This window comes from Nicotiana tabacum, chromosome 22 (genome assembly GCF_000715075.1).
Source record: "Nicotiana tabacum cultivar K326 chromosome 22, ASM71507v2, whole genome shotgun sequence".
Classification (NCBI taxonomy): Eukaryota; Viridiplantae; Streptophyta; class Magnoliopsida; order Solanales; family Solanaceae; genus Nicotiana; species Nicotiana tabacum.
In genome coordinates, this window is record NC_134101.1 from 87,398,627 (window position 1) to 87,470,715 (window position 72,089).

Sequence of the window (72,089 nt, forward strand, 5' to 3'; positions counted from 1 at the left end):
TGCTTTCACCAGGTTCCGAGAGTGGTGGACTCAAAGATCGCTCACTCTTGAACGTAAATTTGATTTGAAAGATTTGGATAGATACAAACAAAATGTGGCAAAATAATTTCGGGTGAGAAATAGGTGGACATGGTTCACTTAGAGTGTGGTGGACGCCAAGGAGCACATAGTCTGGGAATTCTATGCCAATGTGGTGCATATCAAAAAGGGGACTGACGAAGGTGAGGAATTTGAAAGTTAGATTTGATTGAACCTCCCTGAACACATACTTGGGGCTCGAGGATGTGGAGCTGGTACAATATCTGGAGAAGTTTTCAGTGAGTGATGCCGCTTGCCCTTGGCTAGTCAAGATTTTGGAAGCTCTAGGACCACCAACGCCATGGATTACAGTAGGGGTTCCTATTTAGCAGAACATCCGCAACTTTGAGGCTAAGGGTATGTAGACATTTGTATGTAGTTGGATAGACCTAAGCCGGAATGAGAACATTCTCACTATCCCATGGGCAGTCTTAGTTGCCTCCATCATGGTAGGGTTCCCATTCAGTGTGGGTGCCATTATGTACGGTCAACATGTCTTAAATCGACAGGTAGGATGAGGGCTCTTACCCGTATCCAAACACTATCACAGAATATCTTACGGATGCAGGAGTGGAGTCAAAAGGTTTTAATATGAAGGTTTGGGTGAATCAGCGCTTTACATGGTACTCTCTGAAGGACCCAAGGAACCCGAAGAACAAGGGTAGGACTACTACTACTGTGGGCCAATCTGATGAGCCTTCGGTGGTAGTTGCAGATTCAGCAACCATGCCTTTCATAGTAGTCGGGCCTTCTAGCATTATAGTTGCCATACCTCTACTTCCATTTTTCGATCCATCAGCATCAGTTCCTTCATCTTCTACTTATCCACTTACGGCACTGCGAGTCTCCCAGACAATAATGAGTCTCAATAACTGGATGTAGATATCCACTGCAAAGATTCTGAACTATCCAGTGCAGTTGCAGCCCACACATTTACCCCAGCTCCCAAGATTTCTCCGACGGTGGAGGAGACTTTGAAGAAGATTCTAGAAAACCAGCAGACCATCATGGATACCTTAGTGGCACATGGTACAACAATTGAGGAGCTTCGGAAACAGGTGAAAAAGATGAGGAAATCCTAGGTTTCGAAGGATTCATTTGACAAGTTGAGACGGGTGGTGACCAAGATAGAAGCAGTTGGGGATCTCCCATTTGACTTGCTGATAGAGACAGCTCCAGCAGCACCAGTAGCACCGTAGGCACCAAAGGCACCAGCTGGCCAATCTGAGGAGCCAGATCTTGTTGCCCACACTACTGAGGCGGTGCTACAGATGTTCACCAACCTAGTTACTCCCCGAGCAGAGGATGATGAGATACAGTTAGAGGAGCCTGAGGGTGGTGATCCTTCTATAGATGAGGAAACCACATATGGAGTCCTCTCTACTCTTTCCCTTCCTTAATTTTATGTTGTTAAGCATTGGGACAATGTTTATTCTTATTTGGGGGGGGGAGTCTATTTGATTTGATGACATTGGCCTATAAATAACTGAAAACATTTTCTTATTCTTTTCATTTATGTACATATTCTTCTCTCTCTCTCTCTATTGATGTATATATTCTCCTTCCCTTTCTCATTATGTATATTCATTTATGCTTTCAGTAGTTTACTCTATAGCTTCTTTGTTTTGTTTTTTTTTCTTAGTAGTCGTTGTTTAATCTAATAGCTCCTTATTTACTTTGATAGCTTCGTTTGAATTTAGTAGTTTCTTTTTATGTTTAAGTGATCAATATGCCTTTGATTTTTTTAATGTCACGGTTCTTCCCAAAGGCGGTTTTGGTGTGAACCATGTGACTCTTCCCAACGATGGATGGCGTAACAACCTTCTTAAGGGATTGAGTCCATTTTTTGATGTTTTAATAAGAGTAGTAGTAATAATGAATAAGAGGACCTAATTGAGTTGAACTAGAAGAGTCGGGCATGCTTCACTTGGTACCAACACACTTAACTATGTGATTATGATTAAAAACAAGTTCATGGAAAGAATTAGCTCCAGTTAGTGACCTTTTGACTCTTGTGTTGACTTAAGCAATCATCAAGTGGTTTATTTGAACCATTAATGGTTTTCAATCTTCTTGTTGTGGGCCCTCGACTCCATCCTCTGTAACAATCCAGTTGTGTGAGAAGTGAGTTGTTTTGTTGCAAGTCCAAGTAGCCGTGTGAATGGTCTAGAACTTTCCCTGAATGTGTTTCTAGGCAAAATTCTATGTTTTGCTTGGATTGAGAAGTTATTGTAGGCTCTCCTTGACCCACTTGAAAGTTTCCATGAACCACCAATGTTGAAATCCCTAGTCAACCCATTTGAGCCTAAGACCTTTCTCGTGTGATAACGACGTTTCTCCATTACTCATTTTGTAGTGACCCTCTCTTGGCACCCGAGCATTCCTTAACACTCTTGAGAAACAATTGGCTAAAACATAAGTTTGGGGGAGAGACGAGGAGTTTGAAAGTGGTATCAAGGCACAAAAAGAGAAAAGAAGAAAAGAAAAGGAAAATAAAAAGAAAGAAAGAACTAGAGAAAAATGTAAAAAGAAAGTTAATAAAGCGAAGAATTGAAGGGATTCAAATAAAAGCAACAATGCAAATCATGGAGAAACCAAAAAAGAAGAAAATAAATATCATGACCAAGAAAGAGTGATGTTAAATCTCTCTAGTTCCCCTAAGGAAAAAGAAAATGGCTCAAAGAGTCGGCAAAACATGAACCAAACAGAGAAAATGGAGTGCTTATGGAAAGACGAACCCATTCTATTCCAATATTTCCTACTTTAGTCCAAAAGCCTTCAATACATTCCGAAAAATCCCTATGGGATTTCAAGTCGAGTGAACTTGCATTAGTGGTGATTTACATGAGGGTCAAGTATATGGTACTTAGACCCGTACTTGTGACATTCTTTTGAGAGAGATGAGCGAACTTTTCAGAGATCCTTAAATTGAGTGCTACATTTTTAAGTGAGATATGCTAATGGAGAGTAGAGAAGGAGGAGTTTGGGATCCATAATGACACACATGAAAGAGAGAGCTTCCTTGATTAATAAAGTCAACCCTTGATGCTCAAGTGTCACATTTGAACTATTTATGCTTTAAAATTCAAATCATTGTCTTGTTGATAATTCATATGTGTGGGGGTAATTGTTGGTCCCAATTGACGTCTGACTGATGCACCTTAGATTAGATAGAATATTTCTTAACTTGTGACGGAGGGAATTACCTTAATTGCTTGAGGACAAGCAAAAGCTTATGTTTGGAGGAATTGATAAGTAAGGATTTTGACTACTTATTAGCGCCTTCTAACTTTCGTCTTAGTCCAAAAACGCTTAATTGTATTCCGGAAAACTGATGAAATATGCTTCATTGGAGGATTATTGGAAAATGAGCCACAAAGATGAAATCCAACTCAAGAATTTGTGATTTGAACTGAAGAAAAAAATTAGAAAAAAAGGCTAATGTGCGGACCGCAGAATTCCTTCTGCGGCCGCAAAATGTGAAGGAATTTTGTCAGAACCCAAGTGCAATGTGCTGCCGCAGAAGCTACCTAAGAGCTCAAGTTCTGAGAAGTCTCATTTCTGGCCTAAAGGAAATGTGGACCACACAATTATTGTGCGGCCGTAGAAGTCAGCCACGCGGCAGAAAGGGCCTATGTGGGCGCACCAGGATTTGTGTGGATTGCAGAACAATAGAAATGCAACCACAATCCAAAATTGTGCGGTCGCAGATCCAACTCCTGTCAAGTCTTAAAGCAAAGTGCGGACCGCACATGGAATTGTGCAGCTGCAGAACCTCCGAAAGGGCAATTTTTGTCTGAAATTTCCAGCTTTGTCAAAATAGATTAGTTTCACGATCATAGGTTAAGTTTTTGAATATTGGACCTACTGTAGCCGTTTTTACTTACTTCTTTAGGCAACTTTAGCTTACATTAGTAATTTAACATTGTATTTTTGTCTCTTAATCTTTGAATATGAGTTTTATCATCTCTTCTACCTTGTTTTCTTTATTACCCATTATTAGTAGCTAGATTTTTATCTAGAGTTGTGACCCAACCCTAGTGCATAAAACTAATGGGTGTTTAACTTATGGCTTGTTTATGGTTGAGTCTTGATTATTTAGCCTTGTTCTTGCTTTTTATTATAGAATTAATGGTTGCAAACATTTGTTCATGCCTATTTGGCTTAGTCATTACTTGACAAAGAGGGACTTAGTCTAGGAAAACTTAGCTAACAAGAATTTGGAATGAAATCAAGAGATTGATAGTCCCAATTAAATGGTTGAACCTAGAGATAGTAAAACCTGACTAGAGCATTTAATCAACTATTTTATTCAATACCCATTTAGACTTGAGAAACCCAAATTTGGGCAAAATCACTCTCTTACCGAGAGGTATTAAGTGGGTAATTGAGTAATGATAGCTATAATATACCCCAAACCAACAAAATAAGCTTTAACTTTTACAACCCGTTAGGCAAACACCTAGGTGAAGGTCATAGCCCTATGCTTTTTACAATATTTGAAAACAACAACAAAAACATCATTTCTTAGTTCCAATTACTTATTTGCAACCTTAGTTTAATTTAGCTATAGAACCAACCAAATTTATGGAAGTGTACTCAAATATAGTTCAAACTCATATACCATAATATATACTCCTAAATCCCAATCTTATAGCTCCCTATGGAATTCGACCCCGACTTTGTTGGGTATTACTATTGCATCGACCGTTTCATAACCTCAAATAGAGGTGTCATTTGGACGAGAAGGATCACATCATCACCCTACCATCCGAGTGCAATTTCAAGTAGAATCAACCAACAAGGTGATTATACAAAATCTCAAGAAGAGATTGGAAGCAGCTAAAGCTAAATGGCCTGAAGAGCTGCTAGGAGTTCTATGGGCATACCGGACAACAACCAAGTCAAGAACGGGGGAAACTCCTTTCTCTCCTATGTATGGAATGCAAGCCCTGATCCTGGTGGATGTATGATAACTTACCCTGAGATATTTCTAGGAGGGCAAAGAAGCAAACAAGGAAGCAATGTTGGTTAAATTGGAGCTGCTCGATGAACATAGGGACTTGATGTATATAAGGATGGAAGCCCAAAAGAAAAGAATGGAAAGATATTACAATCGAAGAGAGAACCCCTGTTATTTCAAAGTGGGAGACTTGGCTTTAAAGAAAGTAACTTAGAACACTCGGGAGCTCAATGAGGGGAAGCTAGGTCAAACATGGGAAGGCCCCTACCGAGTTTCAGCTATCACAGGAAAGGGTCATACGAGTTATAAAATAAAGACAGAGAAAAATTTCCGAACAATTGGAATGTGTCACACCTCAAGAGATACTATTGCTGATGAGCCTCACCTATACTAAAAGTATGTGTTGCGCTCTTTTCCCCTTCGTCCAGTTTGTGTCCCAATTGGGTTTTTCTGGCAAGATTTTTAATGATGAAGCAACTGAAATCATAGTATGAAGAAAGCTTTAGTAGCAGAAATAACACCTTTTAATGACTAGGCACACAAGCAAAGAACCACTACGGAACGGTTAGATAGTCTTTTACTCGGTAGCAAAGTTCCCACCGAGAAGTAAAGTTTGTTGTCGATTAAAGATTACCCAACCATTAATAAGTGCAATCAACTGAGGATTGTTAAATAATCTTTGGCTCGATAACATAAATTCCTATGGGGAAGTGAAGTTTGCTATTGAACTAAAGATTATCTAGCAATTCACTAGTGGAATCCTCAAAGGTGCAAAATTTCCAGTGTTAAAATCGCATTCTTCGCATTCGAACACTGGGGGAGGGGTAGATATGAGGATATAGAAACAATGACTCCTACATCGATCGAAATACAAAACCTAGAAATAAAGTTTTTATCATCGGGATCGGGGACTATGCGGCCAGCCCCATATAAACAAGTCGTACAAGTTAGCCATAAGAAATAACAATTTATTTTTAGCACAACAAATGCTTATGTACTTTTGAAAATGGAAGGAATAAAGTGAAGTTGTTTTATTTATATCTTGTTTCTTGTCTGAACGATGAATTTATTTTATCATTTGGAAGTTAAAAAAGTACTTCAAATGCTAGTGTCGTAATGAACAGGAGACTTCCACTTTAAGAACACCGTAAATATAGGAGGGCCCTTTCTTATGAAACACTCAAATTAAAGGGTTGATTTCGGAAGAATTTATGCCTGGAATCCAAATACTATGGGGGGAAAATACACCCGAAGCCTCGCATATCTCAACTATAGAAAACTTACCAGAATACTTAAATGAAAGGGATGCAAAGAGAAAAACTTGCACGAAACTTGAACGAAAAAGTGCTTGTATTCACAATAAATGTTCCAAACAGCACAAGTACGAAAATATTAGGAAGAAAAGAAAACAAAAACTAAGCTTCCGTATCTCTCAGACACAAAGGAAGAGAAACATCTGCACCCCTAGGGGAAGTGGGAGGATCCGTCACCAGCTCAACACCTTGGTCTTCACCATTTTGGCGTTCACCATTTTGGCCTTCAATATCATCACCTTCCAGCTCTTCTTCATTTTTCGAGAACTCGTAACCCAAACCAGAAGAGTCGGTTGCATCTGATCGGGCTGGACGACCCCTTTTGGTAGTTGACTCTAGCTCACGGGGCTTAGAAATTTCAGCATCAAAGTCAATGATACCCGTTTTGGCCTCCTCCAAGGTTTTTCTCCTTATGTTGTACATAGAATATGTTTTTTCAACAACTAGAGAAGCCATTCAACACTGAAGTTCTTCTTTAAGCCGGTCAACCTCGGTAGAAAGGTTATCTCGCACGAATCTAATGGACCGAAGGCTGACATAAAGGTCGTGGACAGTGGAGCTGAAAATTCTATTATGCTCGATTGTCCTCTTATGCTTCTCCTCCAACCGGGCATACTTCAACGTGGCAGCAGTAACTTCTTTAGTTTTGGTGTTTAAGGCTTCCCCTAAATTTTTCAACCTTTCAGCGGATGCATCCTCGCGGTCTGATGCAGCAAGAACGGTATTATGGACCTCAACCCATTTGGTCCTATTTTCTTCAAATTGTACCCTTAATGGGGCAACATCCTGGCTATGGGTCACTATTTATTGCTCACTTTGTTGCAACCGAGCCTCCAACTCAACACCCTCAGCAGCTCGTGCTTCTAGGAGATGAGTTCATCTTTATCACAAATTAGCCTTTGAAGTCCCTCAGAAGCAAGGAAGTTGGCCTACAAAATAAAAATGCAAACTTATAACCCTACCATAACAAAAATAGAAGAAACAATAGAGGAAACAAAGTCTATATCATCGCTGCGTTGCGCATGACATTATTCAACAAATACTCTCGTGAGAGATTTTATATCATATCCCTATTTTTTCCTGAAGCCAAAGGCATTAGATAATTAGCAACGGTCCTTCTCTTTTGGGGACCTTTGGAGGGGGCAACATAATTTTACCTCAAGCTCCCATGAACTGAAGAAGACGGACACCCTCCCCTCAGACAACTACGTCTGGTGGAGATGATGTAACAAATGCTGGTGGCGAAGACAGAGTAGGTGAAGAAGGAGATAAAGTTGATAGCATTTTAGGCTGAGAAGTGGTTGCGGTGAATGCAGTGCTGGTTGTTGGTTGCTCATCAACCGAAGATGGAAGGGACCCGGTACTCAGCCTCACTATACCGGGCATGGTGACTAGGACTCGGAAGTGGGAGTTAGCATCTTCCACTACATTATACTCTCCCTAGAGTCCCGAGGCATCATCATCGGTCGACGTAACTAGCTCAACAGATAGAGCATTCTGTTGAGCTGATGAAGGTCGTCGTCTTCTATGTAGAGAAGCCCCTTCATCACTGGCTCCTCCATCATTGTCAATCACCATGGTGTCTATGGCTAGCTTAGGCATGTCACTCATCACCACAGCATCCGAAGATGGCTCGGGTGCAGCACTTTTTGCCTTTTTATTTTTTCACCCAACCGCGGAGAAACGTCTTCTTTTTTTTCTTTCTTGTTCTCCGGCCGGGGACTCTGAAAAGAAGAACTTTCACCAAAAGCAGGCTCGAAGACACCTGTTCGGGTAAAAGCCTCATACAACAGCTTCACCGCATCAGAAGGATTAGCCAAAACATTCTCCTCGAGGAAGACAATTGAGCCCTAAGGTAGACCTAAATTCAATAGGAGAGAAAGATTAATCAATTTCATTATACGAAAGAAAAGAAAAAGGGGTGAGTTTGACTTACCATAATTTTTGGCGTTCCACCTGTATTTAAGGGCCAGTTCTTTCCACGTTTGGGTCTGGGGCGTAGTGACATCTAAAATTTTCTGGATCCAATGGTACAATGCTTTAACCATGGGTGGTGTCTACCGAGTTGCTAAAATAAGTGAAAGAAAAGGTATCAGTAACAGCATGGCATGATCTGTAACTAGAAGAAAAGGCAAATGATGAACTTAAGAGTATGGTTCCATAATTCTGGAAATGATGGTGTTGTGGTCGGAATGATGTCCTTGGTGGAAACAACAACGAACCATTCCATCCACCCATGGTTGTTATCATCATCCATACTGGTTAGCCAAGCATAGTGGCTACGTTTGCCAAAATTTATCATTCCCCCGTGGAAAATCTTGGGGAATAAAGGTTGATTAATCGATTCAGAGTTAGCTCCTCACCCATCTCCTAGCATAGCCACCAAAGACAAGCAACTGTCCTCCATACAGAATGACTTAGTTGCTCCAGGCATACCTGGTAGTGGATACAAAACTCCACAATGACGGAGTCAAGCTCCCCAATCAAAGAGAAAGGCCCAAAAGTAAAGGTGTACGTATAAAAATACGTGAAACCCTTCTTAGGTAAGGTTATCCGTTCCTCCAAGTTAGGAGCGATGATGTATAGATCATGATAATGGTAGTCTTCCTTCACAGCATGAATGTTGGAAGGACGGATGGAAGAAGGATACACGCCAACAACGCGCGTGCGAGGGTTAATGGAAGGATACTTCTCTTTGAAGTATTTAGTTGTGACAAGACTTCTTGGGATAATGGTGCTTGCAGTAGGAGGAGTAGCATCATCTTTGCCTTTATTCTTTGAAGAACTAGGGTTTCTTGAAGAAGAATCAATTATTATTGGAAGAGAGAAAAGGGTTTTTTCTAAAGAAGAAGATTAGAGAAAGCTAAAGACAAATTCGAGTTGAATAAAGAGAGTTTGAGTAAGTTTTGAAAATTATGAAGTGCAAATGGAGAAGTTTGATGCATATAAGTAAAGGAATAGGCGGCTAAAATTGTGGCTATAATTACCTCGATCATCGACAAAAGTGGCGGTGAATCGTGAGATGACGCGTGTTCAGGGCATTAAGTGGAGAGAGATGTGCGTCTAACCAACCGTCAGAAATTTTTCAGAGGGGGTCAGAGAATTTCCCGCCAAATAAGGTATATCTACCAACTTCCCGGTGACACAACATTTGTCATGACTCAAAATTCACTAGTCGTGATGGCACCTAACCCAACCCGCTAGATAAGTCAACTAATAACTATCCAATTCCAATAATATTAGTAAAACAATTAAACAAAGGAATTTTCTGAATCTTATACATTTCCCAAGGACTGGTAGTACAAATCATGAGTTTCAAAGAGTAGAGATTACAAAGCTGATAGGAAATAAATACATCTTCTGTTTGAAAAGTACATAAACAGAGTTTTATAATCTAAGGCTACCATGAATAAGAGGCAGCTACAACCGAGATGCAGGTACATCTTCCAATCCATCTTCCAGCAAACACAGCAACAACGATATCCGAAATCTACACGCAATGTACATGAAGTGTAGTATGAGTACAACCTACCCCATGTAATCAAAAAGTAACAAACCTAACCTCAGGTTGAAAGTAGTGACGAGCTGGAACATAGGTCGGATCCAATACCAGTAACCAACAGTCGTTCATAACAACGTAGAGCATATAAACAAGGAAATAACTCAAAGATAAAAAAAATCAACTTTTGCACAGTATTTCCCGAAAATAGTTTCTCTTTTCAAGAATATCAATAAAAACTCAAATCCTTTACCGAAATCGCCGAAAAACATGAGACCATTTGAAAACTGCAATTTTTCCTGAAAAAATCCTTTCCACAATGAATAAAATATTTCATTTCCTTTCCAAATAACAAGTGCGAAATACCACTCTATGCCCACATATCAATGTGAGTAAATTCATGAATGATGTGATACCGTACAGAATGAGGAAAATGCATCTCTATGCCTGTATGCCATGTGTGCATGCAATGCCATGTATCTCAGAGATGAATCATGTACTCACACTCTCAGAGTACTCAATCTCGTTGTCTCACACTTTCCACTCATCATACTCAACCAATCGGTACTATATATGGCCCATATGGCCTAGGCAAGATCCATACCGGAATATATACATCACTGACCATCAGTCACTCAATACCGAGGAAGGCCAATCCAGCCCCATGGAGAAGATCCATCTCTAGGTATATAAATGCTTCGGATAAGATCCATGTCCAGGGAAGATCCATCCCTCAATATAATCAACCGCGCTCACTAGGGGTGTGTTACATACTCCGGAGGGGCTCCTTTAGCCCAAGCGCTATCATAAATCAATATAACTGCTACAGCGTGCAGCCCGATCTCAGAACTGTCACTCATAATCAAGCTCTCGACCTTACTCAGTCATCAATCTCTCCAATGTCACCCATGGGCTCACAATGTCATGAAAACTGACCTATAACAATGATATGATGTATCAATAAGTAACAACTGAGACTAAGATATGATATAAATGCATGAATGTGACTGAGTACGAAATATCAATGAAATCAATGAGATGATAACAAGAAACGACCACTAGGGATCCCAACAATATCAGCATAAAGTCTAAACATGATATCTAGAATGATGTATAGCTCATTTGCATTATCACATGGTGAAAACACAGATATCCACCAAATAGGGCCATTATTCAGTGCCCTGAAAACCATAGAGTCACAATTCACAGGGTATGTTCCCACACGCCCGTCACCTAGCATGTGCGTCACCTCAACACCAATCACATAGCATATAATTTGGGGTTTCATACCCTCAGATCTAAGTTTAGAAGAGTTACTTATCTCAAACAAGCCAATACCAATGCCGAGCAAGCCAATCAATGATCCAAGAATGCCATCACTTGCGTAGCGACCTCTGAATGGCTCAAAACTAGCCAAAAGCAACTCAAATACATCAGATAAAGCCCAAGGAAACAATTATAAATGATAAAGTTCGAAGCCCAAGTCAAATCTCAAATCCAGCCAAAACTCACACACAGGCCCATGCCTCAAAACTCGACAAAATCACAAAATCCGACAACCCATTCATTTACGAGTCGAACCATTCTAGTTTCACTCAAATCCGATTCCAATTCGGTGTTCAGAACTCAAAAAATCATATTATAAAACTTTAGGCCAAAACCCCTAACTTCCTCTTTAAATTCACCAAACAATTCCTAAAAATGAAGATGGATTCAGTAATATAATCAAAACTGAGTAGAGAACACTCATCCCAATCCTTGTGATGAAATTTGCTTCAAAAATCGCCTCAATCCGAGCTTGGAAATGTTAAAATGAAGCCAAAATCGTGAACCCTTGTATTTATCATTCTGCCCAGCACTTCTGCATTTGTGGTCAAATTGTCGCATCTGCGACCACAACATCTGCAGTCAAAGCTTTGCTTCTGCGACCACACTCACTAGCCGACCGCTCGCACATGCAGAACAATTTCTGCTCCTACGCACTCGCAGGTGTGACTTTCTTCCGCATCCGCGATGACCTCCAACCAAGACTTCCTGCGCTTCTGCAACCAATTGTCTGCATCTGCGGACTCACATTTACGCCCATACTTCTACAGATGCGGAAACACCAGAACCAACAATAATACACTTTAGCTAAAATTTCCAAAATGCTCCGAAATAAATACGAGACACGTCCGGGACCCCCGTTCAAACATACCAACAAGTCCAATAACTTAACACAGACTTACTTGAGGCCTCAAAACACCCATAACAACATCGAAACGACGAATCACCTCTCAAATGCGAAATCAATGAACTGGAAACTTTAAACTTCCATAACCGATGCCGAAACCTATCAAAACACGCCTGATTGACCTTAAATTTTGCACACAAGTCCCATTGGAAACTACGGACCTACTCCAACTTCTAGAATCGGAATCCTACCCTAATATTAAAAGTCCACTCCCGGTCAAACTTTCCAAAATTCTAACTTTCGCCAATTCAAGCCTAATTCTACAACAGACCTCCAAATCACAATTCGGACGAGCTCCTAAGTCCAAAATATCCAACGGGGCTAACAGGGCCATCTGAAATTCAATCCGAGGTCAAATACTAAAAAGTCAAACTTGGTCAAATATTTCAAATTTAAAGCTCATAGTTGAGAATCATTCTTTCAAATCAATTCCGAATAACCTGAAACAAAAATCGACGATTTACCTAAGCCATAATACATCATATGGAGCTACTTATGACCTCAAACAACCTAGTGAAGTGAAAATGCTCAAAACGATCGGTCAGGTCGTTACATCCTCCCCCACTTAAACATACGTTCGTTCTCGAACGTGCCTAGAGTTGTTCCAAAAGCCATCAAATCATTGTGTAACCTCACTATGCATATACCAGGAGGTGATCCCACGTCACCCTATCTCATATAGGTCTGATAAAATAACATAACTGAAATTTCATAATTCATCCTAGCCCATAAGCCTTAGAATCCAATTTCCACATCCGAAATTTTCTATAAGATCAGAACCTCGCATCTACACATTGTATAAGTCTGAACAAGCTGATCAAGCCATATCCATAACCCAAGATGAAATCACATGATATACCACATAACTCAAACACTCATAGCGATAATTTTTAATTGCCGTAGCTGCTCAAAACAACCTAATGCCAGTAATAAACCTCTTATCAAATATAGCCTCGTTCTAACACCTTCATATACTGCCAACGGTGAATGAAACACACAAAAACCTATAACTATTCGCCAGATCAACAAGTTGTGGAACTCCCTCTTCTTCGATAGGAACTATAGCAAATTTCTAAATCTATCAGCATCTATATCATTCCAAATATACCGCAACCAGATCCGATAGCCCCCATTCTAGGTACGATGACCTCGTCCCATCAAACATAATCACTCTAGTGACATGACACATAAATACACTTAAATCTACAATGCGTGCAACCCGTGCACCAAATAGCAACATTCCAAATGTACTCAATCCTGAAAATGACTCAAATGAGAGGATTGTCCCTCCAGCTTAACAATTACCATCACAACACTATGCTAAGAGCCTAGCACAGACCGTAGAACCAAAATACACGAATTCAACACAAATAATCATATCTTAACATAACTTCGCTACAATGTGTGACCCCATCCAAATGTTGGTCCATATTTTATACCTCGAGATGCCTTGCTCAAAATCAATAACCATGCGAAATTCGACATCAAGTACCGAAAGTTCATTACCATAACCACGGAGAGAAAATAACACAATACCACGATGCAGAAAGAACATAGCCAATGGACAATCAATTATGAAATACAAAAATACTCATCCCGCCCAAATCCTGATATAAATCGCAAATAGAACCGCACCATATGTGCAAATAACCAACGAATCACAACTCCTCGTAGCATAGAAGAGTAACTCACAGATCGTTTCAGAACACGAATAAGCTCAACAACAACTGAATGGCACGTCCATCAACAATGGCAGTATGGAGCCAACACATCCGACTCGGTGTAGAACACACATCCACGTCGGTCCTACCAATGAACCCCAAATCAACTCTCGTCACCCACAATAGATAAATAACCCTCCGAAAGTCCACAATAACTGAATCATCACACATACTATCTTCTGACTAACCTTGGCTACGTTTCATATTCCACAACCACGAAACAATCTACTCATGAGAACTCTCAGTCTCCAAATACATAAAACACATGAATCACTATATCTGATCTCAACTCCACCGCCTGAATATCTAACACTTCTCCAATACACGATCATCCCATGAGGAATACTTCTATAATTCTTCTATGCCACAAAGCAAAATTTGAACATCAGCAGTAGATCAAACAAGAGAGTGTCGCAATACCAATAAAGTATCCATAAATCAAAACACATTGACCCTTTTGAAATGTATACTCTCATCAAGCCACACCAGATGGTAATATCATTTACCTAGTCGTCCAAAACTGTCCATGCTGCCTAAGGACTCATGACCTTCCCTTCAAAATTGAACTGTGACCTTACACATGCAAATCTCAATCCTACACAGCACGTCGCACCTACCATGCCATCATACAAAAAATACGAGAGCTTCGTAATCCACTCCGAGTCACAAGCAACTGCATCCTTAATTAGCCAAGAACTTTCCATTGATCCCATATAGGAGAAAATCACTATACATCACGTGCTCCTCATGCCAGTAGAAAATATATATCTCTAACCGTGGTAGAAACCATCTAGAACTCTCTGAATCCCATTTGCACAAAACCAAACCATCAGGAGTGAACTCCTCTAACTCAACCAAGTTACGCAGGTCTTCAAAACCCAAGAGTATGGCCACAAAGCACCTGTAGAAACTCACTACATCATAAGCACCCAAAGAATCGATCATATCCATTACCATGCTGATCTAACCTACTACCAAGATATCCTATATCTCTGTGTTCCTTATGAATTAACTTCAACTTGATACTTCTCCTTGCCATAATACCACAATTCTCAACCAAGACTCACCACACGAGACCCAAGCATAAAACCACACCGCCATAAACCTCATAAGCCGTCGAATGCTCTCTTAAGCACCCCAAAAATACCACAACCGAGATACTCACTCCGAAGAGACCTCCTGCAAATTTCAAGCTCGTCTTTCATCTTTCTGATACTAAACAGCAGAATCCATAATGATATAGAAATACCAAGAGTCCCAACACCATCCAATGTGACTCTTAGATCCTTGCCATGTACAAATCCGGAAAATTCTTAATTGCTACATATAAATCTTGAATCATTAGAACCATTCTCGAAAGTCACCCACTCTACTCAAATCTTAATAGTACCGCCCAAACAGACCGAACGATCTGTGACCCATCTGCACCCTAACACCCTAAGAAGTAATTCACACCACTAAGCACACGAGCAAATTTCTACTCCATGAACACTACATCCTTCACGAATAATCACTCAATCATTCCATGATTTCCACATACCCATAGAGTGTAATACAACCGTATCCAGAAATTCCCTTTCTTGGGTCATCCTTGATCTCAACCTCTGTAAGCCATAACTGATTCACTAGTATACCTCAAACGACACTAATACAACACATAATCGTGCAATCAACTTATCAATAGCATACTTCCCCACTGGCTTAAAGCCATAGATCAAAACACACAATAGCTCATAATGCCCATACTCTGTTACTACCCTAATGCCATCGTGAGATTCAACTAAATCCTTCATAAGCTCATGCAACACAAGCCATCTAATATCTCAAATCATCTGCAAAACTCGCATTCACCCTTGTATCAGTCAAACCCACTCTCATGAGCGATCCAAACTCAAGTTGCAACACATGTATTTCACCGGTAAAAGAGAACTCAGCACAAAACGACATAGGGATCACACAACCCTCAGGACACCGCAGGAGATAACCCACCTGCTTCACCTCAAACTAACATCTCTTTATACCATTCCATAGTCATAAACATTACGCAATCACTTAATCTTCCTAAGTCTGAACTCATATCACGACATCAAAATCTACTTCACTCCTCAACAAAATAACATGAAAAGATCCTTTGACACACCCATAACTCGAGACTATACGTTAAATCAGGATGGAAATCAAGTGCCCAATAGTTCTTTCTACACCTCAAGCAAACTATTCTCGTCGCATTTTATCCACCTAAACATTTCCCGCAGTCACATTATACTCGTCACATAGCCATCCAGCCACAAATTTCACTAATAGGGACACTACCGGACATACAATCCAAAAGCATGTGCTTACACGATCAAAATCCCAGTGCCCAAGCTACAGTCAAAACCCGGCCTCAAGTCCTCCAGACTGGGCCATCATCAGTTCACTGAGATGACATCTCACACCATATCCATGGAATCACAAGCCATCAATGCACCGCTGATACCGAGCGCTCATGTGCGCATGCGAATACCTGAAAGGAATTCAAAGGAATACGCTTCAAGCTAAATCAATGTCGCACGATAAGGAAATAAAGATGGGAAGTACATCCTAAATGTCCTATAGACTCTCGAAGATAGGTATGAACGTCATCATACCGATCCGCAAGACTCTACTAGCACTTGCTAATGACTTGTAGAACTAACGAACCTAGAGCTCTGATACCAATCTGTCACGACCCGAAATCTACTAGTCGTGATGGCACCTAACCCGACCCGCTAGGTAAGACAACTAACAACTATCCAATTTCCAATAGTATAATAAAACAATTCAACAAAAGGAAATTTTCTGAATCTTATACATTTTCCAAGAACTGGTAGTATAAATCATGAGCTTCTAAGGGGTCGTTTGTTGGAATATGATTTATACCGGTATAAGTTATGCTGGTATAAGTTATATTGGGATAAGTTATATTGGTATTAGTTATGCTAAGATTATTGTTTATTCATTGTTTGGTATGTTGTATTAAGAATGCCAATTGCATAATTTCTAAGAAGAAAGTATAAGTTATACCGGTGCTACTTACCCCACCTTCTATAAGGTAAAAGTTATTCCAGTTTTAAAATTAACACCGGGATAAGTTATCCCGGTTTGCTAACCAAACAGAGTATTAAGGTAGTATTAAATTTTTATACCACCCTTATACCTTCTTATACCTCATACCAAACGACCCCTTAAAGTAGAGTTAATACCTAAATCCCCTAAATTGTTTTCTGTTCGAACACATAAACAGAGTTATATAATCTAAGGCTACCATGAATAAGAGGCAGCTACAGCCGGGACACAAAAACATCTTCTAATCTAGCTTCTATCGAACACAGCAACATCGACATAATAAATCTTCATGCAATGTGCATGAAGTATAGTATGAGTAGAACCGACCTCAGGTACTTAAAATATAACAAACCTAACCTCAGGTTGAAAGTAGTGACGAGTTGGAACGTAGGTCGGGTCCAACACCAGTAACCAACAGTCGTTCATAACAACGTCGAGCATATAAACGAGGAAATAACTCAGAGAAAAAAATATTCAGTTTTTGCACAGTTTTTCCCTAAAATGGTTCCACTTTTCAAGAATATCAGTAAAAACCCAAATCCTTTACCGAAATAGCCAAAAACATGAGACAGTGTGAAAACTATAATTTTGCCTGGAAAATCCTTTCCACAATGAATAAAATGTTTCATTTCCTTTCCAAATAACAAGTGCGAAATACCACTCTATGCCCATATATCAATATGTGTAAAGTCATGAATGATGTGATACCGTACACCATGAGGAAAATGCATCTCTATGCTTGTATGCCATGTGTGCATGTAATGCCATGTATCTTAGAGATGAATCATGTACTCACACTCTTAGAGTACTCAATCTTGCTGTCTCACACTTTCCACTCATCATACTCAACAACTCGGTATTGTATATGGCATATACGACCTAGGGAAGATCCATTCCGGAATATATACATCACTGAACATCAGTCACTCAGTACCGAGGAAGGCCAATCCAGCCCCATGGAGAAGCTCCATCTCCAGGTATATAAATACTTCGGACAAGATCCATGTCCAGGGAAGATTCATCCCTAAATATAATCAACCGCGCTCACTAGGGGTATGTTACACACTCCTGAGGGGTTCCTTCAGCCCAAGTGCTATCATAAATCAATATAACCACCGCGACGTGCAACGCGATCCCTTAATTGTCCCTCATAATCAGGCTTTCAGCCTCACTTAGTCATCAATCTCTTCAGTCTCATCCAAGGTCTCACAATGTCATGAAAACTTATGCGGAACAATGATATGATGTTTCAATAAGTAACAACTAAGACAAAGATATGATATGAATGCATGAATGTGACTGAGTGCGAAATATCAATGAAATACATGAGAAAACAACAAGAAACGACCACTATAGGTCCTGACAATATCAACACAAAGACTAAACATGATATCTAGAATGATGTACATCTCATTTACTTTATCATGTGGTGAAAACATAGATATCAACCAAATAGGGCCACTATTCAGTGCCTTTAAAATCACAGAGTCACAATTCACAGGGTGCGTGCCCACACGCCTGTCACCTAGCATGTGCGTCACCTCAACACCAATCATATAGCACATAATTCGGGGTTTCATACCCTCAGCACTAAGTTTAGAAGAGTTACTTATCTCAAACAAGCCAATACCAATGCTGAGCAAGCCAAGCGATGCTCCAAGAATGCCATCACGCGCGTAGCAACCTCTGAACGGCTCAACACTAGCCAAAAGCAACTCAAATACATCAGATAAAGCCCAAGGAAATAATTACAAATGATAAAGATCGAATCCTAAGTCAAATTCCAAATTCGGCCAAAACTCACACCCCGGCCCACACTTCGAAACTCGACAAAACTCACAAAATCCAACAACCCATTTAATTACGAGTCCAACCATATGATTTTCACTCAAATCCGACTCCAAATCGGTGTTCAAAACTCAAAAAATCATATTATGAAACTTTAGGCCAAAACCCCTAATTTTCTCTTTAAATTCACCAACCAATTGCTAAAAATGAAGATGGATTCATGAGATATAATCAAAACAGAGTAGAGAACACTTACCTCAAATCTTGTGATGAAATTTGCTTCGAAAATTGCCTCAATCCGAGCTTGGAAATGTCAAAGTGAAGCCAAAATCGCGAACCCTTGCATTTATCATACTGCCCAACACTTCCGCATTTGCGGTCAAATTGTCACATCTGTAGTCAAAGCTTCGCTTCTGCGACACTCACCAGCCGACCTCTCACACCTGTGGAACAATTTTCGCTCCTGGGCACTTACATGTGTGACTTTCCTCTGCATCTGCGATGACCTCCAGCCAAGACTTCTTGTTCTGCTGCAACCAATTGTCTGCATCTGTGCCCATACTTTCGCAGATGCAGAAACACCAGAACCAGCAATAATACACTTTAGCCAAAATTTCCAAAATGCTCTGAAATTAATTCGAGACACGCCCGAGCCCCACGGGACCCCGTCCAAACATACCAACAAGTCCAAAAATATAATATGGACCTACTCCTCTGAAATTAATTCGAGACACTCTCGAGCCCCACGGGACCCCGTTCAAACATACCAACAAGTCCAAAAATATAATACGAGACCTCAAAACACCCATAACAACATCGAAACGACGAATCAACTCTCAAATTTGAAATTAATGAACTTGAAACTTCAAACTTCCACTTCAAATTAATCAACTCACAATTTATCTTTAAAGTTTTTATTTTATCCACTTTATTTTTAATGAAAAGTTTTTATAACCACACAAATATCATGATCCCATAAAGTTTTTGTCCCTTAAGCTTTTAGGGCTACATATTTCAAAGAACTTTTTTTCCATCCAGTAATAAATAGATGAGATTATTTTTATATGATTATTCAAAGGGTGTTTTCTTTTTAATTAAGGAGAGAATTCGGGAATAATGAAAAGAAAGAGCATAGTGAGATATTTCACCTGGTTGAAAAAAATAACTCACCTGCCTATAGTGAATTTACTACGTTAAATTGTAACTGAATTATAAAAGGATTTATATGGTCGTGTAAATCTTTTGGTGATATTTTATGACGCAAGAGATGGAGTTTGGAGAAGGAAATATCAAAATTTTATGAATATATATAAATAATACTCCCTTCCTTTCAATTTAAATGACATAATTTTCTTATTAGTTCGTTTAAAAAAATTAACATATTTCTATATTTAGAAACAATTTAACTTTAAAATTTTATTTTACTTATTTTACCCGTAATAATAAGTGATTTTGGTCACACAAATATCATGACCCTACAAAACTGTTGTCCATTAAGCTTTTAGGACCACATATTTTAAAAATTTTTTTTTCTTCCTTAAATTTTATACCAGGTCAAACTACATCATTTAAACTGAAACGAAGGAAGTATTTAGTTATTATTCTAACTACGGTTAAGGTACAAGGTTAGGTAATTAAATCTTGACCATTGATTTAAAAATAGGGCATATGTCTCTCATTCAAAATAGGAACTTGGGAAAATGAAGACAATATGAAATGAAGAGGAGCCAAATTCGATAGCTAGGATTCATTCCGTGTTACTCACGGTTATTTTTATTTCAAAAACTCAATGTTATTAAATACTATATTTTCTTTATTAGTTCGTTTTAGAAATAATAATATATTTTTATATTTAAAGATAATTTAATTTTAAACTTTTCCGTTTAACAATTCAACGGAAGAAACTGATGGAATTTGTCGGTTGTGAATGTTTCCGATAGGCTCTGTCTACAAAAAGGTTGACCGCCGGAGTCCTTCTGTATCTCTCTCGGAAAATAGCATTTTTCTGTAGCATGTTTCATAAATGCTGGTACCGTTTTTCTCATCTTAATCTTGCAGTTGAAAATCTTTCAAAGGTTTGAAATTGGTTGCCTCGTGAAGTTATTCCAGACAGAAATATATGTGGTTAGCAAGTTTTCCGGGGACATATATTCCCACCTAACTTATTCATTGAATGACCAGTCATCTCATTTACAAAATTGTTATTTGACAAATCAATGAATGTGAAGAAAACAAGGATCTCATCTTTAGTTTTGACTTGAATTACTTACGAGTTGCTTTCTGGAATTGTTGCAACTTTGAATAATACTCTAGTCTAGATGAAAGCATCTCTCACAATTAAGATCGGTACCATTTTTTTCATGTATTTTACGATTTATTCGTTAACATTTCATTTAATCTCATTTCGCGCTCCTTCTTAGTTGTGACTGGGAATTCTAGAGTAACATGAGAAATTTATTTTTTGAATATGTTTGATATTTGTATGGGTCAAAATCTGCTCTAGAATATTTAAGGTATGATAACACAAAAGAAAGAATTTTCGAGCCGTCGTTAGTCGAGGTGGACGAGGAAGCAACAAGACTCATGGTCGAGGAGTCGAAGAGAACCGTGGTCGAGATATCTATAATGGTCGAGATCAAGCACCGTTGATGAAGCTGTAACGGCTAATTTTCGAAATAAGCTATTAAAGAGAATATTCTAGTGGATATTCTCTACACTTGTACTATTGGGGTTTAATAGGAATATATCTCGTATGAATAGAAAAAGAGACAATATATGAGGCATGTGATATTCATTTGTAAGAACTCACTTTAACAAAAAGATTCTCTCTCTCTCTCTTTCTAAGATACAAACATCACATTTTCCCTAAGATTCTTGCCGATATTATTCCATACTTTTCTACCAGATCCGAGAATAATTCAAAAATTCAAAGATGTGTTTGTCACTCATCATTGTCAGGAGGAGCAATCATCTAGTTTATCCTTTATTGGGTGAAGCATTCTGTTTACCGTGAAAATGGTAACAACAATTAAATTTATAAATGGGACTCTAAAAATATGTTATCTATTTTTATGCTAGTTGTTAGAGCAGTTGATGCTAGGCATATGAAATTTAATCGACGAAATACAAGCTAAAATGGGGCAGTAAACGAACCGAGGAGGTTGCTACCCGGGCCTCGGAACGATCAATGAAAGGCCCGAGCTCGATAACTGGGCTCAAGCTCGAGCTATCGAGGGTAACCGGGAAAGGAATAACAGTTAAGATATAATTAAAGAAGGCTCTTTATGGCTAGTATCAAACAATAAAAGAAGAACAAATATGAAAGCAATAAATGAAAAGAGTCGTCTCGAGCGAGTAAGTTAGAGAGAAAGGAGAGAGGGAGTTATTATTGATCTTGTGTAGAATGGTTGGAGCAACAGCCGAGAGTTACAAAGTGATGGGGATCCCCCTTATATAGGAAGAGAATCCCATTATAGTACAAAATGCATTAACTGTAAAGGCATGGAGACAGGACGCTGGACGTGACACCTTGGGACAGGCCCCGGACAGGTCATCTTTGTCAAATTTAGCCGTGTGCCTTGGGAATTCCCCTCTCGCATACTATAGCCGTTAGTACGTAATGCCCTCCGGGGACGGTACCTGACGAACCCTGAGGGTGGGTCTCGACCTTGGTTTCGAGCCTCGAAGAGCATGACCAAGAGACGACCTAATGACGGGGAAATCGGACCCCCGGATTCACCGCATACAGATAGTCTCCGCATTTCTTAGAGTGAAAGCGGTAAGAAACGATAACAAACGATCCTGAACTTCTGCTTCCTTTGATGTTCTTGCAATCGGCGACGGCTACGAAATGCCAAGATGCAACACGCACGTTGTTCCTACAGGTTTTCGCATTGACTGCGATGGTTGGCTGCGTTTTGGCTTCCTTCAATGTACACACGGTGCTTTTATAAATACTCCCTTCTTTCTTTCTATAACCCATCTCGTGCCAAAAAAACCCTAACAAGGTTTGTTCTTCCTTCGCAACTCTTTTCTTCCTTCAGAAACTCCCAAGGATGGCGAAAATTTCAACTTCTGCTTCCCAGGAGGTCGCGGGTTCATCCTCTTCGCTTTTCTCTTAAGGCAAAGTGGCTAATCCTCCTTGTGCTGAGGAATGCGTCCCAGGATCCTTTGCGATGACCTCCGATTTCAAGGTCGAGAGACCTTCCTCTAAGCCAGGGCGTCGCGAGCCTGTAACTAGGTATGTCAGCTCGATAACGGATGTCAGGAGAGTGAGGGTTGACTATCGATGGGGGGATACCGTGCTTGTGGACATTCCTTCTCGGGAGGAAGATATTACGGATCATAAAGCCGGCTTTCTGAGTGTATACACCTACCCATTTACCTTGGGGCCGGTGGGGCCATCATCGCCCCTGATTGACCCGGTGATTCTCGACTTCTACCGGAGTTATGAAGTGACTCTGAGCCAAATTCATCCTTCGTTCTAGCGCGTGCTTTATATGATCAGGCATTACTCGAACATGATAGAGGAGATGCCCTTCACGCTCAACCATCTGATCCGGATGTACAGTCCTCGTCTTCTCCGTGGGGGCTTAATCAAGCTTCGTTGCAGAGCCCCAAGATCCCTTTTTGCCTGCACCGAGAAGCTCGGGGATGAGGGTTGGGTAAGCCGATTCGTCCGTGAGGACGTCTGACCTGATTCCAGTTGAAAAGATGTCGTTCCCTAAGAAGTGGAATGTTGGGCATAAGTAAACGTATTGTCTTTGCTTCATTTTGGCAATTTTTCTTCAAGCATCTAACTCTGCTTTTCTTGCCTTTTCAGCCGTAGCGATCTACCCTGGTGCGGTGTCGGATCTCCAAGGTTGGGTCTGCCGCTTATACTCGATTTGCCCATATACCGAACGAGTGTGGCGAGATTTATCCCCAGCTCGGTGGGAAGCCAAAGACCATGGTTAGCCCCGAGCATTGTTGCATCTGCATACTTTGACGTAGATCGTTGTTAATAACGTTCTTCATCCTTTTCATTTAACCTCTACATTCATGTAGGTCTGGGGGAAATCCCTTTGACGAAGGAGGCACCGCCAGTTGGAAGGGACGCCCCGGTGTTCGACGAGAAGAAGAGAAGGTAGGGGAGTCTTCCGGTTGGGCCTCCAGAGCTCAAGAGGGTTAAGGCAGAAGATTCCAAGGTTGACCGGGCAGTTCTGACAACTGAGACGATGGGAAACCCTCGAGCTGAAGGTGATGGAGAAAGCAGCTTCTAAACGGCCCATGAAGAGCGCATAGACTCGGCCGACCCTCAGGGCGTGGGGATGGATGCTCCGGGATCGGAGTCTGATGATGTTGTGGCCCAGCTTTGTGGTGGCGAGGCAATGGATGGAGTATCGAGCACTACCCCTGAGTTGGCAGGCAGCCGAAATTCTTCCCGAGTTGGGACGCCCTTGGTGGGCAGTTCGGAAGGGCCTGGATCTGGGGTCCAGGGTAAACAAGGGACGGAGATTTTGACTGATCTTGTTAGCCCTTTGGTTGTTGTTGATTCTCCTCAGGGAGAGATCCTACCATCTTACGGAGTGCAAGACGCCCTGCATGAAGAGCCTTCTGAAGTAGGAGCATTAGTCAAAGGCAGAGACGCACTCGACACATCGCCGACCATTCTCGAGGGAGGTCCCGAGGTTGATGTTTCATTTATTTTCGGTGAGATAGGCAGACTTTGCGAGCGGGTAGTTTTTGCTAACCTTGTCCGCGGCTCTGGGCTGTTCTAGTCTTCGTTTTTCTAACTTGTTTTTTCACGTGGCTTCAGGCTAAAGTGCTTTATAACCAAGCTTTCACCCAGTATCAAGATGAGGTGAGCCGTTGCGAGCGTGAGAAAGCCTATTTACCGAACAGGTTACGCATCCCCGTTTTTACCTTTATTAGAATCCTTGTGAGATTCCACTGCTTTTAACTTCTCGGACCTAATTCGTGCAGTTTGAGAAGGAGAACGCCCTGCTGAGAGGGGAGCTTCAGGCTAGAGATGCTGAAGTTTCCGAGCTTAGTCGATACGTAAATGAAATGGCTTCCGAAAAGGACACCCTCCATGAGAAGGTAACCTTGATCGAGCCTTAGCTCCAGGATGTGAAGGAGGATAGTGACAAGTATAAGGGTCTCCATTCCGATCTAGTGGCTGTATTATTTCGGATCAAAGCCGAGGACGAGGCACTTGTATACTCGCACGGGGAGGGAGCTGTTGTTGCAGATTCTTGCGTTGGGAAGGCATTTGAGGGGTCTAGCCCGAATTTACCTTGGGATGTGGATCCTTTTTGTCTAGTTTCCCAACAGTAAGTTGTTGGGGGTTCATCGAAAGGCAACTCAGATGATGTAAAAAATGAGGGTGGATCCTCGGGGAGAGAAGATGCCATTGAGAATGGGCCATCGAAGGACTCGTAGTTGCCAGGGCGCGACCCTCGGGGAGCCATTGAGGATGCGGGTTGGGCAATAGATTAGGATCTTTGTTGATTTTCTTGTCGATTTTCCTATTGATCTTCATATTTGTATATAGTACTTTCATACTGGTATATGTATAAAGTGAATCCTGCAGCTTTGTTTCCTCCATTCCCTTTTTTTGCCCGGAATTCAGTAAGAATCGGCAAGAAACCTTAGATCTGTGATATGGCCCTATGGCCAGTTAGGCAAGCTCGGGGGATTTTATGTGCCTGGCCGATGCGACCTTTAATGTAAGATGCCGTTAGAGCTCTTATACTTTTGCTCAAGTATTTTGGGTTCAGTCTCCGAGTCGGCCTTTAATCGACCCTCAAGTTTTACATTTGCATGGGCTGGCGACAGTGGCTCTTATGCCTTGGGTCGAAGCGACCTTTTATGTATGTGGCCTTGAGGCTCATGAAGCTGGCAGTGAGGGCTCTTACACTCTTTCCCTTAGGCATGTATAGTTAACTATTTTGGATTTGATCTCCGAATTGGGTTACGACTCAAGCTCACTTTGACCCTGAAGCTTTCAAATTTTTAAGCTGGCGATAGTGGCCCTTACGCTTTTGGTCGTTGCGACCGTTTAGTGTGTGGCCCTGAGGCTCGTTTGGCTGGCGACAATGGCTCTTACGCTTTTTCCCTTTGGCGTGTGTAAGCTTTGTTTTCCTCTCGTTAATGACTTTTTGAAATGATTTTGCTTGACCCGTCATCGGTTCGGGAAGAACCTTGATTTCAACTCGTTAGTGGCGATGTTAGAGCACCTCGAAAGGTTTAGCTCGTAGGCTGAGTAGCTCGAAGCCTTTGTGATTTGGAGCAGACATGGTCGAAGTTTGTTTGCCTGTCGAGGGTAGCCTATTTTAACCGGTTCTTTTTGAAGTAGATTCGAAGTAATGGCCTGTGATTTTGTTAGTGACGGTCAGGCATTCCCGATTTGCGTTAATTTGGTTGGTGCAGCTGTTTTGACCGTAGTCATATGTGTTTGGCCGGAGCCATTTTTGATCCAGAGAGTGATAGTTTAGGCATCTACATCGAGGGTATGCCCTTTCGGGAGTCTTACAAATGCGACACATAGCCTAAACTTCGGGATCAAGTTTTATGCCTGTAGTAAGGTCTTACAAAAATTTTATGCCTGCTGAGGTCTTATAGGTTTTTCATGCTTGTTGAGGTCTTATAGTTTTTTCATGCCTGTTGAGGTCTTACAGTTTTTTGTTGTTACGTAAAATAGATCTGGCTAAACCAAGTCTACCCGCTCGGGGTCTTACGGCCTCGAGTTTTCCAGTGTATGGCGATTGACGACAATCTCTGAGTCATCGAGTTTGCTTAGGCTCGAAGGCCATGAGCTCGGAATTGCCTCATTAGGGCCTTATGAACATGGAGTTCCGACCCTGAGGTCATGTGGGTACCAAATTGTTGATGCTAAGTCTTCGAATATTTTGGGACGTACTCGATAGAGGGATCCATGCCGTGAGCATGCTGAATTTTCTATGGAGTACAAGATGCTTTGGCGAAAGATATTCTTTGATTGCTTGGCATAAATACATGTTGTTGTGTTGTCATAAGCCCGGCTTATGCGGACACGATTCGTTCGACCGTTTGGCCCGGTACATCATTTTCTATTGGAACCACATTTGCCATTTCTTGGTACAGGTTTGATTGCAAAGAAAACCCGGTATGTTTGTTGAGTCCTTCTTAGGTAGTGCGTGGACGTTTCCTCGTTAAAAACCTTGCCGGCAAAAACCAATTTCGGGATAAATAACTTGGTCGAAGGAAAAGAGTGCAATATTTGCTCTAGGATCTTTGCGGGATTTTCCGATCAGGTGCCCTAGCAGTAATACTGTTTAAGCATCGATACATTCTAGTTGCTCGGAAGTTGTTCACCTTCCATGGCACCAAGCTTATAGGATCACTTGCCAACTATCCCGAGGACACGGTACAGTCCTTCCTAATTTTGTCCCAACTTTCCTTCATTAGGGTTTTGGGTGTTGGGAGTAACCTTCCTTAGGACTAAGTCCCCGATCCCAAAATATCGGAGATTTGTTCTTCTGTTATAGTATCTTTCAATTTTTTGAATCTGGGCAGCCATCCGTATCAGCGAGGCTTCCCCCCTTTCATCGAGTAGCTCGAGGGCTGTTGTCATGGCCTCATTGTTCGAGCCCTCATTAGTGTGAGGGAATCTAGCACTCGTCTCCCCAACTTCCACCGGTATCAACGCCTCGGCACTATACACTATAGAGAATGGCGTTTCCCCGGTGCTTGATTTTGAAGTTGTTCGATATGCCCATAGCACCTCGGGCAGCGTTTCTCTCCATTTTACCTTGGCGCTCTCCAGTTTCTTTTTTAAGTTCTGGATGATGGTTTTATTCGTGGATTTGGCCTGGCCATTTGCACATGGATGGTAAGGCATTGATAGGATTCTCTTGATTTTGTTATCTTCAAGGAATTGTGTTACCTTGCTCCCGATGAACTGCATCTCGTTATCGCATGTTATTTCGGATGGATTCCAAACCGGCATATGATGTGATCCCATATTAAATTGATGACTTCCTTCTCTCTTATTTTCTCGAAGGCCTGTGCTTCCACCCATTTTGAAAAGTAGTCAGTCATAAATAGAATGAATGTAGCCTTACCTGGTGCCGTCGGCAAAGGACCGGGGATGTCCATTCCATATTTCATGAATGGCCATGGTGATAAAACGGAATGTAGTTTCTCTCCGGTTTGGTGGATCATGGGAGCGAATCTCTGGCACTTGTCGCATTTTCGGACAAATTATCTGGTGTCTTTTTCCATGCTTTCCCAATAGTAGCCCGCTCTAATTACCTTTTGAACCAAAGAATCGGCGCTGGAATGATTTCCACAGGTGCCCTCGTGGATCTCTCGGAGTACATAATTCGCGTCACCTAGTCCCAAGCATAGCGCCAGAGGGCCATCGTAAGTTCTCCTGTACAGAATCCCATTTTCGTCGAGTGAGAACTGGGCTACTTTGGTTCGTAGGGCCCTCGAGTCTTTTGGATCTGCGGGCAGCTTTCCATCTTTTAGATAAACAATATATTTATTTCACCAATCACATGTCAGACTGGTAGAGTTAATCTCCGTATGACCTTCCTCGACTACTAATTTAAACAATTAGATAACAACTCCGGGGAGTAGGTCTTCTTCTTCAACAGAAGATCCCAGATTCGCGAGGGCATCGGCCTCGCTGTTCTGCTCTCAAGGTACATGGACTAAGGTCCATTCTTTGAAGCGACGTAATGCGACATGGATTTTGTCCAAGTACCTCTGCATACTGTCCTCTCAAGATTCGTAGCTCCCATTCACTTGGCTCACTACGAGTAGTGAATCACATTTTGGCTCGACAATCTGAGCCCCCAAACTTTTGGCCAATTCTAAACCTGCAATCATACCCTCGTACTCGGCTTAATTGTTAGTTAATTTTGCGGTTTTTATGGAATGTCGGATTATGCCTCCAATGGGTGGCTTTAGGACTATACCGAGCCCGAATCCTCTTATGTTTGTGGCATCATCTATGAACAGAGTCCATACCCCAGAGGACGTGTCTGATTTCAATAAAAGTTCCTTCTTTACCTCGGGTACGAGGGACAACGAGAAATCGGCCACGAAGTCTGCCAAGATTTGGGACTTGATGGACATTCAAGGTTGATACTCGATATCATACCCTCCGAGTTCAATGACCCATTTGGCCAATCGACCCGATAGCTCGGGTTTATGTAGTATGATCCAGAGGGGGTACATTGAATGAACGCAGATATGGTGACACTGAAAATAAGGCTTCAGCTTACGCGAGGATCTTATCAGCGTGAGAGCCAATTTTTCCAGATGGGGATACCGGGTTTTGGCGTCCCTCAAGGTTTGGCTTACATAATAAATAGGAAATTGTGTACCTTTCTCCTATCGAACCAGTACGCCGCTTACCGCTATTTCAAACACAGCCAGGTACAGGTATAGCGTTTCTCCTCCTTGGGCGTGTTGGCATCCTAGAGTCCTTTCTAAGTTGCTCTTTCTTTTGAGTAGAGAGAAGAAATGGTGACTTTTGTCTGATGGCCTTGATATGAATCTGCCCAGGGCCACTATCTGCCCTGTAAGCCGTTAGACGGCTTTTACATTGTTCACCACCGTGATTTCTTCGATGGCCTTTATCTTGTCGGGATTGATCTCGATCCCCCTGTTTGAAACTATGAAGCCCAGGAATTTGCCCGAACCCACTCCGAAGGCACACTTCTCGGGGTTGAGCTTTATGTTGTAGCATTTGAGGATGTCGAAAGTTTCCTGCAAATGGGTCAAATGGTCCTCTGCGCGTAGGGACTTGACTAGCATATCATCCATATATACCTCCATTGATTTACCTACTTAATGCTCGAACATTTTATTAACTAGGCGTTGGTACATTGCCCCTACGTTTTTTAGCCCAAAGGGCATTACATTATAGCAATATGTACCATACTTTGTGATGAACAAGGTCTTTTACCTGTCCTCGGGGTTTATCTGGATTTGATTATACCCCGAGTAGGCATCGAGAAAAGTGAGGGTCTCGTGGTCGGCCGTAGCATCGATCAGACGATAGATATTAGGCAATTGGAAGGAATCTTTGGGGCATGCCCTATTTAAGTCTTCATAATCTATGCACATTCTTACCTTGTTCCCCTTTTTGGGCACTACTACTATGTTGGCCAGCCATTCGGGTACTTTACCTCTCTAATGGATCCAATTTTAAGAAGTTTCGCTACCTCTTCTTTGATGAAGGCATGTTTTACCTCGGACTGCGGTCTTTTCTTCTGCTTCACGGGTTTGAATTTGGGATCAACACTCAGCCTGTGGGATGTTATTTCTGGCAGGATTCCTGTCATATCTATGTAGGACCAGGCGAAACAGTCTATATTGTTACTAAGAAATTGAATAAACCCTATCCTGAGTTCGAGGGTCAACCCCATTCCCAGGTATACCTTACGATCCGGTAGGTGCTCGATTAAAATGGTCTGCTCCAGCTCTTTGACTATCGATTTAGTCGCATCCGATTCTTCGGGGGTGATGAAGGTTCAGGGTGCGAAGAAATCTTCCTCGTCATCCTCAAAGGCCTATATGTTTCTATCCTCATCCGGGATCGGGCATGTGGGGATCGGCGCCTCATGGTGGACCGCAAAAATTTCTTTCGCCACCCGCTGTTCTCCATGTATGGTCGTGATTCCATCCAACATGGGAAACCTTATCACCTGATGCAAGGTTGAGGGTACTACCCTCATACTGTGTATCCAAGGCCTGCCGAGTAATGCATTGTATGTCATGTCGCCGTCAATGACCTGGAACTTGGTGTTCTGAATCACGCCGGACATGTCGATCGGGAGGGTGATCTCTCCTTTCGTTACTTCGCCGTTCATGTTGAAGCCTTGGAGGATTAGAGGGATGGGAACAACTCGATTGAGCAGCCCCAGTTGTTATACTAACTCTGATCTAATTATGTTGGCCGAGCTGCCTGGATCCACAAGCACGCGCTTTATCCTGGTATTGTTTAAAAGAAACGAGATCACCAGCGCGTTGTTATGCGGTTTTATTATGGCCTCGAGGTCCTCCTCGCTGAATATGAGGGTGTCTTCAGGCACGCGATTTTGGGTCGGTCCTTTTTCTATAGTGGACGTTCTCGTTCGTTTGAACATAGGTCCTTGGGGAATGTCGGTTCCCCCAATAATCATGTGGACTTCATGTCGGAGAACCTTCCCTTTCGCCTGGTTTAAGTTCGATGGTGTACCGACATCTGAGCAGTCGTGTCCTTCTCCCTATTGTTTTCAAGGTTCTGGTTCCCCATTTTGTTCACCGAGCTAGGCGCTCTATCCAGATATCGAAGATCTTGGACAAGAAAAAGCATGAAAGATAACTTGCATTGCATAGTGAAACCAACAAGAAAATAATCACTATTATTTTTAGCCCCACGGTGAGCGTCAAACTGTTTACCGTGAAAATGGTAACAACAACTAAATTTATAAATGGTACTCTAAAAATACGTGATCTATTTTTATACTAGTTGTTAGAGCAGTTGATGCTAGGCATATGAAGTTTAATCGACGAAATACAAGCTAAACCGGGGCAATAATCGAACCGAGGGGGTTGCTACCCGGGCCTCGGACTGATCGATGAAAGGCCACGAGGTCGATGCCTGGGCTCGAGCTCGAGCTATCGGGGGTAACCGAGAAAGGAATAACAATTAGGATATAATTAAACAAGGCTCTTTATGGCCAGTATCAAGCAATAAAAGAAGAACAAAAATGAAATAAAAAAATGGAAAGATTCGCCTCGAACGAGTAAGTTAGAGACAAAGGAGAGAGGGAGTTATTATTGATCTTGTGTAGAATGGTTGGAGCAACAGCTGGGAGTTACAAAGTGATGGGGATCCTTCTTATATAGGAAGGTAATCCTATTATAGTAAATAATGCATTAACTGTAAAGGCATGGAGACATGACGACTGGACTTGACACCTTGGGACAGGCCCCAGATAGGTCAACTTTGTCAGATTTGGCCGTGTGCCTTGGGAATTCCCCTTTCGCATACAATAGTCGTTAGTTCGTAATGCCCTTTGGGGCCTGTACCTGACGACCCCCGAGGGTGGGTCTCGACCTTGGTTTCAAGCCTCGAAGAGCATGACCGTGAGATGACCTAATGACGGGGAAATCGGACCCCCGGATTCGCTGCATACGCATTCCGCCTATTTACTTAAGTGACATATATTGTTATTCATTGCTATTAAATGATAAATTATTAATCATGCTTTTTGGAATAGTTATAGCATACCGATGTCAGCATTCGACCAGATCTATATGATGTTTATCACTTTTTCAGAAGCTATATCTAGAAATATTATTGTTAACTAAATTTAACCCATTATCACATAAATTTAATTATTTAAACCAAGAGTCATATCTTTGGGTCAAACAATTTGGCGCTGCATGTGAGGATTTCTTAGTTAGATTTTTAGTTTCTTCTAGATCTACAACTAACACGAGTCACTAACGTCACAAAAAACAAGACCTCCTTTTTTTTGTGTACACAAGTCCCAACATGGCAGGTAACAAAGAAGGAAGGTCAATGATAATAATTGACCTGCCGACCGACCTCATGAACGTCATCAACAAAATTTGTGAAATGGCAGACGAAGGCGCGACGCCCAGTGCCTCCCCTACCGCCCCCTCACTGCAGCATCACAAAGTCTCGTGGCAAGGGAGCCTCCACATCTGTGGGGGAAGAGACACCCCCAGTTGTAAAAAAGCTACTCGAAGCATGGCAAACGGACATGCTAGTCAGCATACTCAACAGGCCCACTCGAAGAACAATTATAGAAAACGCAAGGACTTGCATGATATAGCAGGCGGACGAGCAGTGCAACTAGCCTTTTCCACTAATGACAGGTATTACTCACAATGTCATTGATAGTACCAGTGACAACACCCTTGCATCCATTCTAAAAAGGATGGAAGAAATGGAGAACAAAAATAAGGCACTCTGAGACCAAATGAACGAATACCAAGAAAGGGTCGATGAGATACCGGGCGCCCATAAGCTATTGTCGAAGAGGGATGCTGACCTGTCTATCGAACAACCGTACAGTAATGATGCTTCCCCACATGATATACCATAAACCTTTAAAATGCCACCTTACCACAAAATATATGATGGCACAATCGACCCTGAGGATCATGTGACTCATTACATCATCGTCGTTAAAGGCAAGGACCTCACCAAAGAACATGTGTCTTCCATCCTGCTGAAGAAGTTCCGCGATACCCTCACGGGAGGGGCATTAACCAGGTATTCACAACTACTAGCACGCTCCATAGTAACCTTTGAATAAATGGTTGATAAGTTCGTAATGGCCCACGCCGGAGCCAAGAAGGTCGAGGCGAGAGTGAACGACATATTTGCTATTAAACAATCTCTGGGATCTAGAGGAACTGAGGGACTTCCTCGCTCGGTTCAACCGAGTAAGAATGACTTTGCCAAACGTATTCGAAGGGATGGCGGTCGTAGCTTTTTAGAATGGGTTGAGTAGGGATGGTTCGAGAGCAACTAGGAAACTATTGAGTCGGCTGATGAAGTACCCCCAACCACTTGGGACGAAATCCATAATGTTTATTATGCCGAGATCCATGTAGATGAGGAAAACCTCACCGGAACAACTAAAGACTAACCTCGGTACAAGCCGAAACAAGAAAAGATCAAAGCGACAATGCCATAAAAGATCATCCAATCCCACCACCTAACATGGAAAAACATCAGCCATATATAAGGGCGGCCACTGCGCCCTCTCCCTGCTATGAAAAAGGGTTCATCTAGGACAAGAACGGGAACTCATCGGAACAACCGAGTAAAGTGGCCGCTGAATATGATATCATACCCGAATACTAGAAAGTCCGACGCCCTCTGTGAGTTCCACCAGGAATGAGAACACAAAACTGAGAATTGCATCGCCCTAAGGCAAGAAGTCATAAACATGTTACGACAAGGTCACCTCAAAGAGTTATTAAGCGATATGGGACGAACCAACTTTTCCAAAGGACGTGAACACCAAGGACCGCCAAAACCGCACTCACCAGCTAGAACCATCAATATGATCATTGGAGGCAGTGATGACGCTTCCATCAACAACGTGAAATTCACTAATACTCACAAACTCAAGCGATCAATCACCCGTGAACGGTAAGACGAACTCGAAGAAAGTATCATCTTCGATAAGTCGGATGCCGATGGTTTGACATTTCCTTATAATGATTCCCTTGTTATTACTTTACGTATTTTGGATACTAATATCAAATGCATTATGATAGATGACAGGAGCAGTGCCTGCATTATCCATCCCCGAGTGCTTGCCCAAATGAGTCTCGAAGATAAGATAGTGACGCTCTGCATTACGCTAACTAGTTTTAATAATGTAGTTGAGCAAACATCCGGAGAAATGACACTCCCCGTTTTGGCCGGCGGCGTGAATCTGGAAACAACATTCCACATCATTGACCAAGAGACCACGTACAATGCCATAGTGGGACGACCGTGGATACACCCCATAAAGGTTGTCCCTTCCACCTTATACCAAGTCGTCAAATTTTCAACTCTATGGGGAATATAGAACATACGAGTGGAATAATGCACATCACAGGAATGCTACCACATTGCTCTAGATAGCACGGACACCCGGTAAAAAAGGGACAAGGAAAAAGAGGCGTAACAATCAACAAGGCCAAGGTCGCAACATGGCAATAGCGGGGACAGCATCACAGACCCCGATATGGTCGAAGTTGTAGGATCAACCATAGAAGACCTCGACCCCGTTCAATTATACCTTAACGACCACACCAAGAAGGCTTACACCGGCTGCAAACTTTAGGAACCAGGTAAGTTCCATCAATTCTTAACAGCTAACGCAGATTTGTTTGCTTTTAGCCATGCAGATATGCCATGCATCCCAAAGGAAATCGCCCCACACAAACTGAACATCAACCCATTCCACCCCCCAGTGAGACAGGTCAGGCATAAGTTCAACCCCGCAATTAATGATATCGTACGCGAAGAGGTGAACAAATTGTTAGAAAATGGTTCCATCAAGGAGTCGAAGTATCCCAAGTGGGTCGCCAACGTGGTCATGGTGGAAAGGAAGAATAGGAAATGGTGGACGTGCATGGATGTCACAGATTTGAGCAAAGCATGCCCCAAGGATTCGTCCCCCTTACTTCATATTGACCAGATCATCGATGGATCGGCTGGGTATGAACTACTGAGCATCTTAGATACTTACTCAGGTTATAACCAAATCCTCATGGAAGAAGAGGTCGGGAGAAAACCACAGCCATCCCCCATCAAGGGACGTACTGCTACAGCATCATGCCCTTTGGGCTATAGAACGCGGGGATAACTTATCAAAGGTTGGTGACAAGGATGTTCAAGGACCAGCGTGGAAAAATAATGGAAATCTATATAGACGACATATTAGTCAAGTCCAATAGGAAAGAAGACCACATCTACCATCTAAAAGAAACTTTTGACATACTTAGATTGTACAAAATGAAGCTGAACCTGGAAAAGTGTGCCTTTGACATGGCCTCAGGAACGTTTCTAGGTTTCCTGGTATCTCAGCAAGGGATCCAGGTCAATCCTGACTAAATGAAAGACATCGAAGGGATACCAAAATGCTTAACCACCAAAAAGCAGGTTCAAAGGTTGATTGGCCATATTGCTGCCCTATCAAGGTTCATCTCACGGTCGTCGGACAGGTGCCACAAATTTTTTGGCGTACTTAAGAAAGATAATGGCCTCTAATGGACTTCTGAGTGCGTACATGCCCTAAAGGAACTAAATGCGTACCTGTTGTCGCCACCCTTGATTTCAAAACCGGAGCTGAGAGAGCGCCTCCTTGTTTACTTACCTATATCTGGAGTAGTTGTAAGCGCAGTCCTAGTTCGAGAAAACAAAGGTACATAATCTCCCATCTATTACATTAGCAAAATATTAGTTCATGCCGCGATGAGGTATGCATACCTCAAGAAAACGGCCTTGGCCGTGGTCGTAGCTTCACGAAAGCTTAGATCATATTTCCAATGCCACCCTATCTCGGTCGTCGTAACTTTCCCCTAAGAAGCATTTTGCATAAACCCTGAGCTATTGAGAAGGATGACCAAATAGGCCATCGAGCTGACCGAGCATGATATCACGTACCAGCCACGAAGAGCGATAAAGTTGCAAGTGCTCGCTAACTTTGTCGCCGACTTCATTGCAAAATAATAACAAAGGTCAAAAGGGAAGTCGATCCATCTACCACCCAAGCACAAGACCTTTGGGTATTATACGCATTAGGATCCAGCTGGGACTCGTACTCGAACTCCCAATAGGTGAAGTAATTCGCCAGTCCATAAGGTGCCTGGATATAACTAAAAACAAGGCTGAGCATGTGGCCGTAATTGCAGGTTTGAGACTAGCACTCATGTATGGGGAAAAACTACGCTATGATTCCCAACTCATAGTCAACCAAGTCACATGGACTTTCCAAATCAAGAAACAAAGATTGCAAAAATATCAAACCAAAATCTGCAAGTTGCTGCCCAAGTTTGACGAATGCCAGCTCGACCAAATTCCTCTAGCACAAAATGCTGAAGCAGATGGCCTCGCTAAACTAGCCGCCGCCACCAAAAACATCACAATTAGAGACAAAAACGTGGTCCACCTCCTCAACTCATTGCTAGACCAAGTCAAGGTAAGAACCATAAACTTAACTTGGGATTGGCGTAATCGTATTATTACATACTTGTATGACGGTACACTCCCAAATGATAAAAAAGCAAAGAAACTGAGAATGCAAGTGGCCAGATACAATATCCTCCATAACGACCTGTAGAAGAGAACCTATAATGGCCCATTGGCAAAATGCCTGGGCCCAAGTCAAACTCGACCCTTACTTGAAGAAGTCAATGAAGGTCATTGTAGGGCTCATTCCGTCAATCGAGGACTGATCAGATGCCCCATACGAGCGAGGTATTACTCGCCCACCTTGAAAAAAGAGCCGCATACTTCGTGAAAAGATGCGAGCAATGCCAAAATTATGCCCCAATGATTCACCAAGTCGTCGAACACCTCCATTCAATCACCTCACCTTGGTCGTTAATCAAATGGGTAATGGATATCGTGGATCCCCTCCCGGAAGGGCGAGGTAATGTATAATTCCTTTTGGCTTTAACTGCCTATTCTATAAATGGGTAGAAGCAGTAACATTCACCCAAATACGGGAACAGTAAGTAATCACCTTTATATGGAGAAACATCATATGCTGGTTCAGCCTTCCCAAAGAGATCAACTGTGACAACGAAGCCCAGTTCACGAGAAAGAAAATCGCCGAGTTCTTTGACAAATGTCATATTAAAAGGGTAATCTCGACACCGTACCACCCCGCAGACAACGGGCAAGCAAATGCCACCAATAAGCCGATAGTGAACATTATGAAGAAAAAGCTTGATGACGCCAATGGACTATGCCAGAAATACTACCAGATGTAATATGGGCTTACCGAACAACTCCAAAGATAAGCACAGGAGAGACACCCTTGTCTTTGGTCTATGGGACCAAGGAAGTAATACCAGTCAAGGTCGAAGAATCCAGCCTAAGGTACTTCCATGAGAGCGGTAAAAGCAACGACGAGAGCATAAGGCAAGAGCTCGACGAAGTGGACGAACAAAGAGATATGGCCTATATAAGAATGATCTCCCAAAAACAACAAGAAGAACGCTATTATAATAAGAAAGTAAAGGTCAGGCCACTCAATATCGGGGACTACATACTTAAAGCTAAAACACAAGCTAGCAAAGACCCCAGGGAAGACAAGCTGGGTACAAATTGGGACGGTCCATACAAAATCATAGCAAAGGAAAATAAAGGGTCATTTTAAATAGAAAAAATGGAAGAAAAAACTACTGAGCACTACTATCACGATCTCCTACTCCTCCACCGCCTTGGTCACCAGTACCATCGCTATCACGATCCCGCTTGTCACCATCGCCTTCACCTTCCAGGTAGGAGGTATTGTACCATGCAGCCTTCTCAAGTCGATCCACACCTTCATCATCACCTTCTCAATCAGCAAGTGTACTAGGATCATATCCACAAGCGAGTAGGGCTTTGCGGGCCTTCACACGAACACCTTCAAGGGCTTCATCAGAAACAGACCCCGCCGCATGCAAATCTCGAAAGATATCTAGCTGAGCCTCGGCATAGATCTAGTCATAATATAAATCCCGATGAATGTTAGGGAAATTAGAAGTACGGGAAGAGGATGGTTGTGCCAAATATCGGGCCTTCTCGGACTCTAAGACAACCACTCGATCACGAAGAATAGAGGCCTCTCTTTCCAACTCCCCGATCCTTTCGTCAAGTCATTCTTCCTTAACCCTTGCTGTCACTAAGTCATTCTCTCGCTCAGAACGGAGAGTCCAAATCACCACCCCAAGGGACTGCACCATATTCAGAGCCTCCGACCGCACTGCTTCTCCAACTCTTCCACTTTCTCGGCGATGTCGCCATTAAGGACCTCCATATGGAATCAAAATTCCTCCAATTCCTTTTGCAGCTCATCCACTTGCACTTGAAGGTTGCCGCACTGGGCCTCTACAGCTCTGCTACCTTAAGCTCTTCTTCCCTATTCCTCAGTATACCCTCAAGGACGCTACACTTCTCGATGACTCTCACCAGCTCGTCATCCTTCTCCTTCAATTCATCGCGAAGAGCCTGCAAATTTTTGCCCTCGCCAAACCGCCAATGAAACTCCCGGTACTTCCCGCGGTAATCAAAATATTTGTTTTTTAACCACTCAAAAATTTCCCTATGCCTCTCCTCCCTTTGGGCACTTTCAATCTCCAAAATCACAGTCTGCAAACACACAATGAAAAAAGAAGTAAGGCAAACATGAAAATGCCCCTGCTAACAACGGAAAAAAGAGGGGCAAAACAGCTAAGCACTCACCCTGAGAGCAAGACCGGCTATACTCCTCGACAAGGTAACGTCGTCCAATTCTTGGAGGGTCTTACCCTCTATGTCGGAGCAAAGAGGGCCGAGAGCAGGTACCACATTATTTGTGTTTTTCAGCAAGTCGCGGTCCATAGGGATCGCAATAGTCCTCGTAGACCCCTCCAACCTTACCTCCAGTTGGTGCCCCTGGAACAAAAAGTGTTAAGTCACAGAGAAGAAAGAACCCATTTCATAGCCTTCTTCGGCAATGCCTATTCTCTCCCATCGCCCGTCAAAGAAGCTTCTTCAGCTGGCCGCGATGTCGATGGCTCCTTCTACCGTGAAGTATCAAACGTTCTAGTGGCCAGTCCTTCGGCCTCCGTCATCACAGAAGGGAGAGACATACCCTCGTCGGCCTCCGCCGATCTCAGAATCTCAGACACCGACCTGACATCGTCTTCAATGATAATGGTCGCCATCTCATGCAGCGTAAAATCACCCGCTACTGAGTCCACGGCTCGGGCGACCCTGTCGCTGATATTCATATATCTCCTCTTACGAGGGATCAAGTCCCCATCACCTGGCAACCTCTTCTTCATCTACGAGATGATGCAAAGGAGAAGCCGAAGGCTCCACGGCTGAAGTCTCCAAAGATAAAGAAGGAACAGATACCGGAACAACAACAGAAGGGACCGGGGAGTGAGCAGAAGTTGTGGTCACAGAAAAGGTTAGAGTCGAAGAGGCGACAACTTTTCTTTTATGGAACACAGTTGCAGGAGCTCTTGACCTCATCGAGGACCCTCTAGATGAAATTGAGGGAAGTACAAAGGGAAAAGAAAGTCAGCCAGAGTAAACCGCAAAAGAGGAATGATTAAGAGGCTAAATGAAGAACTTACCAGTCAAGGGAGGAGCCGGCCCAAACCTCTTGAAGAAGCACGGCTATCACGACCCAACTCCATGTCAGGCCGTGATGGCGTCCATCACCGTTCCTAGACAAGCCAACAATGAACAACTTAGTGACTTCCCATTTTTAGTAAGTGATTCCAACAACTAACTTTTCCATAATAATTTTAAACATTTGATAAATAAAAATTTTTTAAAGCAATCAAAAATGGAAACAAACTAAAGGGAATCATAACTGTAGAAATGCAATCCAAAAATCATAGTCTACTAATATGTGCCAAGATCTAGCGCCACAAGTGCGTGGGGACCTAGTAGAATATACAAAAGATTACTATCCTACTGCCTGAAATAGAATAGATAAATAGAAGCAAAAGAGACACTCCGGCATGCTACTAAACGGCTCGAAAAAGGGCAGCTCATCGTGAAGTCTCAAACCAAGATCAAGTATGCGCGGTGGGCGGGTAACTAGATGCACCGGCTCAGATCCTGTACAATTAAGTACATAAGCGTAGTAGGAGCACATAGACAACATGTACCCAGTAAGTATCCTGTCTAACCTCGAAGAAGTAGTGACGAGGGGTCAACTTAGACACTTACTATGGGCTAACAATAATATAATTAAAGTGTTGTGCTAAGCATGGATATCATGAACAATACTGAAAGCTCAATAACAGAAAGTGATAAATTCTTCTTTCACAAATATATTTTCAATTTCAATCATATCATTTAACATCTCATATTTCAAGATATTTAAGCAGTATAAATCACGGAGAGCTTCAAATACTCAACATACACAAATTATGCCAAGGTCATACGGCGCAGTCCATCTTAATATTAAAATGTGCATTACCGGAGGGTCGAACGGCGCGAATCATAAATGCATCTATATACTACCAAGGCGCTCGGCGTGATTCACAAATAGCAACTATTTTCAAAGAAAACACCAATATCACATTTATAGTCAAGCATTCCATTAAATCTTCAAATATGTGAATTTAAGCTCTTACACTTCCTTCATGAAATTTCCGATTTGACTCAAGAAATCAAATTAGCAAGTAAGGGCGCAAACATTTCAAATAAGGCATGATACGGGCCCTAATCTACCCGGACAATAGCATAATAGTAGCAACGTATGGACTCTCATCACCTCGTACGTACGTAGCCCCCACAAATAGGTACACACATTTTTTTAATTCACCTATGGGGTTAATCCCCTCTTACAAGGTTAGAAAGGAGATATACATCGTCTCGAAGCCTACTTCCCAACTCAACAATGCACCCAAACCTCCAAATTAGATGCCAAACGACTCGAAACTAATCAAACATACATAAACTAATCAATTTATGCTCAAACGTTCATATTTTCACTATTAAAGTGACCACCCAACCCGAACTGCAAGATTCCTAAAATACACCCCCTAGGCCCACATGCTCGGATTCTAAAAATTTTCGAAGAAAGTTGTTACCTATAGCCTTAGGAACACAAATATATAATTTTTACTAAGTTCCATAACCATTTTTGTGGTCAAATCTCTTTTTTCTTTCAAAACCTAGGTTTTCATCTAAACCTTGATTTTCCCTAATATTTACATGTTAATATACCCATAATTAATGTATTTAACTCATTTTGTGTAGAAATTACTTACCTTAAAGTGCTAGGTGAAATCCCACTTCCAACAGTTCTAAAATCTCCTAGGAGAATTAAGTGAAATAAAATAATGGCCTAAGTCCTGCATTAATAAAGCTGGACATAGCCCTTTGATGTCGCATTTGTGACACCAGGTTCACAAATGTGAGGGTCGCAAATGCGACAAAAGACTCGTAAATGCAAAGCCCGGGCTTCAGCGGTTGGGGTTGCAAATGTGACCAAAGAGTCGCAAATGCGATTTCTGCTAGGATCGCAAATGCGAATACTGCCTGGGTTGGGCTTCTTCGCAATTGCGAAGCCCTCATCGCAAATGCGAGGTTCGTATTTGCGAGACCTGCAGCTGTTGCCAAGAACACCAAAAATCTGGTGTGTTTTCAACCCTTTCCACACATGTGAAACTCACCCGAGCCCTCGAGGATCCACCCCGAATACGCACACAAGTCTAACAACATCATTCAAACTTGCTTGCACGACCGAGACATCAAAATAACATCAAAAATCACAAATTGGACGCCAAAACGCATGAATTTACTCATGAACTCTAACAACTTCTAAAACACTTTCGTGTGTACGATTCCTATCAAATCAACTCCGAATGATGCCAAACTTTGTTTGTAAGTCTTAAATGACATTACAGACCTACTCCAACTTTCGAAATAGAAATCCAAACCGATATCAAATAGTCCACCCTCGGTCAAACTTTCCAAAAACTTCAACTTTTAACTTTCGCCAAATGACTCCAAATCGACCTACGAACCTCCGAATCCACTTCCTAACGCACTCCTAAGTCTAGAATACCAATATGGAGCTATTCCCAGGATTGGAATCCCAAATGGATGCCTAGAATGTAAAAATCCATTCTAACCCAAACTTATGGAATTTGCTCAAATTGCCAACTTTCACTATTAGGCGCCGAAATTCCCCTCGATCATCCAAAACCCAATCCGAACATACGCCCAAGTCCAAAATCATCATATGAACCTATTAGAACAGTCAAATCCTGATTATGATGTTGTTTTCTCAAAATATTGACCAAAGTCAAACTTGGCCTTTTAAGCCAACCTTAAGGAACCAAGTGTTCCGATTTCAACCCAAACTCTTCCAAATCCCGAACCAACCATCCCCGAAAGTCATTAATCTGTATAAGCATGTACAGGAAGTCTCATTTAGAGGAACAGGATTCTAGGAAGCAAAACGACCGCTCGGGTCGTTATATACTCCACCTCTTAAACAAACGTTCGTCCTCGTACGGGTTTAGATTCATACCTGAAGTGCTGAATAAGTGTGGATATCTGCTCCACATGTTCCACTCGGACTCCTAAGTCGCGTCCTTGACTGGTTGGCCCTTCCACTAAAACTTTACAGCGGAAATCCTTTTGGACCTCAACTGGAGATCCTGTCTAGCAAAAATGGCAATTGGCTCCTCCTCATAACCTAAGCTCTCATCTAGCTGAATAGTGCTAAAGTCTAACAGATGTGGTAAATCAGCGTGATACCTTCAGAGCATAGAAACATGAAATACCGGATGAACCCCTAATAGGTTGGGAGGTAAAGCAAACTCATACGCAACCTTCCCTACTCGCTTCAACACCTCAAATGGGCCTATAAACCTTGGGCTCAACTTGTCCTTCTTTCCGAATCACATAATCCCCGTCATCGGTGAGACTTTCAAGAGAACCTTCTCTCCTACCATAAATGATACATCACGCGCCTTCTAATCCGTGTAACTCTTTTGTCTGGACTGTGATATGCAATGTCGCTCCTGAATCAACTTTACCTTTTCCAAGTCATTCTTCACCTGATCAGTACCATATAACCTAGCCTCGTCGGGCTCAAACCACCGGATAGGAGAACGATATCACCGACAATATAAAGCCTCAAATGGAGCCATCTCAATACTGGACTAATAAGTGTTGTTGTAAGAAAACTCGGCTAAGAGCAAGAACTGATCCCACAGCCCTATAAAGTCAATCACATATGCTTTGAGCATGTCATCCAGGATCTGAACTGTCCGCTCTAACTGCCTGTTAGTCTGTGGATGAAATGCCCTGCAGAGCTCTACACGGGTCCCCAACTCACTCTGCACGGCTCTCCAAAAATGTGAAGTGAACTGAGGGCCTCTATCTAATATGATGGAAATAGGCACACCGTGAAATCGAACTATCTCCTAAATATAAATCTGGGCCAACATCTCTATAGTATAGGTAGTCACAACCGGAATGAAGTTTTCCGACTTAGTCAACCTGTCGACAATGACCCAAACTGCATCAAACTTCCGCAAGGTCCGCGACAATCCAATTACAAAGTCCATAGTGAAGCGCTCCCATTTCCACTTAGTTATAGTCATCTGCTGAAGTAGGCCACCTGGCCTCTAGTGCTCATACTTGACCTACTGGAAATTTAGACACCTAGCTACATACTTCACTATGTCTTTCTTCATCTGCCGCCACCAATAATGTTGTCTCAGATCACAAGTACATCTTCGTAGCACCTGGATGAATAGAATACCAAGAACTGTGCACCTCCTCTAGAATCCTCTCCCTCAAACAATCAACATTAGGAATGCATAGACGACCTTGGAGTCACAGAACGCCATCCTCGCCAATAGAAACCCCTTTGCCACTACCTTGTAGTACTGTCTCTCTGAGAACTGCCAAGTGCGGATCATCAAACTGCTGAGCCTTGATCATCCCCAAAAGTGAAGACTGGGAAACAACACATGCAAGAACTCAGCTAGGCGCTAAAATATCCAACCTCACAAGTCTATTAGCCAAGGAATGAATGTCCAAAGCTAGTGGCCTCTCCTCTGCTGAAATGAATGCCAAGCTACCAACACTCTCTATCTTCCTGCTTAAGGCATTCGCGACCATATTAGCCTTGCTCGGATGATAAAGAATGGTGGCGTCATAATCCTTCAGTAACTCTAGCCATCTACCCTGCCTCAAATTGAGATCTTTTTTCTTGAGCAAATGGTGCAAGCTGCGATGATCAGTATAAACCTCATATGATACCCTATAAAGGTAATGCCTCCAGATCATAAGAGCATAAACAATCACGGCTAACTCTAGGTCATGCACAGGGTAATTCTTCTCATGAATCTTCAGCTAACGTGAAGCATATGCGATAACTCGCCCCTCCTACATCAATACACAACCCAAGACAATGCGTGAAGCATTGCAATACACCATATACATCCCCGAATCGGAAGGTAGCACTAGAACCGGTATTGTAGTCAAAGCTGTCTTGAGCATCTGAAAGCTCGCCCACAATCATCAAACCAATAGAATGGGTCCCCCTTTTGGGTCAATCTAGTCAAAGGTGCTGTAATGGATGAAAGGCCCTGCACAAACTGGCGATAATAACCTGCTAACCCCAGGAAACTCCTGATCTCAGTCACCAAGTGGGACGTGGCCAACTCTGAACCTACTCAATCTTCTTGGGATCCACCTTAATACCCTCTCCTGATACAACATGTCCCAAGAATGCCACTGACTCTAGCCAAAACTCTCACTTGGAGAACTTAGCATATAACTTATGTTCCCGCAATGTCTGAAGCACCACTCTCCAATGCTGCTCGTGCTCCCCCAGGCTATTTGACTAAATCATGATGTCATGAATGAAGAAAAAAACAAAGGAATCAATATAGGGAATAAACACTCTATTCAGCAAATCCATGAACGCCGATAGGCTATTAGTCAAGCCGAAGGACATCAACAGAAACTCATAATGGTAATATCTAGTACAGAAAGCGGTTTTCGGGACATCTGAGTCCCAAATATTCAGCTGATGATACCCTAATCTCAAGTTGATCTTAGAGAACACCCGATCACCCTGGATCTGGTCAAAAAATCATTAATGCACGGAAACGGTACTTGTTCTTGATGGTAACTTTGTTCAACTTCGGCAATCAATGCACATCCGTATAGTCCCATCTTTCTTCTTCACAAATAACACTGGTGCACCCCAAGGTGATACACTTGGTCTCATAAAACCCTTTACTAAAAACTCCTCAAGCTTCTTCTTCAACTCTTTCAGAGCCATACGGTATAGTGGGAAAGACATAGGCTGGGTACCTGGAGCCAAATCAATACGAAAATCAATAACATGATCTGGTGGCATTCCTAGAAGGTCAGAAGGAAACACATTGGCAAATTCCTGGACTACTGGCACTGAATCAATCGTCCGAGACTCTACTGTAGTGTCCCAAACAGAAGCTAGATAAGCCAAAATACCCTTCTCAACCATGTGTCGAGCCTTTAGAAAAGAGATAACCCGACAAGTTGTACTAACGGAGGAACCCTTCCACTCCAATCTCGGCAACTCTGGCATCGCTAAACTGACAATGTTGGCATGGCAATCAAAGATGGCATGATATGGGGATAACAATTTGCATGTCTAGAATGACCTCAAAGTCGATCATATCAAGTAACAGAAGGTTTGCTATAGTCTCGTAACCACAGAATGTGACCATACATGACCGATTGATCTGATCCACAACCACAGAATTGCCCACAAGAGTGGACACATAAACAGGAGTACCCAAGGACTCATGAGGAATATCCTGGAAATGAACAAACATATATGATACATATGAATAGGTAGACCCTGGATCGAATAATACTAAAGCATCCCTACCACAAATGGAAATAATACATGTGATCACGGAATCTGAGGCCAATGCATCTAGTTTGGCCAGAAAAGCATAGAATATAGCTGAAGTGTCGGTTGGCTGGCCTCTGCCTAACTGAATAGTAGTTGGCTGACCTCCTCCTACCTAGCCTCCACCTCTAGGATGGCCCCTATCATCCTACCCTCCGCCTCTGGGCGGCCGGACAACCAGTGATGTAATCATGGGCTATTGACCATACTGCACTGCATTGCCCTAATGCCTATGGTAAAATCTCCTCATGTGATCGAGATCTCTGCACTCGAAACAGCCCCTCATTACAGTGATCTGCTTCCCTGATGTCTGACCCTAATGGCCTATAGACCCACTAGAAGAAAATTGAATAGCTGGTGGGTGATATGAACTCGCCAGCATGGCACTAAAATAGGAGTTGGGAGAACCCTGGTGGCCTGAGTACCCAGTGGAAGAACCCTGGATGGCTGGTGGGTGGTAAGAAAACTCTGGCATGTCTTTGAAATAGGGGCATGCTGGAGCACCTCGAGGAGGTGGTGGTGCTGAATATGGGGGCCTGCTTGGCTTACCCCTCCCAAACTGACCTTTGCCCCTAGCTGGGGCACATCTAAACTTTCTAGAGAAATGAGCCCTCTTGTCCTGCTGCATCTGCTCTTTACCTCTATGATGGTAGCCCTTAATCCTCCGAGCAATCTCCACTACCAACTGATAAGAAGTCCCCATCTCAACCTCTCGGGCCATATTGGCCATAATACCGGAGTGCAGCCACATAACCAACCTATGCACTCTCTTTGCATCAGTAGGAAGTATCATAAGTGCATGGCGAGACAACTCAGAAAACCTCACCTCATAGTCGGTCACTTATATCTAACCCTACTCAAGCTGCTCAAACTGATACCGCAACTCTTCACTCTCATAGGGTGGAATATACCTATCCGAGAAAAGCTGTGTGAACTGGCCCCAAGTCATGGGAGGAGGACCCGTTGGTCTTCCAAGAAGATAAGACTGCCACTATCTATGGGCCCTGCCCTCCAGCTAGAAAGTAGTGAAGTCGACCCCATGACACTCCAATATCCTCATTTCGTGCAGTATGTCCCTGCATCTATCAAGCATCCTTATGACGCTCGCCTTCGAAGACAGGAGGGTGTAGCCTACTCCATCTGTCCAATAACTTCTGCGGGTTGCCTTACGCAGCTGGTCGAGGCTTCGGTACCACTGCTGAAACTGGCTGGGCCCCGTTCACAGGTAGTGTACTCGGAGCTTGATACATTATAGATGCATTCCCAGAAGCCTGAGCAGTAGGGGTCTGTGCTCCCCTCCTTCCTGAGATATGGCTGGGTCTACTAGAAATAAACCAGCCTGGGTCATAGAATCCATGAACTACAGCATACAGGCCATGAACTCCTGAAAGCCTGGTACTGACATGAAATCTACCCAGGCTGGCTCTACTGTGGGCACCTCACCTTGCTCCTCGACGATGGGATCCTCCACTGGATCCGCTGGTTGTGCTACTCGGGGAACTCTGGGGCGCCCTCATCCCCTACCTCGGGTCGGTGCCCTCCCCCGGCCTCTACCTCGGCCTCCAACAACGGGGGGAGAAGCTACTGCCGGGTCTAGAGCGACCGCCGTATGCGTCCTAACCATATGTTAGAGAATAAAAGAAGGAAACTTAGTATACCATCAACTGCACGATAGAAGATAAATAAAGAGTATTTTCCAAACACTCTATAGCCTCTCGAAGATAAGTACAGACGTATCTGCACCAATCTGCAAGACTCTATTAGGCATGCCCATCACTTGTGAGACCTACATGAACCTAGTGCTCTAATACCATGTTGTCACGACCCAACTCCATGCCAGGCCATGATGGCATCCAACACTGTTGCTAGACAAGCCAACAATGAACAACATAGTGACTTCCCATTTTTAGTAAGTGATTCCAACAACTAACTTTTCCTTAAATTTAAAACATTTGATAAATAACGGATTTTTAAAGCAATCAAAAACGGAGATAAACTAAAGGGATTCATAACTGTAGAAATGCAACCCAAAAATCAAAGTCTACTAATATGTGCCAAGATCTAGCATCACAAGTGTGTGGGCAACTAGTAGAATATACAAAAGATGACTATCCTACTGCCTGGATAAGAAAAGGCATATACAAGCAAAAGAGAAACTCTGGCATGCTGTTGAACGGCTCGGAAGGGGGTAGCTCACCATGAAGTCTCGAACCAAGATCAAGTATGCGTGTCGGGAGAGTAACTAGATGCATTTGCCTCATATCATGTACAACTATGTACATAAGCATATTATAAGTACATAAAGAACATGTACCCAGTAAGTATTCAGACAAACATCGAAGAAGCAGCGACGAGGGGTCGACTTAGACACTTACTATGGTTAACAATAATATAATTAAAGTGTTGAGCTAAGCATAGATATCATGAACAATAGTGAAAGCTCAATAACAGAAAGTGATAAATTCTTCTTTCACAATTATATTTTCAATTTCAGTCATATCATTTAACAGTTCACATTTCAAGACATTTAAGTAGTATAAATCACAGAGAGTTTCAAATAATCAACATGTGCAAATTATGCCGAGGTCGTACGACCCGGTCAAACATAATATTAACATGTGCATTGCCGGAGGGTCGAACGGCACGAACCATAGATGCATCAATTTACTACCGAGGCGCTCGGCCTGATCCACAAATAGCAATTATTTTCAAAGAAAACACCAATTTCACATTTATAGTCAAGCATTCCATTAAATCTTCAAATATGTGGATTTAACCTCTTACACTTCTTTCATGAAATTTACAATTTGACTCAAGTAATCAAATTAGCAAGTACGGGCACAAACATTTCAAATAAGGCATGATATGGGTCCTAAACTACCCGGACAATAGCATACTAGTAGCTACGTACGAACTCTCTTCACCTCGTACGTACGTATCCCCCACAAATAGATACACATATTTGTTTAACTCACATATGGGGTTAATTCCCTCTTACAAGGTTAGAAAGGAGACTTATCTTTTCTCGAAGCCTATTTCCCAAATCAAGAATGTGCATAAACCTCCAAATTCGATGACAAATGACTCAGAACTAATCAAACATTACATAAACTAATCAATTTATGCTCAAAAGTTCATATTTCTACTATTAAAGTGATCACCCAACCCGAATTGTAAGATTCCTAAAATTTACCCCCGGGCCCACATGCTCGGACTCCAAAAATCTTCGAAGAAAGTTGTTACCCATAGCCTTAGGAACACAAATATATAATTTTTACTACGTTCCATAACCAATTTCGTGGTCAAATCTCATTTTATTTATCAAAACCTAGATTTTCATCTAAACCCTTAATTTTTCCTAATTTTTACATGTTAATCTACCCATAATTTATGTATTTAACTCATGTTGTGTAGAAATTACTTACCTCAAAGTGCTAGGTGAAAACCCTCTTCCAAAAGCTCCAAAAATCGCCTAAGAGAATGAAGTAAAATGAAATAATGGCCTAAGTCTTCTGATGTCGCATTTGCGGCACCAGGTTCGCAAATGTGAGGGTCGCAAATGTGAAGCCTGGGCTTCAGCGTTGGGGTCGTAAATGTGACCAAAGAGTCGCAAATACGACTTTTGCTTGGATCGCAAATGCGACATAAGTGTCGCAAATGCAAACACTGCCTGGGTTGGGCTTCTTCACAATTGTAAATCCCACATCGCAAATGCGAGGTTCGCATTTCCAAACAATCTCTCGCATTTGCGAGACCTGCAGCTATTGCCAAGACACCAGAAATCAAGTGTCTTTTCAACCCCTTCCACACGTCCGAAACTCACCCGAGCCCTGGGACTCCACACCGAATACTCACACAAGTCTAACAACATTCTATAAACTTGCTTGCGTGATCGGAACACCTAAATAACATCAAAAACCACAAATTGGACGCTAAACCGCATGAATTTACTTATGCACTCTAAGAACTTCTAAAATACATCCGCGCGTCCGATTCCCATCAAATTAACTAGGAATAACGCCAAACTTTGCGTGAAAATATTAAATGACATTATGGACCTACTCCAACGTTCGAAACTGAAATGTGAACCCGATATCAAATAGTCCACCGTCGGTCAAATTTTCCAAAAACTTCAAGTTCTAACTATCGCTAAATGACTCTGAAATGACCTACGGACCTCCGAATCTACTTCTGGACACGCTCCTAAGACAAGAATCCCCATATGGAGCTATTCCCAAGCTCAAAATCCCAAACGGATGCCTGGAATGTAAAAATCCATTCTGACCCAAACTTTTAGAAATTGCTCAAATTTCCAACTTTCACTATTAGGCGTTGAAATGCCCGTGGGTCATCCAAAATCCAATCCGAACATACACCCAAGTCCGAAATCCAACCTTAAGGAACTAAGTGTTCCGATTTCAACCCAAACTCTTCCAAGTCCCAAACCAACCATCCCCGCAAGTCATAAATAAGTAAAAGAAAGTATGGGTAGTCTCATTTATAGGAGCATGGTTCTAAAAAGCAAAATGACCGGTCGGTTCATTACACCGGCCACTCACGAATACCTGCAATGTGGGGGAGGAGTCGGGATGACCCAAAGGAGGAGGCGAGGTCTTGGCTGCATAGGAAAATAACAAGAGATAAGAATACACGATTGACTAGGTACCTTCATGCAAAGAAGTTAGGCACTTGTGAGTGCAATTCCAAGCTTCAGGTAAGCCTTCAACGTTGGCCACCACGTCCTTAGTTTTAACAAAGAAAACATCGAGCCAGAACTAGAGGTTAGCCTTGCCGTCCATCTTCACTATCAGGCACTTGCCTCCTCGGTGGTGAATGTTTAGCATCGTCCCCCTATTGAATCTAGGGGCGAATAGGTGCATGTTGCTTCTAAACGCACACGCAAGTATACGTGATCGTACAAGTAATATAGGATTGTAAGTCCAAATATCATATCCACGTGGACTTGTGATTAACTATTTACTAAATTAAACTAAAACAATTAATCTATTCAAGCAATTTCTGAAGTATTGATATTTAACTAAAACTAATCTAGAGTAGTAAACTAAGAGATTAGGGGAAACAATTTGGAAAATTAGAGATTGATTCAATAAGAGATAATATTCTAGAGCAATGGGTTAGCTAACAATCCCGTTGCATTTTTTACTTAAATATTCTAATTAATTTATCTGGTTTATTGATTAACAGGGTTAACATTGCTCGTAGCTTTTTTCCGAAGTACTACTCGCCTATTCAAACTAACATAACGCCTATATTCCTATGGAATTAGGAATAACAAAAATGCTTTTATAATTCCTGTATAATAACCAAGCAAGGGATTAGGTATATTCCTATCCTAATCGCAAATCCGTTCCCGATGCTCGAGTTCAAGATCTTTCTCTATTCAATCTTATTTGCAATCTAAAATTTCCTCTCGCGAGTTCAATCCTAAAATTCATAGATAGTATTCAATTGGTGATCAAGAAATCAAATAATTAAGAGCAAGATTAAATAAATAAAATAATATGATAAAATAATAAGAACAATTCAAGCTTCAAAGTACAACGTTCATGTACCACCCAAAACACTAGAACTTATAACTATGAGATTAAAGGAAGAGAAGAGAGGAAAAACTAGTTAGAAGCCTCCTCCTAGCGTGGGTTGTGTTTCGTCCATGTATTCTCCTTCAAAGTATGTTATTTCCCCTCTAAATTAGGTTTAGGACCTCTTTTGTAGGAGTTTAGACCGTGTAGGGCTGAAATAACACTGTCCCAAACGAAATAGGAAAAATCCCCACCTCCAGCGTCCAGGGCAGCGCCTTGCGCTGGCCCTGGTGCTAGATCGAGTGAGATTTGCCGTCTCCAATTATTTAGGTATGTTTTATTTTCCTTCTTTAATTCTTTGCTTTGAATGTATTTCCTTTGTTTCTTTGTCTTGCATTTGGGGGAACAAACACCAATCTTTTTTTTCTCCTTTGTTTGCTTTCTTTCTTTTTCTCCAAATCTCTTTATCTTCACACCGCTTTTTTCCTACACAATTAAAATATAATATTAAGCATAAAATGATATAATTAATACTCAAAAGACGATTAGAAGTACTAGAATTTCAGACAACAATGGGTGAATATATGCATTTTTGGCCGAATATCACAACCCCACACTTTAACTCTTGCTCATCCTCGAGTAAGCATTGAAATCACTCTCAATAAGTCAAGCCTAGAAACACCACCATTTTGTTTGCTACAAAAAAATAGGCCCTATATCAACTTAAATCATACGATATGCACTTCCTCATCATCATGCAAGACATACAAGTCACTAACAAACAACAAACTTCTAACCTCCTAACCTCATAGACGAGCTCTAACTTACCAAATTTAAGCTCGCTCTCCTACTCTGTCAAAGAAGCTAATAACATCACCTATCTATCATGAAATAAGTGCCCTCACAAGAATAAATAGTCCATACACTCAAATGAAAGAATGAATATAATTTAAGGACTTAGCATCAAAGAACAACTCTCGCACTCACAAACGAATTCACATGTATGCACAAAGAACCATAGGCTTGCCCATTATATACATCTCTACTAATTAAGTATGCTTGAATAGAATCAAATAGCACTTCAACAAGATGTAATGTTGGTTAGGGGACGGGTAGGAGAACTATATAATAGTAACTTACACTTCCCTAAGCACTTTGCACTTTTAGACTTCACCGCCCATTATTTTCCACTCTTCACTTTATTTTTCAGTCCTATCTTCATCTATTATTTCACAAGTATTTCCCTCATATCAAGAACCTTTCATTTTTTTTCAAAAGTTTTTTTTTTCATGTCACATTCTTTTCAAGAGGAACTTTTCATTGCTTTTCGCTATCGTTGGTTACCATTTTTTACTTAATCATCCCTTTCTTAAAATTTATCAATTAATATCATAGTCTAAACAATAGTGCTCGAGGAAGCAGGATGCAAAAACTAGGGATTCAACAAAAGGATCAAGGCAAAAATACAGCTTCTAAACAAAAGGCTACAGGTTTAAAGGGCTAACTAGTGGTACAATTAAAAAGGCTAAAATTCACAAGACATATCAAAGAAATCCTACTATCATCTTCTAAATAGAGCGACACTTTTATTTCGCTTCAATAACATGCAGGGCAAGTTCTAGACTAAGATGCAAAATATGGAATATATGTAACAAATTTGTAACGATCCGGCTGGTTGTTTTGAGAGTAATATCCCCAATCCCCTATTAACTACTTTTCCTATATCTATTTCTGCTTATGTGACTTACCAGGAGGTCTCATTTTGGTTTTTGGGGTGTTTTGGGATACTTAGTCCCTAAAACGGAGGCATAAGTCCAAGGATTTGGACTTTAGTCAAATTTTTTGATATTGGTTTCAGAATCCGATTCCAAAAGTTGGAGTAGGTCTGTAATATTGATTTTGACTTGTGTGCAAAATTTGGGATCAATCGGATGTGGTTTGGTTGGTTTCGACATCGATTGTCGAATTTGGAAGTTTCAATTTCTTTAAGTTTGAAATGGAGGATGATTCATTGGTTTATCATTGTTTGATGAGATTTTAGGGATTGAATAAGTTTGTATGGTGTTTTATGATTGGTTGGTATGTGTGGTTGAAGTCCCAAGCGCCTGGGGTGAGTTTCGGGGTGAGTTCTAAATGAGTAGGGGGTTTTCGGCACTCTAATGTTGTTCTGGAGGTCTTTGGAAGTAGGGAGCTCAGGGGTATTTTGCGGACCGCACAATTTTGTGTGTGGCCGCGCTCCAGGTCACAGAAGAATGTGCAGACCGCACAATTTTGTGCGCAGCCGCACTCAGGAATTATTAGATTCGCTGGTCCGACTTCAGAAGCTTATATCTTTTGACTGACAAGGAATTTGGAGATGATTCAAAAACAAAAGTTGTATCCCCTAGTGTGTAGTTTTCAAAAATTGAAACAATTTATCATTTAGACATCTGTAGTGAAATTTATGGCAAAAATACTAAAGTCTGGCAATGCAGTCACCAAGAGAGTACGGCCACACAATTTTTGTGCGATCACAGGAGTTGGGATGTGCGTCCACACGTGGAATTGTGTGGAATGCACATTGAGAGTTTAGAGGATGTACTATATAGCCGAGGTTTAGGTTATTAATTCATTTTTTGACTTTGGGAACTCGATATGAGACGAATTTTAATTTTCAAGAAATTCATCAGGGTAGGTGATTGTAACTCGAAATTGGTTAATATACATGAATATATCACTGATTTCATCATTTAATTAGTACTTTGAGATGGAAATTTGGAAAAAAATTGTAGAAACTTCATAAACTACAAATTGAGGATTTGAAGGGCGAGTTGTGATCGGAATTGGCTAATTTTGGTATGGTTAGACTCGTGAGTGAATGGGTTTTCATATTTTTTGACTTTTATCCAATTCCGAGTCGTGGGCTCGGGGAGGCTTTTTGGGCACTTTTCTAATTTCTTGCTTTAGCTTTGCTTTCATTAGCTAGATTAGTTTCTTGTAGCTATATTTACGTTATGTAATTGATTTGGCTAGATTTGGGCCACTCGGAGCCGAATATTCCTGGGAAAGGCATTGTGACTAATTTACTGAGCTTGGTTCAAGGTAAGTGGCTTGCATAACCTTGTATGGGGGAACTTTCTTTAGGATTTGTTATTGTTTTGATATGTGAGCGTCGCGTAAGTGAGGTGACGAGTACGTACACAGACTAATTGTTGGAAAAACCCAATTTTCACTAAGTAATAACCTGTTCTCCTTCTTATTTGAGTTATATCAGCATGTGTAATATCCTGTTAGCTTAGAATAGCATGTCTACTTGCCATAATTACTTATCTAAACTATGTGCAGCATGTTTAGTGAACTTTCTGTTTTTCCTTGACTTGTACTTAGTCTAAACTGTAGGATTTTGTGCTGAAGCTGTTGTTTCTACTATTTGAACTGCATATTACTTTGGGACTATGGAACGGTATTCCGTGAGATCCCCTGCACTACATATTTACCTTGGGACTATGGAACGGTATTCCGAGAGATCCCTTTTACTGCATATTTACTTTGGGACTATGGAACGATATTCCGGGAGATCCCCTTGTACTGCATATTTACTTTGGGACTACCAAACAGTATTCTGGGAGATCCCTTTGTACTGCAATTACTGGGGCTACGGGACGGTATCCTAGGAGATCCCCTGTGGTTATTTTCTGCGTACCGATCTTTTGACTTCTACGTTTTCATTCCTGTTAATTACAATCTTTATTTTATAATGATATTTCATTTCTGCCTTATTTTTTTATATATTTGCCAGTAGGTCCCTAACATAATCCCGTCACTACTCAATCGAGGTTAGGCTTGGAAGTTACTAGGTACCATTGTCGTGTACTCATTCCCTTTACTACACATGTTACAATGTGCAGATCCAGGTACTAGCTATCAGTCTCGAGTCTAGTTGCGTGGCTACTGCTTCAGGAGACTTCAAGGTACATCTACCCGCCTCAGCAGACCTAGGAGTCCCCTTCTATACCCCATGTTCATTTTTTCCTTCTTTCTGTAGAAATGATGTATAGAACAGTTAAGACTCCTTAGTAGCTTGTGACTTACGATATTTCGGGTTTTGGGAAAGTGATTATTATATATGCCGAGTGGCATTTTTTTTGCTTTTTAAAAATATTTTTTAGTCATTATCTTTGTGTTTTCATTTCATTTCTGCAATATTAAGCTTACCTAGTCGTAGGGACTAGGTGTTGTCACGATAGTTCATGGAGGGAGAATTTGGGGTCATGACAAGTTGGTATTAGAGCTCGAGGTTCATAGGAGTCGTGAGTCACAAGCCAGTTTATTAGAGTCTCGTGGATCGGTATGGAGACATCTGTACTTATCTTCGGGAGGCTATGGAATTGTTAGGAAAATTCCACTTTATTTGATTTCTTGTCTTGCCAACTTATTGACTTCGAAATTCTAAACTTTTGTCTTCTATTCTCTCAAAGATGGTGAGGACACGTATATCCGGAGATGATAAGGAACCCGCACCCCCTATTAGGGCTGTTAGAGACCAGGGCCGGGGTAGAGGCCGAGGACGTCCACGTTGTGTAGCTAGAGCACCTGCACAAACTGCTATAGATGAGCCACCAGTAGCTCCAACCGGAGCACATGCACCTGAGGTGCCTACTACTACTACTACTGCACTAGCTCTTCAGGAGACCCTTGCACAGTTCCTGAGCATGTTCAGCACTCTAGCTTAGGCAGGGTTGATTCCCCTTGCTCCAGCCACATCTCAGGCCGGGAGAGGAGCACAGTCTACTACCGCCCGCACCTCAAAGCAGCGGGTTAAGGTTGATCAAATTCCAGAGGTTATACTGGTACATCTTGTAGCCCTAGTTCAGCCCGAGGGTAGGGCAGCAGTTTCAGAGGAGGAGCAATGTAGGATTAAGCGGTACCAGAAGTACCACCCTCCTACATTCAGTGGTCTAGCATCAAAGGATGCTCAGGGTTTTCTGGAGGGTTACCACCGTATTCTCCACACGATGGGCATAGCAGAGTCGAGCTGGGTTTCTTTAAGTGCATTTTAGCCTCGAGGAGAAACGTATCAGTGTTGACGTGCTTATGAGTTGGGCAGCCCGGCTGAGGCAGCTTCTCTTACATGGACTCAGTTCTCGGACATCTTTTCGCGGGAGTATGTTCTTCAGAGCCTCAGGCACACATGGTGTGCAAAGTTTTAGTAGTTGTGCCAGGGTGCAATGACTGCTTTAGAGTATGTGGTACGTTTTAGTGACTTGGCTAGACATGCACTGGCCTTGGTATGTACAGTTCGAAAGAGGGTTTATCAGTTTATTGAGGGACTCTATCCCAACATCAGGACTAGCATGGCCCGGGAGCTAGAGATGGATATCTCGTATCAGCAGGTAGTGAGTATTTCTATGAGAGTGGAAGGCATGCTAGCTCGGGATAGGGAGGAGAGAGAGACCAAGAGGTCTCAAGAGTCTAGCCATTATTCTAGTGCCCGTGCCCCAACTGCAGTTCGTCATGGTAGGGGCTATGTGAGTCTCCCTGTTCATTCAGCTCTTCCAGTAGCCAATGGTATTCCAGCTATTCCTAGGCCTCAGGACCTTATTATGCACCTCCAATATCTAGTGTGCCTCTTGCATGGGGTGCTTTCAGTGTTCAATCCAGTAGAGGTGGCCTAAGTCAGCCACAACAACCATACCCTCCCAGAGCTTGTTTTGACTGTGGAGACACTCTCCATGTGGTGTGGGATTCCCCTAGACTTACGAGGAGTGCACCTTCATAGACTTCTCAGCTACAGCATGCTCCACCGGGTCCTCAGGCCATGATTCCATCACCAGCTATTACTCCACTTGCTCAGCCAGCTCGAGGTGGATGTCTGGGAGGTAGAGGTCGCCTTAGAGAGGAGGCCGGCCCGATATTATGCCCTTTCTGCTCGTACAAAGGATGTTACTTTCAATTCTGTCATTACAGGTATTGTTCCGATCTGTCATAGACATCGGTTTTGTTTGATCTAGGCTCTACTTATTTCTATGTGTCCTCTTATTTTGCCCCGCATTTGGGCATATCTCGGGATTCTTTAAGTTCCTCTATTTATGTGTCTATTCCTGTGGGAGATTCTCTTTTTATGGAACGTGTGTATCGGTCGTGTTTGATTACTCTTAGTGGTTTTGAGACAAGAGTTGATTTATTATTGCTCCGCATGGTAGATTTTGATGTTATCTTGGGCATGGACTGGTTGTTGCCCTATTATGCTATTCTTGATTGTCACGCCAATACCGTAACACTGGCTATGCCAGGCTTACCGTGATTAGAGTGGAGGGGTACCTTAGATTAGACTCCCGGTAGAGATATTTCATTTCTTAAAGCTCAACGAATGGTTTATAAGGGGTGTGACATATAGCTAGCATACATAAGAGATGTCAGTATTGATACCCCTATAGTCGTGTCAGTCCTAGTAGTAAGGTATTTACCTGATGTGTTTCCAGCTGATCTTCCGAGCATGCCGCCCGATAGAGATATCGATTTTGGTATTGATTTATTGTCGGACACTTAGCCCATCTCTATTTCTCATTATCGTATGGCCCCTCCTGAGTTGAAGGAACATTTATAGGAATTGCTTGATAAGGGCTTCATTAGGCCCAATGTGTCACCTTGGGGTGCTCCTGTCTTGTTTGTGAAGAAAAAGGATGGTTCTATGCGTATGTGCATTGACTATCGCTAGTTGAACAAAGTTACAGTGAAGAATCAGTATCCTTTGCCTCGTATTGATGACCTATTTGATCAGTTACAAGGTGACAAAGTGTTTTCGAAGATTGAATTATGTTCAGGTTATCAGAAATTGAAGATTCGGGAGCTAGATATCCCGAAGACAGCTTTCAGGACTCGGTATGGTCATTACGAGTTCCTTATGATGTTATTTGGGCTGACCAACTCCCCATCAGTATTTATGAATTTGATGCACAGTGTATTTCGGCCCTATCTTAATTCATTCGTCATTGTGTTCATTGATGACATCCTGGTGTACTCCCCAAGTCGAGAGGATCATGAGCAGCACTTGAGGACATTGCTTCAGACCTTGCGAGAGAAGAAGTTTTACGCAAAATTCTCAAAGTGTGAGTTCTGGTTAGATTCAGTGGCATTCTTGGTTCGTCTAGTGTCGAGTGAGGGGACCAAGGTGGATCCGAAGAAGCTAGAAGCAATACAGAGTTGGCCCAGACCGTCCTCAACTATAGAGATCCAGGATTTCTTGGTTTAGCAGGCTATTACCGTTGGTTTGTTGAGGATTCTCATATATTGCAGCACATATGACCAGGTTGACCCAGAAGGGTGCTCCATTCAGGTGGACATACGAGTGCGAGGAGAGCTTTCAAAAGCTCAAGACAACTTTGACTACAGTCCTAGTAATGATATTACCTACATGTTCGGAGTCTTATACTATTTATTGTGATGCATCGTGAGTTGGCCTTTGTGCGGTGTTGATGCAGGACCGTAGGTTAATTGCCTACACGTCCATATAGCTGAAAGTGAATGAAAATAAATATCCTGTCCACGACCTTGCGCTAGCATCTATTGTTCATGCCTTGAAGATTTGGCGGCATTATTTGTACGGTGTTCCTTATGAGATCTATATTGATCGCCAGAGTTTGCAGCATATATTCAAGCAGAAAGATCTTAATTTGCATCAGTGGAGGTGCTTAGAGCTCCCTAAGGATTATGATATCACTAATCTGTACCATACTGGGAAGGCCAATGTGGTGGTTGATGCCTTGAGTTGTAGGGCAGAGAGTTTGGGGAGCTTAGCATATTTACCAGCAGTAGAGAGGCCATTGGCACTGGATGTTCAGGCCCTAGCCAACCAATTCTTTAGATCGGATATTTCTGAGCCGAGTCGAGTTGTGGCTTGTGTGGTCTCCCACTCTTCTCTTTATGATCGTATCAGGGCACGTTAGTATGATGACTCATATCTAATTGTCCTTAAGGACACAGTTCAGCACGGTGATGCTAAGGAAGTCACTATTGCTGATAATGGTGCATTGAGGCTGTAGGTCAGGTTATGTGTGCCCAATATGGACGAATTGCGGGAGTTGATTCTTCAGGAGGCTCACAGCTCACGGTACTCCATTCACCCAGGTGCCACGAAGATGTATCAGGAATTGAGACAATATTATTGGTGGCGTAGAATGAAGAAAGACATAGTGGAATTTGTGGCTCGGTGTCCAAATTGTCAGCAGGTGAAGTATAAACATCAGCGGTTGGGTGGGTTTCTTTAGAAGTTGTAGATTCCAGAGTGGAAATGGGAGCTGATCACTATGGATTTTGTTATTGGACTAACACGTACTCAGCAGAAATTTGATGTAGTTTGGGTGATTGTGGATAGACTGACCAAGTAAGCTCATTTCATTCCTGTGATGACTACTTATTCCTCTGAGCAGCTGGCTCGAGTTTATATCCGCGAGGTTGTTAGGCGTTATGGCATGCCGGTATCTATCATATTTGATCGGGGTACGTAGTTTACATCACGGTTCAGGAGGGCCATGCATCGTGAGTTAGGTACTCAAGTGGAATTAAGCATAGCATTTCACCCTTAGTCGTACGGATAATCCGAGTGCACTATTCAGATTCTTGAGGTTATGCTTCGTGCATATGTGATGGAGTTTGGAGGTTCTTAGTATAAGTTCTTGCCCTTGTGGAGTTTTCCTACAACAAAAGTTATTAGTCCACCATTCAGATGGCACCGTGTGAGGCTCTGTATGGTAGGCAGTGTCGGTCCCCAGTGGGTTAGTTCGAGCTGGGAGAGGCTAGGTCATTAGGCACAGACTTGGTTCAGGATGCTTTGGAGAAGGTTAAGGTGATTCAGGATAGACTTTGCATAGCCTAGCCCAGACAGAAGAGTTATGCAGATCAGAAGGTTGGGGATATGGCATTCATGATTGGAGAGCGAGTCTTTCTCCTTTTCGCCTATGAAGGGCGTTATGAGGTTTGGAAAGAAGGGCAAGCTGAGCCCAAGGTTCATTGGTCCATTTGAGTTGTTGCAGCGAGTTGGGGAGGTTGCTTATGAGCTTGTTTTGCCTCCCAGTCTAGCAGGAGTTCATCCGGTATTCCATATTTCTATGCTCTGGAAGTATCACGGTGATCTATCTCATGTGTTGGATTTCAGCTCAGTCCAGTTGGACAAGGATCTAATTATGTTGAGAAGCCAGTGGCTATTTTGAATAGGCAGGTTCGAAAGCTAAGGTCAAAGAATATTGCATTAGTAAAGGTTTAATGGCGAGGTCAGCTGGTCGATGAGGTGACTTGGGAGATCGAGCAGGATATGTGCATCTGTTATCCTCATCTTTTCACCACTTTAGGTATGTCTCAATGCTCGTTCGAGGACGAACGATTGTTTTAAGAGAGGGAGGATGTAACGACCCGACAGGTCATTTTGAGAGTAATATCCCTCATCCCCTATAAACTACTTTCCCTATATCTATTTCTGCTTGTGTTACTTGTCGGGAGGTTTCGTTTTGGTTTTTGGAGTTTTTTGGGACACTCAGTGCATAAAACGGAGGCCTAACTCTTAGGATTTGGACCATAGTCAGAATTTTTGATATCGGGGTCAGAATCAGATTCTAAAAGTTGTAGTAGGTCCGTAATGTTGATTTTGGCTTGTGTGCAAATTTGGTGTCAATCGGATGTTGTTTGGTTGGTTTCGACATCGGTTGTCTAATTTGGAAGTTTCAAGTTCTTTAAGTTCGAATTGGGGGATGATTCATGATTTTAGCATTTTTATGTGATTTGAGTGTTCGACTAAGTTTGTAAGGTGCTTGAGGATTAGTTGGTATGTTTGGTTGAGGTCATGGGGGCCTCGAGTGAGTTTCGGGGTAAGTTCTGAGCGAGTAGGGGGGTTTTCGGCACTCTAATGTTGTTTTGGGGGTCTTTGGAATTGCAGACCGCATATTTTGGGAGTGCTTAGGCAAAAGGGAAGTGCGGACCTCAGGGGAATTGTACGGACCGCACGATTTTGTGTGTGGCCTCACTCTGATCAATACCAACTCCACACTACTAAAACGTAGGAAGAGAGGGTTGCAATAGCTTTTACCCGGTATGAGGGTCGGGATCGATTTCCACAGAGAGCTAGGAATGGAGTCGAGTATCTATCTAGACTAGAGTTGTGTAATTTTTCCAAATGTCACTTCCATACATTTTTAGGTTTTTGATTATAAACTACTATTATCAAACTATTAATTGAAACTAGATTATGCTACGATATAACTGCTAAGTTGTATCTAATGGGAAGAAAGGCACTAGGGTCGTGACATTACCTAGGTAGCTAATTGACGGGTAGATGTTACTAAAGTTCGATTGACGTAATTGGGGCTTATGCTATAACCGTTGCACAATTTTACCCACTCTCACACCTCTCGGTAGAGAGAGTGATTTTGCCCAATTGACTCTCTCGAGACCAAACGGGTAGGCAAATTAGCTCAAGCAACTAGGGTTCAAGTTGGGTAATTACTCTCTCGAGGTTTAACCCTTTAATTGGGACTATCAATTCTCTTAAGTCCATCCCAATTCCTTGTTGGGTCAATTTTGGAGACCTAGGCTCTCTTTCTCAAGAAGAGCCAAGTCAACTTAGCACAAACCAGTGTTTACAACAACCAATTCATAGATTAAACTATAAAATTGACCCAAATAACAAACACCCATAGTCAATCTAACAATAAATGGCAACACCCATCAATTACCCACACTAGGGCTGAGCCACAATCCTAGCTAATGGGTTTAGCTACTCATGCTTGAAGAAGAAAATAGAGAAATAGATGAAGAACAAGTCATATTAATTAAATGCTAAATGAAAATACAAGAATCTATCGTTAATTTGAATCTAAGATGCAAAAAATGGCTGCAGATGGGGTTCCCACGAGCGCAGCTAAGTTCTGGATATATTTGATGACCTAAAAATGGTAAAATGTTCTATTTATACTAAGCTGGAAAAACTGGAAAAAAATACCAATGCGGGGTCAGCATGGGCCGCATAAAATGGACTGCGACCGCGCTAGGCTCTTGGACTTCAATTCTGGGCTCCTTGACTTGGGCTCCGCGGACCGCGTAGAATGGACCGCGACCGTGGAGGCAGCTGGCGTTGTCCGCACAATCGTGACCGCGGACCGCATGGCTTGAACTTTGGCATTTTCCATCTCTCTGAATCTCCCTTCCGCGGTCCTCACAAAAAGGTAGCGCGGCCGCGGAGCCTTCACCGCGGACCGCGAAATGTGTACTGCATTTGCGTTACCTGAAGCCCATTTTTGCCAACTCTCTGAATCTCTATTCCGCGGACCGCACAAAATGATAGCACGGCCGCAGAGCTTTCACTGCGGACCGCGACATGTGTATTGCGACCGCGTTGCCTGAAGCCTGGTTTTGCCTTCTCTCTGAATCACCTAGTGCAGCCGCATTCGACTTTGTGCAGACCGCACTAGGCTTGTTTGCTCGTTTTCCCTCAGTTTACTTTGTCTTTGATACTTGAGCAGATTTTACTCCTTTTGAGCCCATCTTTGACATTTTGTCACTTTGTCGATCAAACCTGCAATCAAGCAAAACTTATGGGCCTTTTGGGACTAATTTTTAACAATTTATAATCAAAGCATAGGCAAGAAGGAGCATGAAACTCGCTAAAATCCCTACTTATCAACTCCCCCAAACTTAAGCCTTTGCTTGTCCTCAAGCAAACAAAATAAGACTCACCCTTTAAGGGAAAATCCAAGTATTTCCAACTATCCTAAAGTAACCTCAACAAGCATCAATTGGGACTAACAATTGCCCTCAATACGAATGAATCATTAACAACATTTAAATTGTGAAAAACTATGGATCAAGTGTGACACAAGAGCTTCAAGAGTTGACTCATTACATCAAAGAACTCTCTCAATTACTTTGGTCATTGTGTAACCCAAACTCACACGTCCTCAACTCTCCGTAAGCAAACCTCACCTTTTATAGTATTAGCACACAAACCGAGGTTAATGGAAATTCACTCATCTCTCTCAAGGAAAGGTCACAAGTCCGGCTCTAAGTACCATATGCTTGCCCCTCATAGTATCCACTAATGTAAGTGTCCTTCAACTCAAGATCATATAGGGCTTTTGCGGAGTCAATGTGAAGGCTTTTGGTTCAGGTTAGGAAAAGTTTTTGGTTTAAATGGGTTTCATCTTCCCTTAAGCACTTCTTTTGATTCATTTGGCACAATTCTCTTGACTCTTTGAGTATCTCACTTCTTTTTAAGGGGTTAGAGAGACATAATGTCACTCTTTTTTATTGCACTTCAAAGCGTTTCTCCTTTTTCAACTTTTTCCACACCTTTTTCTCTTTTGTTTTTCTTGAATCCCTTTTTATTCTTTTTCACATTGGGCTTTATTTTGTCTTTTTCTTTTCTTTTCTTTTTCATTGCCTTCCTTTTCTTCGCTTTAGTACCTCTTGCCACTTTGTTCCCTCTGTCGTCTCTCCCCCCAAACTTAGACTTTTGCCATTGCTCAAGGGAAAATCGGGTGCCAAAAGAGGGTATATTTTAGAACGGATATAGGCTTATAGTATTGGTTCTTGAAAGAAAAAGGTTTAAGGCTCAAAAGGGTTAACTAGGGAGTATATCATTGGTGGGCCATGGAATTATTCAACTATCATTTGGATCAAGGAGAGCCTATAATCACTTCTCAAGCCAAATTTCACTTAAGATTTCGCCTCAACAGACATTCAGGGCAAGTTCTAGACCATTGGCTCGGGACTTGGACTCACAGTTTGATTTCTCACCACATAAGCTCAAGGATTGCTAAAAACATAGAGTAGGGGGACCACAACAACCTTAGATACGATTGAGCACACAATGGTCCCGAAAGACCATATGATGATTGTTTGGTCAACACAAGAGTCTCAAGGTCGCGACTTTCACCATCCTAAACACAACAATTGTCTTTGACCATGGGATCAAAGGCAACTTTGTTAGGCCCAAGTGAAGCTTTGCTTGAGGTAATATTAACTACAAGCTACCAAAAATAAAAATAAAAACGGACTTAAACCCTTAAGAAGGTTGTCACGCCATCCATCATCGGGAAGAGCCACTCGAATCACCAATACTCCACCTTTGGAAAGAATCATGGCATTAAGAAAATCAATGGCTTATTGATAGCACCAAAAACGAAACAAAAAGGTACGAGCCTATCTAAGAAGCTAAAATGAAAAAAAATTACGAAAATAGAAAATAGAATAAATATGTATAATAGGGGATTTGAATATACAACGGGGGATGAATATATACAATAATGTAACTTTATATACAAACCAAATGAAAGATAAAAAGTGTGATTAAAGTAACAAAAAGTAAAATTATATACAGACCAAAGATTAAAATCAAAATGACATAAAATGAAATAATATATACAGTCATCCAAAAATGTAGGGCGCGCCCCCTTAAATAAAAGTTGGCATTATCCCCAATGCAAACTAAACAATTAAGCACCCAAAAAGAATATACGGAAAGGATATGGGAACTCCCTAAGTCCTGTCCGTCTACATGGGATCATCAGTGGTCCATGTGTCCTCTGTATGCGCGGGAACCTCAGACTGGTTCCCAGTCTCCTGCTGCTCAGCTGCTGGGACTAGGGCCTGGACTTGAATGGGCTGAATATCAGGAACATCCTGTGGCTGATTGGAGGAACCTCCGGTGGGTCCGCCAACTGGATGATAGCCTCATCTGCACTAGGGAGCTTCCTCTTCTTCTTTGGAAGTATCTATGTCTACTCCTATTGTGGCTCTGTTGTTGGTACTGCTGCTGGAGCTGGATCCTCAAATAGCAAGTCTAAAGGTAGCTGGTCTACCTTCAATTTGTCCACATCTCTAAGCTCCTTCACAGACTTCTTGGAAGGCTGTGTTTTGCACAGCTTCTTGTGCTCCCTGCAAGCTCCTTCAGGGCCTTGCCATGTGAATCTACTGCCTTACCCAAGGCACCCTGAGTACTGATGATCTTTTCTTGGTTCTCCAGGATCTTCTTCAATGTATCCTCAATGGCCTGTGGAATCTGTGCTGGCTGCGGTGCCGATTGAGTTGCAATGGTATAAGTCAAGGTGGACAACTTGGATGACGCAGCTGACAACCAGTTGTTCAAGCTATGAAGTGTATGGCTTAGCTGGTGGGCAGCGATAGGATGGGCCCGGGAAGATGGAATCCCCGGGCCAGTTGAAGTAGAGGGACCAGCAGTAGTGGAAGGTCTAGGAGGCATGTCAGCAACTGTGGAAGCAGGATTAGTGGAGGGCTTAACCGCAACCGGCTCTTCGAACTGGCCGGTTGGGGCAGAAGCAGGCGGCTTGTAATTTTTGTCCTTGGGGTTGTCTGACCCCTTCAAACTGTACCATGAAAACGAAGCCACAGGTTTAACCTTGATGTCAAAAGGTCTCGTCTCCACCTCCAGGTCCCGGAAATACATAGTGAGGGTGCTGGGAAAAGGGTAGTTCCGGTCATGCTCAACCCCCACTGCAGAAATGATGTGGGACATCACATTGTCCATGTTGATAGGGTATCTCGCCAAAATAGATGCAACAAGAACAGCTCGGGCAAGCGGAATAGTCTGATCATGGGTAGTGGGGTCGAGCTGACTGCACACAAAAGTCAACCAGCCCTTAGCCTCAAAGTTAAAGGTCCTCCGAAGTATTTTGACCCCTGCTTGCAACCACTCTGGAACCGTACCCGGGATTTCCAGGTATGAAGCAAACCACGGACGAACCTCCTCGCCCATTGCCAACTTTTTATTGTAAAGGGACTCATCTTCTTCATTGAACCCCAGGTATTCATTTATTTAGTGCCTTTCAGGTAAATACCACATTTTTGTTTTGCACTTTGGTCACTTTAGTGCCCTTCAAGATGTGGGCCACATTGATATAAAACTCCTTGACCATGTGCTCATTCGCCTTCAGACAATTATCTTTAAAGTGCTCCCAACCCACTCGAGCTCGAAACTGTCTATGTACATTGGGGTGTAGGGGTAGAAGGTCTCTGTCAATGAAGCTCCTCTCAAAAATCAACTTTCGTGCCGGCCACTATTCCCTAAACTTGTGGAACGCCACCTGGCTAACGAATATATCTTCCCAAACAGTGGGATTTCTAGTCCATTCAACACCCCCAACCTGAGGCACACCACCCCCAGGTAACTCCCGATCTCCCTCATCACCTCTAGCACCCTCTCCAGATATTGACACTGTGGGAGAGGTAGAGTATTCATCCCCACTACCTGTCGCTGAGCCCTCAGACGACCAAAACAAAATGTTAATTGAAGCTTGAGCATCGGGGGAAGAGGGAGGAGTGTCTCTATGTATGACCCTCTCCGGATACGGGATATATAGTGGGACTGAATCTGAAGAGATCTTCTGGGAGGGCTCGTAATCACTCCCCGAGTTGTCATTGGATCTGTCAGCCGCTTTGATTGCATTCCTCATGTCCTTTATGTTTTTTCTATCCTGGGGAGTGAGTTTTACCATCCTTTGCTTCCCTTCCTAGGAGGAAGCACCTCGGTCGGGTTGTTTCGAGCCTTTGCCTCTTTGTTTGACCATTGTCTGCAATCACAAACATCTAGCTTTGTTAGTATCAACATAGACAGTGAAAGAGATGTGGAAAATGAATTGCAGAACAGAAGCCACAAGCTACAGAACATGTTGCAGAAATAGTGCACCGTGGCCTTTATGCGGTCCGCAGTGCCCCCTGTGCGGCCGCACTCGACCGCGGTCCACACTGAGTCAAGGTCTATAACACCACCTCTCTGAATCCAACCACCGCGGCCCGAACAAAGTAGCATCATGGCCGCGGTGGGCCAGTGTGGACCGCACAGAATGCAATGCAGCCGTGCTGGGCAAGAGCTCAATTCCTGAAAAATCCTCACCGCGGTCCGCACAAAGTGGTACCGCGGACCACGTCGAAGCACCGCGGACCGCATAAAAATGACTGCGGTCCGCGGTGGGTGCTTGGTCAAGGCACTGAGTTAGGGTTCTTGGTTTTGCATTTTTGTTCAATTTTTCACCTAACTTTGTCTGTACTCAATTTACCCAGTTAATATTACTCCTCAGGCATACAAAACTTAACAGTTAAAGTAAACTAACATCAAAATTGAATAATCACGGGGGGGAGCCTACACAGTTAATAGAAAATGACATAAAATGAAATTAAATAATTAAAATAACAAGAAGTGGTTGAATTGTTACCAGATATTGAGAAGAAGTGAAGAAACACAATGCAAACAAGCTAGTATGAATAAGAGGGAAGATGAACAGTGATTTTTAGGTCTCTGAGAATCAATTTTTTGAAAAGGGTAACTGGTGACCTATGAGGTCTATTTAAAGAAAAGCACGTGGTACCCAGCCTCACCTACTAGCGCGGCCGCACAAAATGGACCGCGGACCGCGCTAGGTTTGTTCAGAATAAGGCTAAGAAGGCAACCTTTGCGGACCGCACAAAATAGACCGCGGTCCGCACTAAATGGAATGCGGTCGCGGTGGCAAACTTCAGAGAGTACTTCACTTGGACTTCACCAGTGCGGACCGCACAAAGTGCAATGCGGCCGCACTGGCAACTTCAGAGACTGTTCAAATGTTTCCAAAATGTTTTGCATTGTATTCACATAGTCCCTGCACCATCTCACAACCAATTAGCTCAAAAATAAATCCTACACTACAAAGAAAATGAAAGAAAACAAGAAGAAAAAGGCATGGGTTGCCTCCCAAGAAGCGCCTGATTTAATGTTGCGGCACGACACATGTTACCATCATATCACTTTAGATGAAGAAGTGCCACCACGTAGGTGTCATCAAATTTTCCAAGATAATGCTTGACCCATTAACTCTGAAAACTTCACCATTTTTTGTTCCTTAGATCAAGAGCACCAAATGGGGTCACAAACACAACTTCAAATGGCCCACTCCACTTTGATTTGAGCTTACCCGGAAACAGACGTAATCGGGAATTGAACAAAAGAACCATATCTCCAACTGTGAACTCCTTACCCCGAGCATATTTTTCATGAAGGTACTTTATTTTGTCCTTATACAGGGATGAACTTGTGTAGGCATGGAATCTAAACTCATCGAGCTCATTCAGTTGTTCAACACGAAGATTTGCCGCAACATCCCATTCCAAATTCAACTTCCTCAAAGCCCACATGGCCTTGTGCTCTAACTCAACCAGAAGATGACAAGCTTTTCCAAACACCAACCGATACGGAGACATACCAATCGGAGTTTTGTAAGTCGTCTGATAAGTCCATAGAGCGTCATCCAACTTTTTCGACCAATCGGTCCTATTAGCATTGACAGTTTTTGACAAGATGCTCTTAATTTCTCTGTTGGAGACTTCCACTTGACCACTAGCTTGAGGATGATGGGGGGTAGAAACCTTATGATTGACACTGTGCTTGGAAAGCAACGTGTCAAATGCCTTGTTGCAAAAGTGAGACCCTCCATCACTAATAATCGCAAGAGGAGTGCCAAACCTTGTGAAGATGCTCTTTTTAAGAAACGCAACAACACTTCGGGCTTCATTATTAGGCAAAGCCACGGCTTCAACCCATTTTGAGACATAGTCAACCGCTACGAAAATGTAAGTATTCCCACAAGAGCTAACAAATGGACCCATGAAATCGATGCCCAAACATCAAATATATCCACTTCTAGAATCGTATTGAGAGGCATATCATCCCTTTTTGAAATTTTGCCCGCTCTTTGGCACTCATCACACCTCTTCACCAAATCGCCCGCATCTTTAAACAAGGTCGGCAAATAGAATCCACAACAAAGAACTTCTAGGCAGTCCTCACCCCACCATGATGGCCACCATAGGGTGAAGAATGGCAAGCCTCTAAGATACTCAATTGTTCTTCCTCAGGGACACATCTACGAATCACACCATCCGTGCAAATCTTGAACAAGTATGTCTCATCCCAACAGAAATCCAAACTATCCCGCCTGAGCTTCTTCCTTTGGTTAGAAGAGAGCTTACACGGGATTATTCCGGTAACAAGATAATTGGCAACATCGGCAAACCATGGCATTCCATTCATTGACACCGCAAGGAGTTGCTCGTCAGAAAATAAATCATTTATCTCAAGGGCGTCACAAGGCCTCCCCTTCTCCTCCAAACGGGACAAGTGGTCCGCCACTTGATACTCACTACCTTTCTGGTCAATAATTTCTAGATTAAACTCTTGAAGAAGTAACACCCATCTAATCAATCTTGCTTTGGAGTTTTTCTTGGTCATCAAATACCTAAGGGCGGCATGATCGGTGTGCACTATAACTTTGGCCCCCATACGGTAAGGTCGGAATTTTTCCATCGCAAACACAATAGCCAACAATTCTTTCTCGGTGACTGTGTAGTTCCTTTGAGCCTCATTCATGGTCTTGCTTTCATAATACACTGGATGAAACATCTTGTGGATCCTTTGGCCCAAAACAGCCCCAACCGCAACGTCACTAGCATCGCACATAAGCTCGAAAGGCAGGCTCCAATTTGGTGCGATAATGATGGGGGTAGAAGTCAACTTGAGCTTGAGAAGCTCGAATGCTTGCATACAACTCTCGTCGAACAAGAACTTTGCATCTTTCTCTAGCAACTTGCACAAGGGGTATACCACTTTAGAAAAATCCTTTATGAACCTCCGGTAAAAAGCCGCGTGCCCAAGAAAACTCATCACCCCTTTGACAGAAATAGGGGGAGGAAGCTTTGAAATCACCTCTATCTTGGCTTTGTACACCTAAATTCCTCGCTTCGAGATTTTGTGACCCAACACTATACCCTCTTCAACCATGAAATGGAATTTTTTCCAATTGAGTACGAGGTTTGTGTCTTCACACCGGGCCAATACTCTATCCAAATTTTTCAGACACTCATCAAAAGAATCCCCAACCATACTAAAATCATCCATGAAAACCCCCAAGATATCTTCCACCATATCGGTGAAAATAGCCATCATGAAACATTGGAAGGTCGCCGGAGCATTACACAATCCGAATGTCATCCAAGAGAAAGTGAATTTGCCATAGGGACATGTATAAGTTGTCTTCTCTTGGTCCTCCGGGGCAATTAAAATTTTATTGTACCCCGAGTAACCATCCAAGAAGCAATAGAAAGCACGCCCCGCTAGACGATCTAGCATTTGGTCAAGGAATGTCAATGGGAAATGATCTTTTCGGGTAACCTTGTTTAGCTTCCGGTAGTCCATACATACTCTCCACCCAGTGACCATGCGAGTAGGAACGAGTTCATTGTTATCATTGGTCACCACAGTCATACCACCCTTCTTCGGCACACATTGCACCGGAGAAGTCCAAGAACTGTCAGAAATAGGATAAACCACACCGGCGTCTAACCACTTGATAACCTCTTTTTTCACCACTTCTTGCATCGCCTTATTTAATCTTCTTTGATTCTCCAAGGAAGGATTTGCATCCTCCTCCAAGATGATTTTGTGCATGCCAAATGCGGGGCTTATTCCTCGAATGTCAGCTAGAGTCCATCCAATTGCCATTTTTTTCTTTTGAAGCACCGCCAAAGTGGCCTCAACCTGCATGTTAGTAAGGCAAGAAGAAAGAATAACTGGTAAAGTAGAATTTGAACCCAAGAAAACTTACCTGAGGTGATGAGGAAGTGGCTTCAACTTCAACACCAGTGGCTCCTCAATTGATGGCTTTGTGGGTGGAGTTTTCCGATTTTCAAGATCCAAAGATAGCTTCCTCGGCTCATAAGAATAAGATCCCATCCCATGTAGGGCATTGACACCTTCCACTCTACTAGCATCATCATTGACATCTATGTTCAAGAGCATTGCTTCAAGAGGATCTTCCACATTGATCATAGCACTGGTATCATCCACAACCACTGCTGTGACAAGGTCTACAAATGAGCACACCTCGATGTTATTGGGCTGCTTCATAGATTTGCAAACGTGGAAAATGACCTTTTCATCTCCCACTCAAAAAGTGAGCTCACCTGCTTCGACATCAACCAATGCCTTCCCTGTTGCAAGGAAAGGTCTGCCCAAGATAATAGGAACCTTATAGTCCACCTCACAATCCAAAATCACAAAGTCGACTGACAATATGAATTTGTCCACCCGGACAAGCACATCATCAATAATTCCCAAAGGTCACTTCATCGATCGATCTGCCATTTGAAGTCTCATTGAAGTTGGCCTAGGTTGCCCGATACCCAAAGTTTTGAAAACCGCGTAAGGCATCAAATTGATACTACCTTCCAAGTCACAAAGAGCTTTAGCAAAATCCGCACTCCCAATGGTGCAAGGAATGGTGAAAGCACCAGGATCTTCAAGATTTGGGGCCATTGAATGCACTATAGCACTAACTTGATGAGTCATCTTTATAGTTTCATAGTCCATGGAACACTTCTTTGTAACTAAGTCTTTCATGAATTTTGCGTAGCCCGGCATTTGTTCAAGTGCCTCCACCAGAGGCACATTAGTAGATAAGCTCTTCATCATGTCAATGAACTTTTTATACTGATTATCATTCTTCTGCTTCGCGATCCTTTGAGGATAAGGTGGGGGTTGTCTTGGCAAAGGAGCCATGGCTTTTGGCACAACCGGCTCCGGCATATCAATGATGTGTTCCCTAGACGGGTTCACATCATTTTGGGTTTCCACCTCGACTTCTTCCATATCAATCCTCACTTCATTGTTCACATTTACATCAACCACATCTTCAACTACCAAAG

At 42.4% G+C, this 72,089-nt stretch overlaps 1 protein-coding gene across 1 annotated transcript; it reads left to right on the top strand.

The window, feature by feature from the left end:
• The first annotated feature begins 37,155 nt into the window (after nt 1-37,155).
• Nucleotides 37,156-37,569, top strand: LOC142175973 (uncharacterized). Its single transcript, XM_075242986.1, has one exon. It carries the CDS (start codon nt 37,156-37,158, stop codon nt 37,567-37,569), a length of 414 nt encoding a protein of 137 aa, XP_075099087.1.
• The last annotated feature ends 34,520 nt before the right edge of the window (nt 37,570-72,089 follow it).

Excerpts from the sequence above, each read along its gene's own strand:
- LOC142175973 (XM_075242986.1), top strand. The coding sequence starts at position 37,156 with ATGCCAGAAATACTACCAGATGTAATATGGGCTTACCGAACAACTCCA.